General features: G+C 38.4%; 1 long non-coding RNA gene across 1 annotated transcript; it reads left to right on the top strand.

Moving 5' to 3' along the window:
* Positions 1-23,966: 23,966 nt before the first annotated feature.
* On the top strand, positions 23,967-46,186 carry LOC123596943. The gene is made up of 3 exons (XR_006711889.1): positions 23,967-24,061; positions 25,040-25,044; positions 46,172-46,186. It is a non-coding gene; the product is annotated as an uncharacterized LOC123596943 (long non-coding RNA).
* Positions 46,187-72,089: the final 25,903 nt, after the last annotated feature.

Below are 72,089 nucleotides of genomic sequence, written 5' to 3'. Positions count from 1 at the left end.
AATGATTTAGGAAATGTTGGGGCCATTAATCTGAAGAAATTAGGAGATGCGTCGGTGGATAAGAAAACTGACAGGATTTTCGACAGTCTTTGTCAACCTCTCTTCATCCAGCCACACCTCCCGAAATAGATCTGTTCGCCAAACAGGGAAAAGTCCCCCCAAGCATGTGCATAGCTGAGGGTTGGCTCATGGCAGGGTTGCTCACAGTGTCACGAATGCATACTTTTAAAATATTTTTTTAATATTTTATTTCCAGGCATACTTTACACGTAGATAAAGTATTCACATTGTTATTTGAAGGGCAATGAAACCCCTTCATGTCCCCCGAATATCTCCTCTTATTTTTTAAAACTTGCAGTAAATTTTCTATTTTTCTTTCGTAGACCTCTCTTATCTTTTTCAGAGGGAATTTTGCTCTCAAGTATTGTAATAGGTTCTGTTGAGATGATAAATATAATCCCTGTATTCATTGTAAATGATAATCACTTATTTCCGGTCTTTAGAAAAGCCTTGGGTTTTATACTTTACATTAAGCAGTACTCTGCTTTGTTGCTCCAAGAGTGTAGCTGGGCAGAGTGAGTTAAGTAGGGCAGAATGTGAATGGAGGCTGCACAGGCAGAGAGGGGCAGGTCAGGAGTATCTGAGAGGCTGATTTTGCTTTCTTAACTTTCATTATCCTTTTTTCATCATCTATTAGTAATCAGCAAGCATTAAAATATTGCCATAGATATACCTGAATATGTGAAAGACAGAAAGGGGCTTTTTTTTTTTTTTTTTATGATTACGGGTCTCTGAAAATAAGAAAGGGTACTCCGAGGTGTAACCTTTGCAACCTGTGCTGATCTGTGTGGTCCCTTATTGACAGGTCCTCAGCAAGCCTGACACCCTACAAAGGCAGTAAGTATAACGTGAGAGTGCTGTGGCCTCAGTTATCTTTAGAGTCCTCTGGCTTTGATCTCCCGGAGACCGATCATTTTGTAGAAATGAGCGCGTGTATTTTTTCTCCCTAACCGGACTGTGGCAGAACGGTTTCTAATTCATTGTCGTCACTATCCCCATTGCCATCACCACCACCACCGTCATTGTCACCATCATCCCTCTCATTGCCATTATGACAGCCGCACTAAGCAGTATGGAACGAGGCTCTGTGTGCATTGCGTTCAGGGAGTAACTCCTTTAATTCTCACAAGGAGTCTTTGTTCCATGGGTTGTCACCATCTTCACCTTACAGATAACAATCGGAAATGTTAAGCACTTGCCTAACCTCTTATAGAAGGTTGGAGCTGGAATTTGAAACGGTCAGTCTGAATTCAGTGCCCAAGTGCTGAAACAGTGATTACATAGCCTCAATAGAAATAGAAGTAGTTTATTAAACGATAAAACCATTTAAATATTCCTAGTACCATGCAGAGCATTTAGGAGACACTCAAGGCATGTTAGTTTTCTCCCTGTTTCTCTCTCTCTCTCCCTCTCTCTCTCTCTCTCTCTCAGGAAGGAAAACAATTACTATTAAAATGAACAAAAACTTGTGACAGTTGCACATTCCAGGGGCATGTGAATTTCAGCAGCAGGTACTTAAGCCTAGAAAAAGCTTTTCATGAGGTGCCTCGGTGGCTCAGTCGGTTGGGTGTCTGACTTCAGCTCAGGTCATGATCTCACAGCTCGTGAGTTCGAGCCCCGCATCGGGCTCTGTGATGGCAGCTCAGAGCTGAGGAGCCTGCTTTGGATTCTGTGTCTCCCTCTGTCTCTGTCCCTCCCCCGCTTGCGCTCTATCTCTCTCTCTCTCTCTCTCAAAAATAAAAATAAACATTAAAAAAAAAAAAAAGAAAAGCTTTTCATGTGTAATTTAAATGTCCATAATAAGTACAGAGTCTCATCTGTGATGGAGATTCTGAATTAAATTTGTTTGCATGGGAAAGTGATGGATTTTGGAAGCTAGGATCTCTGGATGGCAATCAAGGCGTGCGGGGTGCAGACCCTCAAGGAGTATCCCGGAAGAGCTGTGTGTGGTGTCTCTGAGGCAAAGAAGAGAGGACCGCAAAGGAAGCAGTGGCCACTAAGAAGAAAAGTGGGCAGAGAGAAAAGTGGGCAGGTAAGCAACATGACCCAGGAATGTGTTAGGAGAGTTCATGGCTACTGTTCAAGATTACGTTGTCTCCAACTGTGGAGTATTAGAAAGTGTCCTTGTTGTAACCTGCAACCTCTGGTGACACCCAAAGCTTTAGTAAAATCAGTCATGAGCAAAGCCCTTAGACGGTTAAAGCCCCCCCCCCCCGCCCTGCCCCGCCACCTGCCAAACATGAAAGACAAACATGAAAGACAATCCTCCACACCATGTAGGATGAAAGGTGTTGAGGAAAATGATGCCCCAGAACTAAGAGGAAAAACTAGGGCCCGGTGACAGTAGAAAATTGGGCTATTCTTTGGACTGCTCTGGAGTAGACACAAAGGACTTCCTTTTCCCCTCAACCTAAAGAAGAGTGAGCTTTTATATCAGAGTGAAAGGATAACCCAATCCTATTGGTTCTCTGAAAGGAGCCCCCTAGGAGGCAGCTTGCAGGATTATCCTTATGCTGCCACTCACATTGCCTGACCAGGGGCCAACACGGGGCATTCACCATAAATACCAGAGGCCACCAAAGAGCACTCTCATAAACACTTGAGGGAGCTGACCGGCTTTGGTTTTCACTATCTTTCAAGGAGGATGGTAAGATTTTGTCAAGATGAGCACCCCAGGAATCAGGAACCTACCTCTACACTGTGAGTCAAGGGCTATTTTCCTGTATACAGCGGCAGCTTTTTCCTTTCTCTTTTCCCCTCATCCTGCAGGGCAGTGCATAAGTGGAACAGCTTTATGGAGGCTGAGGGGAACAGAACCATGAATATCAATAAGACCCTTGATCCCTCCCAGCAAAGGCCAGTGTGCTGGGGCATTGCCCAGCTCTTTTGAGAGGCAAGGGGCTATTATGACCGTGCACTTTGTAACCTGTTCTGTAAAGCCAGCAATCGCACACTGCCATAATTCCATTAGTTAATGAATACTTTAAGAATTTGTCCGTCGTAAAAATACACTTACAAATTAGTCAATCAATTATCTCTGCTGTTAATGCTTCACCCTGTTTTTCAGCCTCATCTTTTAACTGAGACCATACGGGAAAGATCGGATTAATTCTTGGATTTAAAAGTATGTGACTCTACAGTTGGGTTGAGAAATGAAATAACTGTTTCTAATTCTCAATAGGAAGTGAGTGTGTCACTTCTGTCCACGGTGGCCCACGACAGACCAATGATTGTTGTGGTCTTTCTTGCTGAACCTTGACTCAGCTTCAGAATCCTACTTGATGCTGGACCCCAGGAAAACACCAGCAACAAATTAGTTCCCGTCAGTGGATGTAATTAAGTGACATCCATCTAATGAAAGAAGAACCTGCTTTAGGATGGGGAGACGTGAATGACAAACTTATTTCTTTCAGGAGTTGGCTGTGACTTTAGGAAAATTATTTAACCTTGCTTGATCTGTATTTCACATCTTTTTTTTTTTTTTTTTTAATTTTTTTTCAACGTTTATTTATTTTTGGGACAGAGAGAGACAGAGCATGAACGGGGGAGGGGCAGAGAGAGAGGGAGACACAGAATCGGAAACAGGCTCCAGGCTCTGAGCCATCAGCCCAGAGCCTGACGCGGGGCTCGAACTCCCGGACCGCGAGATCGTGACCTGGCTGAAGTCGGACGCTTAACCGTCCGACTATATTTCACATCTTTAAGAGGAAAGACTTCAGTGGTAGTATGCCATAAGAACATTTAACTTGTGCAAATTGAAGTGTATATATTCAGCAAATAACAACAACAACAACAACAATAATAACAGTTTTCTTACAAGAAGTTGACATCTTTTCAATGTTGGATTGGCCTAATAAGGAAGGTAAAATAAATGCAAATCATTTATGCTACATTTTGTAATCTTTTAAAGAGATTTTTAAAGGGCAGTGTTGGGGCGCCTGGGTGGTGCAGTCGGTTAAGCGTCCGACTTCAGCCAGGTCACGATCTCGTGGTCCGTGAGTTCGAGCCCCGCGTCGGGCTCTGGGCTGATGGCTCAGAGCCTGGAGCCTGTTTCCGATTCTGTGTCTCCCTCTCTCTGCCCCTCCCCCGTTCATGCTCTGTCTCTCTCTGTCCCAAAAATAAATAAAAACGTTGAGAAAAAAAAAATATTTAAAAAATAAATAAATAAATAAATAAATAAATAAATAAATAAAGGGCAGTGTTGACTTTATACTATTTTCATCTAATGGAATGATTTTAGATGTAAGGATGATCACACTCTAGTAAATGCCAGACTTAACAATTGGTTGTGAAGTTAAAGGAATGAGAAGGGAAAGACAACTTTTAAAAGTAGAAAGTACCACCCAAATACAGTGCTACATACAGTATGGCGGTGGTGGGGGTAAGAGGAAACCCTGGGCGCCGCGTGTGTCTGACCTTGACATTTCACTAATGAGAAGTCATTAACCATCCTCAACACACATGAACTGTTGTGTTTGGTCCTCCTTTGTGGTAAGAAGTGATCTGTCTCCCTGTGGATCCTCTCACCTTCTCATACATCCATGACATCCCGGAGAACCTTTACGGAGGCAACCTTCACCTGCATCCAATCAGTTCAGATCCTCCAGTTTCAGTTTAAAGGTGACCCTGAGGTAGTGCAGGAGGAGGGGTTAGAGGTGGGCCTGGATATCTGAATACCTGGCCCTGGTGCTCACAGATAACCTGGAGATTCTGGAGATATTGTCAAGAGAGAAGATGCAGGCTAAGCCTATAGCGTCTGCAGTGAGAAGAATGGACTAGCTTCATTATGCAAAGTCTGGGAGTTGTAGGGTGAGTGGCAATGAATGAAGCTGTGTAAAATTCAGCCAGGGGCATAACTTAAGGGAGAGGGAGGTTCTCATTTGGACCCTGAGGGTAAAACATCAGCCAGACCATCATATCACAGAAGAAATCTGAAGGTCGATTACCAAGGTGGTGAGATCTAGACAGGAAATTAGAAAAGGAGTCTAATCTTCACCCGCAAGAAGCGATATTTTAAGAAGCAATGGCCCAAAAGTAGAGCAGAAGGCTCAGAAGAGTCCCGGGGATAAAATTAAGTGATGCATTAGATTGTTGTAAGGTCCCATCTTGGAAACTTCAGGGGAGTTACCAGAAAACCGTATGGATTAAGAAAGAAGTCCACTCTTGGTGTCAGGGTTTCCTAACGGAACCCAGCCAAAATAGACATTAGTCTAAAGTGCCAAAAGTTTGGAGGATGGAAATCAGAAAAGGGCAATCATTAGTCACTACTTTCTACATTGCTGCATATAAAACAAAGGCCATAACAATCAAATTGTTGGTTACGTGGCAAACCACAAATCCGGTTCTGGGGGCCTAGAGAATAAATTTCTCAATAATCAAGGGTGAGGTGGACCGTGATGACAATGCGGGCCCCACTAAAAGCACCCCCACTGCACTGGTGACAAGGAGGAACTGAGATTGCCAGTCATTTCAAAGTTTTGTATTTCTAAAGTGCTGATTGACTGTCATCCAAATGCCTGTCCAAAGTCCGGAAAGCAATATTAGGAAGCAGAGAAACTGAGGAATATTAGACAAAGAGACTTACAGCATTTAGTCAGAGAAGGATAACATGAGATTTGAATATGAGAAAGCCGTCTCCAAGCCCCTAAAACTTGTGTCCTTTTTTTTCCTTGAAGATAGAAGGAACATCCTGAGGATGTTCCTGTGTGTGTGCGTGTATGTGTATAGAGTTTGTAGGGCTTGGTTTGTTTTGGCTTTGTTATGCTATTGATTTTTAAAATGATCAAAAAAAAAAAAAAAAGAGGTTAGAGTGGGAGAGAGCCAAAGCATAAGAGACTCTTAAAAAATGAGAACAAACTGAGGGTTGATGGGAGGTGGGAGGGAGAGGAGTGTGAGTGATGGGTATTGAAGAGGGCATATTTTGGGATGAGCACTGGGTGTTGTATGGAAACCAATCTGACAATAAATTTCATATATTAAAAATAAATAAAATGCAAAAAAAAGAATAAAAAAGTAAATAAATAAATGGAAGAATTAAAAAAAATTTTTTTAAATGATCTAAGTATTTTTTCTTTCTTTTCTTTTTTTTTTCTTTCTTTCTTTTCTTTTCTTTTTTTTTTTTTTTCTTTTTTTTTTAGTGCTAGGGCTCAAAAACCACAAAAAGCCAAAAACTTATTTCCCAGTGATTCTTCATTTTCAAGACCTCGCTCATTTCTGGTTTTTCATTACCATATTCGAGAATTTCAAGTAGACTTAAGTCACCTTAAAGGAGAGTTAATAGCATTTGAGTGTTTTACACACACACACACACACACCCTCTATCTCCTCTGCTTTTACGATTTCTGATTTCCACTGCAAAGAAATTAAAGTTTTGGCAGAAACCCCAACCACATCTCAGTGGTGATCTATTAAATTTATGCCCAGATGAAAATGTGTGAAATCATATTTTAGAAATTTAAATTTTATTAGGCCATTTTTTAATGTGTATTTTTCCCTTTTATCTTTTAGAAATCTAGTCTCTCTTTCTTTTCTAGCAAGGATTCTTCTAACACCACATTTGAAAATGCTACTCACAGATTTCACAGACCATATTTTCCGATTTGCATGAATAGGTCTATCGCAAAAGCGATACAGCCTATGGGGAGTGAAAAAAAAAATATCCTCCCTTTGAAGACTAGTTTTAACGTGTCATTTAATAATTCATTTAAAAAAAAATGTGCACAGAGAGAGCCAATGTTCTCCCTGTCTCATTCTGCCTGTTATCAGAGATTCCCACATGTATAGAGTGCTGCTTTTAGGGATTCTATAGACTGAGTAAAATGGGTTTCAATGAGAATGTCCTTGAGCTGTAAACGGACACACAATGAACAAGCAAATGACACACAGAGCACACAGATTCTGCACAAAAAGTCTGCTCCCACATGTGCCTACAGTTAATTGCACTCAACACTGAAGGCTGTAATGACTCATCTTTATTTTGGGTGTTTTTATGTTTGGTGTATGTTTGGGTATTTTATGTTTGGGTGTTACCAGCTATGAGGACCGTACTCACCAATGTGGTAAAAACCAAATATGAATAACAATGGTAAAATAACTTGGCCATGATTGTCTTTCACTTAAAAATAATATTACCGGGGCGCCTGGGTGGCGCAGTCGGTTAAGCGTCCGACTTCAGCCAGGTCACGATCTCGCGGTCCGTGAGTTCGAGCCCCGCGTCGGGCTCTGGGCTGATGGCTCAGAGCCTGGAGCCTGTTTCCGATTCTGTGTCTCCCTCTCTCTCTGCCCCTCCCCCGTTCATGCTCTGTCTCTCTCTGTCCCAAAAATAAATAAACGTTGAAAAAAAAATTAAAAAAAAAATAATAATAATATTACCAAAAGAAGTGCCTTCCTCTAAAATATCCAAAGGAGGCTTTTATTTACTTTCACTTATTTTTTTAGAGAGAGAGAGAGAGAGGACAAGCAGGAAAGATGGGCAGAGGGAGAGTGAGAGAGAGAATCTTAAGCAGGCTCCACACTGTCAGGGCAGAGCCCAATGTGGGGCTCCATCCCATAAAGCTGGGATCATGACCTGAGCCCAAATCGAGAGTCAGATGCTTGACTGACTAAACCACCCAGGTGCCCCTGTAGGAGGCATTTATTTATCCAGTATTTACCACAGTGATTTTTTAAATAACATAAGGAGAGTATTTTTAAAATGTACCTTGTTGGGACACAATTCTGAATAACTGTGACCTTGTTAGAGTTTGGTAAATCTGCATTTTAACAAGTGCTGCAGGTGTTTATTCAAATAATCCTTGAATACCAACTTGAGAAATCTTGCCTCACTTGAATGCTTCATGAGGGACCTTTATGCTGCTTTCAGATTTAGTTTTCTAGAATATTTTCTTGCTACATAGACTTCAGCATAGTCCAATTACCCCACCAGGCCAAAACTCCATGGAAACTTACTCCACAATAAATGAAAATGAAGGATAGGATATGGAATATCTTTCTAAAGACTATGCCCAGCTTTCTTTTGGCCTACCATCTGATATCTTTTAGATTTTGTTCTTTTTTAAGATTTCCAAATTAGCATTTTTTAACATAAAATATTTCAAAGCACTTAGATTTAATAGAGTTCTCCAAGATAAAATTTTTTTAAATGCTCTCAGTGTTTCTATCTGTCAGAGAACTTGAAACCAATGTCAATTTTGCATAAAACCTTTAATTCATTTGTTATTTCCCCACAGTCATTAGCAGGTGGTCTCTACACAAAGCTTATGAAAAAAGAAATAGTTATGCTAATTTCATATCTATTCTATTGCACATAGAAAATTTCCATGCTTACATTTCGACTGCATTTTTGAAAAAAAAATGTATGGAAAAAAAACAGTTGTAGTAATACTAGGGGGTGGTGGTGGTAACTAATATTTTTTTGGAGCAATTACAACATTCATGACATACTGCTAGTCACTTTGCCTCTATCATTTAAAGAATTTATCACAACAATCTCATAGGGAAGATAAAGCTTCATTGCAACTTACAGATGAAGAAAACGGACATGTAGGGAGGTTAACTTCACCTGATCATAGAGATCATAAATGACACCACAGGCACATGAACCCGGGCCATGTGTTCTAATGCTCATTTTTTTTAACCACACTGTGGTCCATCTGCCAGTGCTGAAATAATTGTTGATGCAGCTACACTGTTTCATATTGTATCTACACACATTACATCACATGTCTATCGCTAATAAAATCTGCTAGAAACAGTTCGGGATTTTAATTCTACTCCAACTTTGATAACTCATGCAGCACCCAAAATTGTATGATAGAAATTTTGCACTCAGCTGCCTTTTATAAATATATATTTTTTTTAATTTTCTTAATGTTCATCTATTTTTGAGAGGGAGACAGAGTCGAGCAGCGGAGGGACAGAGAGAGGGAGACACAGAATCTGAAGCAGGCTCCAGGCTCTGAGCTGTTAGCTGTCGTGGGGCCTGAACCCACGAACTGTGAGATCATGACCTGAGCCGAAGTCTGACATTTAACCGACTGAGCCATCCAGGTGCCCCTATAAATATATTTTTAAAGATGTTTCTGAGAAAACTACTTAATCAGTTTCAACATGGCAAATGTGTCCCTTACTTGTCTTCACGTCACTGGCTCAGGTGCCTCCTAACTGACATCACTGAATTTGTTACCTTGGATAGAAAGACAACTTGAGGAACAGCAGCCGAAGAGGCCACTCATCCCCTGCTCAGAAGAATCTCCAAGACGAAACAACATCTCATTTCATATTGGAGGCAAATCTTAAAGTGCAAATATGACAGAAATCTCCCAAAATGGGCTCAAATCCTTGTCAAATCTCAATTTGCGTGTCTCAGTGTGTACACGGGAGAACACGCTTCCATGTGTAGAAGGGAGGAGAATATGATTGGGTAGCAGGACAGAAAAATTAACATGAAAGAACACAGAAATAGAAGAATCGCACATAGTTCACTAGATAACTAGGACTCTTTTGCTTGACTTCTCAGAGCAGCTTTTCACAAGTTACCTCCATAAAAATACTCAAGACTTGGACATTGCTAGCTCAGACCCTTATATTTTTTGTTTTTATACACTTTGTATTTAGATCGATTTTTCAGGATGATAGGAATCTTTTAATGTTTTTTTTTAATGTTTATTTCTTTTAATGTTTATTTATTTATCGAGAGACAGAGAGAGAGAGAGAGAGAGAGAGAGAGAGAAAGCAGGGGAGGGACAAAGAGACAGGGAGAGAACCATGAGATCATGACCTGAGCCAAAATCAAGAGTCGGACACTTAATTGCCTGAGCCACCCAGGCACCCCAGGAATCTTTTAAATCACAATATCAATGCCTTTATATAAGATACAACTCAATGAATAATTCTGTCAATGAAGAATGAGGATGAATTGGTCTTTCAGAGTTTTGTTTGCCTGTTTGTTTGTTTTGTTTTTATCAAATGAGGACTATGTAATGATGCAGTACATTTTTCTTTCTGCCCAGGCTGTTGGACTAGCAGAATATTTAAAGTATCTTATCTCCCTGGTGAAATTACCTTGCTCTAATACTTACCATCACGTTTTTGTTTTTGTTTTCGTTTTTTTACTTTAAGGGGCCTGTGCTAACTGTATCTGTTTTTCCTAAATTTTTTGGAATCCTTTAGAAAGTTGGGTACTTATGCATATGTACACATTATATGTGTCTATAATTTTCACATTAATACAGTTTTGTGACCAGGCGGGTCCGTGTATAAAATAAAACAGACATGTGAGGCAAATGGAAAATAGTCATCTAGGTAAATATGTGTCTAGAAGTTATCATGGAGATATTCTAGATCTATTACAAAATAATGGGCAAGATGAGACATAGGCTGGCATAAAGATAGTGGCACTTTACCAACAGAATTCCTGCATGTTTCTTCAGTGTATCTAAGAATATGTACTATTTGGCACAATGTAGAATTTATAAATGATTGCCAAGTAATTGTTATTGCATATTTGTATATCAAAATGCAGTGGTGGTGGTCATAATTTGAGGCAAATCTTTTAACTCTGTCCTTACCCATTACTTCCTCATCACTAGGTGTAATATGGATGATCAGAATTTGTGACGATGGTAATTTTTCTTGATAGAATATAATTTTATCAGGGTAACAATAAAGAGAAAGCTCACTCTGTAGGGCTGAAGATTTTCCTTTTTTCTTCCTTGTAGCTCGTTTGTAACTTTCCTATTAAGCTGTGGCATTTTATGCCTCAGAGAAGAATGAGAGCAGTGATATTTGGATGGTTTCATTTTCTATCATTTCATATAAATTGAACTCATTTTCACAATCTCCAAAGAATATGCTTTTAATATGTCTGTTATATTTTACTGGTATCCCAGTTCAAAAGAGATGCCTTAGAACCTACAGAGTAAATAAAATAAAATAAATAATATAAGATATAATAATAAGAGAAATAATAAAATTAAGCCTTGCTTATCTACATATCACTCCAAAGTTTGTGGTTGATTTTGCAGCCAGAAAGGTACTTGTTCTGAGTTTTATTCACCATAATCTACCTAATCAAGGCTTAATCTTTTGAGTAATATGACATGTGTGTCTCACAATAATCTTAGCCTTGGTCTGAACGACCCCTGCCTTCTAATTTCTAGAACCCCAGCTCCATCGTGAGACCTATTCCAACCCATGGCAGAGTCCTCCTCAAGAAGGGATTTTGCTAAAGCTGCCGATACAGGGGTTCCCACATCACTACTGCAGCCGATGCCCTGCTCATGACATTAGGTGAATTTCATATTGAAATGGAGAAATGGGGATTTTTCACTGCTTCATGGGGTCTCTTCTCTCTTACAACCAGTAACGTGGTCATTTCTTTATCTCCCAACGGTGAGGCCATTTCTTCCCCCACGGTTGGTTCCAGCTGCTTGTTTAAACCCTATGAAATACGTGGGGGCAAAAAGTATGGCGGTAGAGATGGGGACTGGCCCAATAGAGCACAAAAGCCTGCTCTTACCAGAATTCCTGGCATTTCATTCAGTTCTCTGACTGACACTAAACTCATTTTTTTTTCTCTTCTTTTGCTCTTTGACTGTAGGGAATGCATTTCTTTCCTCTGCCATTACCACAGTCTTCATTGTATCCACTCACGGGTCCATATATTACCATAGTCAGTGGCAGAATTTCCTTGCTGCTAAAAGGCAGTTTGAGGTACACCTAACAAAAGTGGCACCCTTCTTAAAGGTTTGTGAAATGAGCTAAGAGCCAAATGGACTACTGCATGCTGCTTAAGGCCACAACACTTGAAGCAGGGCTATTCAAGAAGTATTAAATAAATGCTGCCCATGATGAAGTCAGTCCTTCAAAATGAAAAATTAAATGCGTTTTTTAAAACCTAGCCTGTTCTTTCAGAAGTCATCATCATTTTGGAAGAGCTGGCTAGACTGGAACGGGAATTTCATAGGCCTTTATAAAGGGTCTATAAAGAAATATGTGCACAAAAACATGTGGCAACATGCAGCTGTAACAAAAGTTATGATTCGCTACTCTGCTACAACTACGGAAATGCAATGTGTATGTTTGTGTGTCTGTGTAATATGGGAAAAAGGTTGGGGAGGATAGTGAGGCAAATCTAAAGTTTTTTTTCCCATAAGCTTTGATATGTACTTCTGTTCCTTCTATAAAGGAAAGCTTATTGTTTACATAATTATTTGCAGACCTGAGCAGCATATCTAGGAGAAGGAATATAGGATTCGCATTCAGAAGTCAGATTCAAATTCTACCTCTCCCACTCCATGTTGCTTTATTCTTGCCAGCTACCTTAAATTTTGAAGGTGACGATAAAACCTGTGTCACAAGATGACAGTAAAGATCAGAGGAGATGATATGTGGGTAAGCCCCTATAAACACTGAAATACTGTGTCTTTATTGTTACGGTAATAAACATTGTGTTGTTTTTCTCATGAATATCACCTTGATTTCTTCTATCAGATTCTGAAGAGTTAGGCTGTTTTGTGAAATCATCTGTGTGCATATGCGTGTGTGTGTATGTGTGTGTGTGTGTGTGTGTGTGTGTGTGTGTATGCATGTAAAATTTTGATGTTGGGATATAAAATCTGTTTACCATTAAAATTAGTTTTGATGTTAAGGAGGAGATTATCAGTTCCTTCATAATGAGATGGAGAAAGAAAGTCTTGGAGGGAAAAAAGGAGGAAAAGAGGGAATGAGAAAGAGACAGGAAAAAAGAACTCATCCTACATTAACTAATTGAGCATAGGCCAGGACATTTTTTTAATGTTAATTTATTTTTGAGAGTGGGGGGAGGAGCAGAGAGAGAGGGAGACAGAGAATCCAAAGCAGGCTCCACGCTGTCCGCACAAACCCAAAGTGGGGTTGGAACCCACATCGTGGGATCATGACCTGAGCCGAAGTCGGACACTCAACCGACTGAGCCATCCAGGCGCCATCCCAGGACACTTTTAAATGTATCCTCAATAACCTGAAAGACTATAATGTTATCTCTTTTGACTCTTGTAGGGGAGGAAAAAACGATTTTCCCTTTACCCTTTTGGGTTCCTGAGATCCCTGTAATAAAAGGCAGATGAACAAGTGAAAAACAAACAAGTTTATTCACATGTGTATCTCACATATACATGGGGATAGTCAGGAAAAAAATGAGTAGCTCCCCAGGAGCTTAGAATGTAGAGTGAACTACCATCTTAATAGGGAAAAGGAAGGGAGATGTAGGCCTCTCAGGGGAAAGTGAATGGTTTTTTAGGAAAGATACATGAGCCCTTAGAAAAATAGATGGGAGGTATGATAGTTTGTGACAGTTTGTCTGGGTGTGGTGTCAACTTCTAGTCTCTTCTGTGACTAGATGACTCTGGTTGACGAAGCTACTGGCGAGGAGATTTATGACAGTCGCATTCCTTTTGAATGACCTGTGTTTAGGGAGACCAAGGGAATTCAGAGAAAGCCTCTTCTCCATTTGCTGTATTTCATGTGTCTACAGCTCAGAATAATCAATATACCAAAGTGAGATTTGGGGAGTTGGCATGTACTGAGCTTCTGCAGTCCTATTTTAGGGTGCCATATTTTGTTACTCTTCACTAAGAAACTGAAACTAAGAAGGTCATCTTCTCAGGACAATGCCATAAATATAGCCCTATCTGACTGCTTCTTGATGGTCTTTGTATCCCTGCAGCAGCTGGGGCATACTGAGCAAACACACAAAGGAATGAAGAATTCTTTGAAGGAGAGAAGGAATTTGGGCTTTCCTCTTTGTCCTCAGGAAATATATAAAATGTTGAGGAAACTACTAGGGTAAAAGAACCCCACCAAGTCCTCTCTCATTTTGATGGGTAGAAGGTGCCCAGTGCGATATTTTAAACCCAAAGAAGGCTTCCCTCCCTATGGTTTTCAGTGGTTCATTTCCCACTTCACCTTCTTCCCTACTTCCTTCTACTCCTCACTGACCAGTCAACATATAACTTAGATGGCCTCAAGTAATAGACGGTGGTTGCTGCGATATTGTCACTAGCCTCCAGAGTCCTGAATATAAATACCTATTTTATTTCTAAAGCATTCCTTTGTTAGCCATTCTAGCAAACTGAATGTATGTTAGCCTATGAAACAGATTAGTAGACATTACTTTTATTCAGATTGACTTATCTAAAATACAATTCATAAATCGGTAATGAAGGTTCAAAAAAGTCTCATTCTGTGTGTCTTAATAGGTACTCACTGTTAGTCTATAAGCAAGGCAGCAGATGGACATGATGCACTGATACCTTCAAAAACGAGGCTCAGAGGAAGTGCTGGAGGCATCTTTACCTCTCAGTGAACATGCTAGATGTGCAAGAATGTCATTTGGTAGGGGAACATGTGTACTGTGTTACCCTAAGGATAGCGATTGGATATCAGTGGTGTGGGTACAGTCATTCCCAGAGAAGCTGATAACATTCAGGGAGGGTGTGTTGGGGGGGTGGGTAATACTACACTGAAAAAACAAGTCACATGAAAATAAAAACCTACTAACGTGAGTTAATGAAAGAAAATTGCAAGACTGTAAACTCTATGAGAGAGAGACTATGTTTGCATGGCCACCATTATGTCCCCAATGCCAGGCATGGCACCAAAGCCATCAGAAGTTCTCATTACCATTTGTTGAATGAATGAATGGATGGATGGATGGATGGATGGATGGATAAAAGCCTGTCCTATGCCAAGACCCACAAAGTAATTTTACCAAGGATGGAAAGCGATTCCTTCCCCCTCTTCAGGACAGTAACTTTCCATGCGTTAGTACAGCTAGGACCACAACAAGGAAAGAAATACTAACCTTCAGAAAGCTGGAAAGGCAGTGAAGGGAGCAACAGAAAGATACCAAGCGTGCTCAAGGTGTATCAGCAAAGAACCATATGAGGGCAAAGAGAGAAATGATGAAGGCTCTCCAAGAATATGGGTCAACCATCAAAGGCACTCTGCCATCACAAGAGAGGGACTTGAGGTTTGAAGTCCAGAATTATAGTGGTGGGGCTATTGGCTATTCTTAGCAAGAAGTATGAACACAGTCTCTTGCATCTTTCAGGTTTGTGTGTCCTGGGAAACAAGTGCATACATATTTAATTCAGTTAAAAATTCGGGGCGCCTGGGTGGCTCAGTCGGTTAAGCGTCCGACTTCAGCTCAGGTCACGATCTCGCGGTCCGTGAGTTCGAGCCCCACGTCGGGCTCTGGGCTGATGGCTCAGAGCCTGGAGCCTGCTTCCCATTCTGTGTCTCCCTCTCTCTCTGCCCCTCCCCCGTTCATGCTCTGTCTCTCTCTGTCTCAAAAATAAATAAACGTTAAAAAAAATTTTTAAAAATTATTCCAATTGGCAGATGTTAGGATATTAACTTCAGAACAGAGAAGTATTAAAATATTCACTAAATACATCAATATGCTGAACCGTCTGTGGGCTTTAAAATTGTATGGCATATTCTATTATGGAAATATTCATGCGGTATGTTAGGTGAGGAAAGCAAAACACAAAACCATATGCACACACTGTGTTTACAACCATGGTAAAATGTACAGTTATAGGATTTTAGAGAGGGAAAGACCATATGATCATTAATAAAGATGTAAATATTTGGCATTTTAAAGTCTGCAGACTATTTTCCCTCTAAATTTCTATACAGTAAACTTCATCTTAAAGAACCTGGTTGTCCCACCTACTTAGTCATAGCACACATCGCATGATGTTGCCGGATGGCAGTATACTGCGTGTCGTCCCCACAATAACACAGAAGAATCATCATCTAGTTTATAATGGCTATCTCATTGAAAATGAGTGATTTACCAACAGGCACATGGGCTGAGGAAAATAGCATTTATAAAGTTTAAAATGAATTTCCCCAGACAAGCTTTATTGTTTTCTATGTAGGTTACATTAAGTATGCTGTCAACTAGACACAGAGGTTCAATTTAGCAATATTATTAATTAGGAAGACTATTTCATCATAATAATTTCTTGTGTTTCATTCAGACTCCGTGAATTTCACATCTTTACCTTGCTGGTCATTTTCTCTTCAATAAAAGAACCAGGAAAGTTTCTGAGCTTCCTGTCTGGAAGGAAAATGGAAGAGGTGGAAACACAATTCACAGTAGTACTATAGCTCACCACTTTCTGTGAACAGATGTTCTGTTAGCTGGCCAGACTACAAGAGTGTGAGTCACGAAGAACATAATTATTGAAAGGCTTCATGACAAATAAAATCTTGTCTTGCAAAGACTCTTCCAGAATCCTCACACATGCATGATATTCCCTTTCTTCTTTCTTTCTTTCTTTCTTTCTTCTTTCTTTCTTTCTTTCTTTCTTTCTTTCTTTCTTTCATTATTTCCCTAATTCTTGGTCCCTTAGCCATGAACTCTCCTTTCTTCTTTGTCCCCCTCCCAGGAGTGGGAACAGTGTGGAGAAGAATACTGGAAGTAAAAGGGCTGGAACACTGAGTCACTGGAGTGTTTGTCCTGGAGGCCCCTCTAAGTTCTGCCTAGAAACTTCACATCTTAACACACTGGGGATATCTGCATATATATATATATATATATATATATATATATACATACACACACACACACACACATATATATATATATATATATATATACATACACATATATATATACGTATACACACACACACACACACACACACACACATATATATATATATATATATATATGTATTTGCTTAAGATTTAGTAGAGAAGACAACATACTAATTTATAGACACCTGTCACCAGTAGATTCACCTTCACCTGTGACTGGTCTGACCACCAGTTTGGACAGGGTGATCAGGATTTGGAATCAGAAAGAGAAGGAAAGAGAGGTCTTTTTTTCTTTTCCCTGTTCTCATGCATGAAGCTAGGCACCCTAGGAGTGATGTTGGGAGAGGTGCCAAAGAAAGGGTAGAGGTATATAGAAATATCAATCAAACCTTGCCCAAGGCAAGTAGCATCAATTGCTTTCCACATCTCTGTCTTTCAATTAACTATGGATTGAAGAAATATAAATCAATCACGGCTTTCCTAGCCACCAACCACCGTGTGATACAAAGACCTCAGTAACTCGTCCCAATCTAAGAAACCTCATCCAACTTGATGTTTAGAATCCTTTCTATTATTACAGGGATTAGAAATTCTGTGGACTCATTCAAAAGTCATAGCTCTACACTTTTTGTTTATCTCAGGCCTTCTGGGGGGATTCATTCCCCAAGAATAGCCTTATACATTTAGTTATTTCACCCTACATTCAGTCCCCAAAATTTTGCCTGGTACTGATGATACCTTAACCATCTGCCAGCAGAGCAGTCTCAGCACTACAACCTCCTCTCAAGTATCAGCATCAGAATACCCCAGCTTTCACTGATCGAATCACATAAATTTCTTGCAAGTTTCCAGGCTGATTTTCTTTACCATGGATGGAGAGCTTGGTGAAGACTTTCCTGTAGGATGCCAGCTATTCACGAGCTAAGACCAAAGAATGGTGGTATCATCAAGAATGGTTGCAGTGAGGAAGTTCATTGTTAGTCCAAAAGGCCAGTGTTGCATCTTATTGGTATACCACATACAGCGCATTCAAGTCCTGTTAGCAAAGTGGTCTTGGCTAGAAGCTAGAGTACCTTGGAATTGAGAGCAGAATTAAAACCTTCACAGAAGTCAATGCATGCCTGGTAGCTTAGGCTCAATGTACAGTGAAACTACCGAAATCATGATCAATAATCTACATTGCATTTGTTGGAACATTAAGGACAAAAGACTTCTCAATTTTGAGAGATTTCTCCAAAATGGCTTCCAATGCTTCTAGTTTTCCCTCAAACCATCTTCTACCTGCAGGCATCACAGCTCTGTGGAAAACACTTCATTCTTCTCCACTTAGGTTAGGAAATGAGATACCAGGATTCTTATCCAAGTCGTCTTATTATCACATCTTGTTGTTCACAGCACATAGTTGAGCTAAATACATGGATCATCATGTCAAGGAACTTACCTGATTTGATACTGCCTGCCCCCCCCCCCCCAATGTTGGCTCTCTTTTTTACTGTTCTGGACTCCAGGTGTTACCTTAACCAGAGGCATCTCAGTATAGGTCTTCATGCTCTCTACTATAAGCACCCCCCTCCCAACCCAAGCCTCACAATTTCAAAAGCAAATATGTTCAGGTTGAAAGCAAATGTGTCCACATAATATAACGTTAAACGATTCTACAAATTTGTTTTATTTTTGCCATTACACTTATTATTATTATTTGCTATTCTACTACAGTCACTTCCGATTTATTCTCAGAAGGGTTGCCCTTCCATTCATAATTGCTCTTTAAAGTTGTGACGTTTTCCTATGGCTGCTAAAAGAGGCATTTGAATTAAGGTTGGGAGGTATTTCCTAAAATGTTTTGCCCTTCATGTAGCTTAAAAGCAATGATAGAATGATGGTGACTGCATCTATTGCTGTGCTGTGAAGAATTCAAAGGACATTCTCAAGCCGGGGCAAAGGATTCCAGGATAGATGAGCTACTGTTGGCTCACGAGGGAAAACTTTAGGCAAACATGCCACATTTTGCCATCTCTACCTTAAAGTTTTCACAAATTATTATTTTCCAATGTTTGATTCAGTGATATAATACAATTACAAGATCAGCGGTAAGCAAACTACAGTCTGCTCAAACTACCTGCTTTCCTTCTTCCTCCACAGACCTTAGGGCCAAGGCCACTTAACCCCCTCCAGCTGGCTCAGCCTCATCTAGTCTTTAGTCAAATGAATTTTATTCAAAAGGTTAGATGAGTCAGCAGTCCCTGTCAAAATAACACCAGCATTCTTCACAGAGCTCGAACAAACAATCCTAAAATTTGTATAGAACCAGAAAACACCCAGAATAGCCAAAGCAATCTTGAAAAAGAAAACCAAAGCAGGAGGCATCACAGTCTCGGACTTCAAGCTGTATTACAGAGCTGTAATCACCAAGACAGTATAGTACCGGCATGAAACCAGACACTGAGATCAATGGGACAGAGTAGAGAACCTAGAAAGGGACCCACCAACATACGGCCAACTAATTTTTGACAAAGCAGGAAAGAATATCCAATGGAATAAAGACAGTCTCTTCAGCAAGTGGTGCTGCGAAAACTGGACAGCAACATGCAGAAGAATGAACCTGGACCACTTTCTTACACCATACACAAAAATAAACTCAAAATGGATGAAAGACCTCAATGTAAGACAGGAAGCCATCAAAATCCTAGAGGAGAAAGCAGGTAAAAACCTCTTTGATCTTGGCTGCAGCAAATTCTTACTCAACACGTCTCCGTAAGCAAGGGAAACAAAAGCAAAAATGAACTATTGGGACCTCATCAAAATAAAAAGCTTCTGCATAGCAAAGGAAACAATCAGCAAAGCTAAAAGGTAACTGACGGAATGGGAGAAGATATTTGCAAATGACATATCAGATAAAGGGTTAGTATCCAAAATCTACAAAGAACTTATCAAACTCAACACCCAAAAAACAAATAAACAGTGAAGAAATTGGCAAAAGACATGAATAAACACTTCTTCAAAGAAGACATCCAGATGGCCAACTGACACATGAAAAAAATGCTCAACGTCACTCATCGTCCAGGAAATACAAATCAAAACCACAATGAGATGCCACCTCATACCTGTCAGAATGGCTAACATCAACAACTCAGGTAACAACAGATGTTGGTGAGGATGCGGAGAAAGAGGATCTCTTTTGCATTGTTGGTGGGAATGCAAGCTGGTGCAGCCACTCTGGAAAACACTATGAAGGTTCCTCAAAAAATTAAAACTAGAACTACCCTATGACCCAGAATTTGCACTACCAGGCATTTATCCAAGGGATACAGGTGTGCTGTTTCGAAGGGACACATGCACCCCAATGTTTATAGCAGCACTATCAACAATAGCCGAAGTATGGAAAGATCTCAAATATCCACTGATGAATGCATGGACAAAGAAGATGTAGTATATATATATATACATATATATATATATGTATATATATATATACATATATATATATATATGTGTGTGTACATATATATACATATATATATGTGTGTGTGTGTACATATATATGTATATGTATACGTATACATACACAGATGTATACATATATGTATACACATATGTATACATATGTATATATACACATATGTATATATATGTGTATATATATATATAATACTCTGAGTAATGGAGTATTACTCAGAAATCAAAAAGAATGAAATCTTGCCATTTGCAATTACATGGATGGAACTAGTGGGTATTACGCTAAGCAAAATTAGTCAGAGAAAGACAAATATCATCTGACTTCACTCATATGAGGACTTTAAGATACAAAACAGATGAACATAAGGGAAGGGAAGCAAAAATAATATAAAAACAGAGAGGGGGAGAAACCACAAGAGACTGTTGAATATGGAGAAAAATAGAGGGTTGCTGGAGGAGTAGTGGGAGGGGAGATGGGCTAAATGGGTAAAGGGCATTAAAGAATCTACTCCTGAAATCATTGTTGCACTATATGCTAACTTGGATGTAAATTAAAAAAATAATAATTAAAAAAAAAAGTTTAGATGACTCAGCATCAGGTTAATTCCTGACTTCAAACCTCATCCCCTTGACTTTAATAATTGACATATGTCTATTTTCTGTAACCAGGTTTCCACTTTGTATTCTAATTCCTACAAGTCTGGAGTATTACTATCTCCCTCTCTCTACCGCCTGTCCATCCCATCATCCAGATACCAGCCACCTAACTGAAACCCAAAGATCACTCAACACAATTCTGATGGTTACCAGCCAGTACTGTATATAAAACCATCTCAAAACCCACAGCTTCAAACAACAACCATTATTAGAATTCATGTATCCATGGAAAGCTGTTTTCACCTGGTCTTACTTAGGGATCTGCAGGTCAGACAGGGACTGCGCTTCAGGCTGGACTTGGCTAGAGCATTTTAACCGGGAAACTCTTCTCCATTTCTCCCACCCTCCTCCTAGGATCAGTGGGCTACTGTGGGCGTGGTCTTGTCCTTGTAATGGTCTAAGGGTAAGAGAGCAAGCTCGACCACATAAGTGCTTTCCACATCTCTCCTTGCTTATATCTGCTAATAACCCATTGCTAAAAGCAAGCCACGAGGCCAAACCCAGAGTCAAGGGGTAGGAACGAAGCTCTATTCACAGAGGGAGGTCTACAAAGTCATCCGGCAAAGAGCATGGATAAAGACCATTAGTACAATATACTGTAAGAACGCTCTCAGGAGAAGAAACAAAAGGCCACTCTGTCCAATATCTCCATCAACCTGATCTAGAGCTGAATAAAACCACCATATACTGCATCATAGCGCACTCCTAGGAAATAAATGCAGGGTGACATTCCAGCTCCTTTTATCCCTAATTCCAAGCCTTGCATGAGAGTTGGAAGGAAATAGAATTATATCTTAACCCAAATTCTACCATCAGCAATGATGTGCTTGAAATATACAAGCCTTTTGGAAGGTGCTCTTCTATGGGAAGCCCACCCGCCTCTCCATCAGAGGCAGACCCTTTTCTCACAGTGCACATAACTGCCATGATGACACTAAGCCATTAGGTTGAGGTGGTAATATTTTACACATCACTAAGTGCAGGTAGCAACTGCTTTTCTCTGTTTATTTTTTTTTAATTTTTTTTTAACATTTATTTATTTTTGGGACAGAGAGAGACAGAGCATGAACGGGGGAGGGGCAGAGAGAGAGGGAGACACAGAATCGGAAACAGGCTCCAGGCTCTGAGCCATCAGCCCAGAGCCCAACGCGGGGCTCGAACTCACGAACCGCGAGATCGTGACCTGAGCTGAAGTTGGACGCTCAACCGACTGCACCACCCAGGCGCCCCTCTAACTGTTTATTTTAAGATAGCTGTGAATTGACATGCAGTTACAAAAAATAATACAGAAATCCTGTATGCTACCCTTCACCTGGTTTCCCCCCAATGATAACACCTTTAATAATCTACAGCATTATATCACAACCAGGATATTGACACTGATACAATCCATCTACTTCATTCAGATTTTACTAATTCGACACACACCCTTGTGTGTGTGTCTAATTTTATGCATTTTTATCACATGTGTAGATTTGTGTAACCATCATCACCGTCAAATGTCAAGCTATAGAACAGTTTTGTCAAGGCTCTATTTTTAACTAGTCTAAGATCAGTGAGTTTTGTAAAGGAGCTCAGAGGTGATCTCAATGTTGGACTTTTTTTTTAACGGTCTCAAACATTTGGTTTATGTCATACGGGCATAGCCTCTGTCAGCCACAGGATATTTGTCTCTTTTTTAAACAGGTAATTGCCTGTTAAATGAGTCACATAACTACTCTCTTCTCAAGTGACCATGGAGTGCTTATACAATGTGTATCTTCTTACAAATCTAATAAGAGCTGTGTAAAATGAATTAAAAAGTGTTTCACTGAAATGGTATCTCAAGGAAACCCAGCTCTACCCATTAGATTTGAAGCTGTGAGAGAATCTGAGACACACTGACAAGTGAGCCCCAGTTGGGTATTTTTCTAAAATGAGATTGCTTCAGTCTTGTTCTTGCTGATCTCATCAGAAATTACTCTCTGGCCACACTTGTTGTCTGGGCTCTGAAATGCCAATTGATGAATTACTATAACAAATGACTTGGGTCTCCCATCCTTCCCAACATTCGTAAATGGAAGACTTGACAGTCAACTTGAGGGGCATGGAGTTTCACGGTCCTCGTGACCAGAGAGGGCAGTGTTTCTTCCCACCCGCTCCACTTGTGACTTTGGTGAGTAAAGAGGCCAGAAAAATGTGATCCTGCCAGGCAGGATTTATGGATTCGTTGCTGTGTGCCCATTTAGCATGTTGTGTTAGGACTTGGGGGAACGTACAACACCCACAACTCTACACAATACAGAGTTGGTACAAGGTATGATCGGAGAACAGAACACCAGGAGAGCTTTCAGCCAGTCAAGAGGTTTACGATATTTTTTTAACACTAGAACTTTTTGTCCAAATGTATCCTTTAAAAATATATTTTAAAGGTGGTACATAGACACAATATAAAGAGTCAAATAGTCCTACGCGGCTTCATGTAAAAATAGCAGGCTGACTTGGAATGAAGCATTCTGGGGTCTGCTAAACTCCCCAGTGTCTAATTTCTTTTTACGCCTGTGTTGTTTTTCATTCTCTTGGTCTTTATGTTTCTATGCCTTAAAGAAAAATTATTTTTCTTGTCACTTTAGAGTTCTGGTAAGAAGCAGACATGTAAGTATGTTTATTCTGCCATCGTTTATCAGAAAGTCAGTGTAATCTTACTCTGAATCCCTAAATCCTAAACACTTCCTCGGTATTAGGCACCCATCTCATCCCTTCAGAATCCCCTTGAGTTATCTCCCCCAAATCCTAAAGCCCCTTGAAATATCGGATAAAAACAAACAAACAAACAAACAAAAAACACTAATCCAACCTCAGCATTTTATAGATGAGTAAACTAAGACTCAAGAAAATAAAAGGAATTGCCTAAGACCCCATATACGGTAGTAGGCAGATTTTGACTTACAACCCATTTCCCCTTCTAGATAGATACTCTTTGTTTCTTTCTTTTTTTTTTTAATTTACTTATTTTGAGAGAGAGATCACAAGTAAGGGAGGGGCAGAGAGAGAGGGAGAGAGAGAATCCTAAGAAGGCTCTGCACTGTCAGCCCACACAGGGCTCGATCTCATGACGAGAACATGACCTGAGCCCATATCAAGAGTCAGATGCTCAACCAACTGAACCACCCAGGCACCCAAGGATAAGGTGCTCTTTCTTTTCTTTTCTTTTAGGATTTTATTTTTAAGTAATTTTTATACCCAATATGGGGCTCAAACTCACAACCCCAAGATCAAGAGTCACATGCTCCACTGGCTGAGACAGCTGGGTGCCCCTGTATACATGATTTTTTTACTATACCACATTGTCTTTATTTAATTCAGCAACCAAAAACCTATGCAGACATTAAGACAGTGGTCTCTTTGATCTATTGGTTCAGCATTTATTCTTTTATTAAACAAATTAAACCTGCTTTGTACTGGGTATTATGCTTGACATTGAAGATAAAATAATAAATACAATAAGCATAACCTTTTCCTTCCTGGGGTCCACACTCAAGGACATGGTGTCATTATTGGGCAGTTTTTAGGCCAGATTTGGCCAGCAGATGTGCTTTTTTGAGGCAGCCCATTATTTTATAGATGTATAAATTAATTGTCAATATCCAAAAGTTGAGAGAATTACATTAAAGTAATATGGAAGTCTAGCTTCTCTTGAGGATTACAGATGTGAACAGACTGAGCCTTTAGCACCCACCTGACATCAGTGGACCAGAGAGAGATACAGCGGTCCCTTTGACTAAGCCCTCTGTGCAGCCACTGGTCCATTTTCCTCCATGATTGTACCTTCTTCCCCCTGTAGAAATGGGGGTTTGCAACTTCTTTCCTAGTGGGTTTCCAGTTATGCTCTGGGAATCTTAGGAATTCCGACAAGAGTTTCACTAGGTCAAGTTACAGAGATTCATGTCAGGCCATATGGATTCTAACAGAAAGATTGTTGAACACTTCCCTGTTTTACATTGTAGACATCCATTTAAGGTTTCTCTTAACTAACTGCTGAAAAGAAATGCAGTTGAGTTCCACTCTTTTACAGTAAGTGTCTTAGTAGGTAGTATCATTAAGAAAACCCCACCCACTTTATTTACCATTATCGGCTAGGTACAGAGACACTCAAATAGTTCTTTGAATAACTGCTTGGTTTTATATGTGAATACAATAAAAGACAAGCTCACTTTCTGAGGAGCTTGGTGAAAAGATGTGTGTATCTGGAAAAGGAAGCATGACTTTATTTCAGTGAAACACAAACTCAGTAAAGACTTGGTCAATGGTTGGTTGATTTTAATTAAAATGAATTTGTGAGTTAAGCCTAGCATATAACCACTCTTGTTAGAAGAAATAAGGTATCACCTGTATCTTTATATTTAAAAACATGTTTCTCAGATATTTTAAAGATGAGAGGTCATTTGGTTGACTATAGCCTTAAAATGCAATTATTATTTTTTGTTTTTGCACTTTTAGGATTTAAATTATGAGGTCTCATATAGACACAATTGCTTATCCCATTATAGACTTGATTTTTAATATTGCAATCTGCCTGCATTGTGGTTTGTCTTTTTAATCCTTATTTTCATTATTTCCTTAGCAGAGAACTATAAAAGATTGTAAATCTCTCTCAACTCAAAAAGTCCATCATCACAAGATACCTTCTTCTACTTCTCTCCCCAGGTAATGACAGAGAAATATATTGAAGACCTATTTCATGGATTCACATATTTTTATAGTACTATCTGCATTTAACAATCTACCAAGCAGTTCCCATGAAGAGGCTTATTTAATGATGAACGTCATTAATGTCTTCATTTTATAAATGAAACTAATGTCTTCATTTTATAAATACAAAATTCATTTTCACAGGGACTAAAAAATTTGTTCAAAGTTCATTTGCTGGCTCTGATTTGGGGTCTTAACTTTCCTCAAGTGTTAAAAGGATATTGAAAGTGTAGCAACTCCACGGGGTTGTTAGAAGGACAAAGCAAAATAATATTAGTAAGGTTTAGTATAAAATTAGTACCTGGTAGGCACTTAATAAATGCTCATATTAGAAATAGGAAAAGGATTTGAACTTGGTTATTCACGTATTACATTCAATTATCTCTCCTTCCTATCTTTGACGTTGCAAATGTGTTATAGAATCTAGGATTATGGTCAGAATGAACATGACCCAAAGTTGCGGTCACTTGGGTCTTGTGGAGTTTTGCAGGGAAGCGATAGCTCAGAAATCAGACCCACAGGACACTTGAGGCATGTAATATGTTTTCCTTCACAAAAGTTCTCCAAATGTCTGCTCATTTGCAAGATGTGAAAAAATGGAAACATAGACTTCCAGCCTGTGAATGATCATCTTACCAAAATCCTTTGCATGTTTTTTTTTTCTTTTTTAAGTTTATTCATTTTTGAGAGAGGGAGAGATGGAGCATGAGTAGGGGAGGGGCAGAGGGAGAGAGGGAGACACAGAACCCAAAGCAGACTCCAGGCTCTGAGCTGTCAGCACAGAGCCTGACGCAGGGCTAGAACTCACTGACGGAGAGATCATGACCTGAACCTAAGTCAGACGCTCAACTGACTGAGCCACCCAAGCACCCCCCCTTTGCATGTTTGGATTTCTGCAATGCCATTGCTCCCCAGGGGTCACGCACTTTGGGCACAGTCCCCTGTGAGGATGGAATGCTCACTATCACCTGGACCAGTCTATCCTATCTCAGATGGTTCTATGGAGAGACGTTTATTCAATTAGGGGAAGCCTCCATCACCAAGCTTCCACCCATTTGTGCGAGGAGGAATAAATTCCATTCCTCTTTCTAAAGACATTCTTTAAAATTTGAGACCCATTACACTGACTGAGTAGTCACCCCCTCAAGCAAACCGTCACCAAGCCTTTCAATCATTCCTTTTTAGATAAGGGGACATAAGAACCTTCTTTTCCTCTGACTACCCTCTTGTGCCTCCTTATAATTTTTTTTTTTATTTTTAATGCCCCAAACGAAGGGTCGCCCCATAAGTGTGACCTGAACTATGACCTTGCTCATGCCGAGAACAGTTCTGTACTTTAAGACAGCCTAGTCGTGCGTACTGTTGATTCCCATCATACTTACATAAGTCAACTCACAAGTATATGCTCTAGCCCTCCTCCCCTTTACAAACACTGACACTTCCATATGAAATCTATTCTGTTACTCACACACCGAAGAAAGCGTTAGACACAAGGCATCATAGATACCAACTAGTCCAGAAGGTACAAAGTAGCACACAGACACAATAGATTCAACATGCACAGATTTGACATGTCTGATGTGTAAAACAAATGGAAGCCCATCTCCAGGGCTACATACATTGGCGACGACAATAGACCGGAAAGACAACTCATAATGCTGAACAGCTGCAGTCACCTATTTAGACAGCTCATGTTCGTTCCAGGTCCTCCCCCCGACTCTCGTCACTGACTTTCACTATCTGCCTGCTCCCTGAATGAGCAGACCAATAATGCTTTCATCTGATTTCTCTACACCTATTCAACTTTCTTCTCTTCATTCCCCATGCAGGTCTTTGTTTCTTGCTTCACTCCTCTAATTTTTTTCCTCCAACATCTCACCCAGTCCTATGGCTGAAACTTTACCCATACGCTGATGATTCTACACCTGGCCACTCTCTCCAATGCCAGGAAAGCCCTCCTACTTACTCCTCTTCCCTTGGCCATTTTTATGTCCGTCTCTCTTCTCTGTATGTCTGTCCCACCTCGCTCATGTCTTACTCTGTGCACTCAGAACAGTCTTCCAGATCATCAGCGTACCATGTCATCTGCTCACCCCGAATAGTCCTCCGGGTCTCTCATCCATCCTACCATTTATGGTTTGGACTTCTGCTCGGCATCTCTTCTTGGACGGTCATGTAGAACCACCCTCCTGGTTTCACGCTGCCCTCGGCACTTCTGGGCCTGGGGCGCTGTTCTGCATTTCTTCCTTTCCAGGAGAGAAGTTCAACTTCCTTCTCCTACCTTCTTTCACATCACTCTTCTCGTCATTTGACACCAGCTTCTCCTTTTGTTCTCAAACCCAGTGGTTTTCAAGTTAGGTTCCCAGAGCAGCAGCCTCATCACCTGCTGGAAACATGTTGGCCATGCACATTCTTGGGCCCCACGGCCAACAAACTGAATCAGAAACGCTGAAGGTAAGGCTCAGCCATCTGGATTTAACAGCCTCCCAGGTGGTTCTGATGCACGCTCAAGTTTAAGAACCACAGCTCACTAATTTACCTGTTCTCAGCTTTGGCTGTCATTTGAATCACCTGAGGAGGTTTAAAAAAAAAAAAAATCCTTGTCTGGGCATCACCCCAAACCTATTAAATTCAAGTTCTCTGGAAGTGAGGCCCAATTACAGATATACATTTTTTTTTTAAAGTTCCCCAGGTAATTTCTAATACGCAATCCGAGTTGATTTCAATCTGCCAAAACGTTCCTGTTCTTAGGCGTTTACTCGGCCCTTCTGTCTGGGAATCTCGTTCCTTGTTCCTTCCCAGTCTTCAGGTCACAGTAAAATTGTCACCTTCTCAGAGAGGCCTTCCCTGGCCATTCTTACTCTAAGGAGACTTTCTTCTTTAATATTTTCATAATCTTCCTAATCTCTAGTTGAAACTATCTTGCTTACCCATTTTATGTTTATTGGTTCTACTAGAATATCAACTCCTAGGAGAACTAGTGACTTCTTTTCAAGGATGAATCCCCAGCTTCCTGGAACAGTGCCGGGCACAGAGGAGGGGCTCAGAAAATATCTGTTGCGTGAAGGCACAAACACAACACGCTGTTTGTTCCAAATCTGGGCATTTTGATAATCTTGTTTCCCTTGCCTAAAATTCTGTTTCTCCTTTCATTGTCTTTTATTTTATGATCAGCAACCTTCTCACAAAGGCCAGAACATCCACCTCAATCCTTTATCCCCAAGGGGCTCTTTCTTTCCTTCAGTCACCCATGACTTTGTAACATTATTTAACTATTCACTTTAGAAAAATGTACCAAGGATACTTGCCTCTAACATGAGTTGCAGAAGTACACAAACCAAGCTCAGGTCTCTTTCCGTCCTGTGGTGTGGATGAGGCATACTGCTGGGTCAACAGGCAAAGATGCTTTCTGACGTGAATTGACTGGAGAAAGGAAAAAGCTTTCAGTCAATAGTTTTAAAAGCCAAGAGACGATTGGAAAGAGACAGACAGACAGACGCGGGGTTGGGGGGGGTGGCATATAAGAAAGGACATCTGGTTCAATTCAGAGATTGAATCTTCAACAACAACAACAACAACAACAAACCAAAAACAAGGGCTAGGTGTCTGATGCACGTCTGTGTTTTGGGGATATTGTTTCCAGTGTTCCTTCTTTCTACCCCAGCGCTTTTGAAGACCTATGTCTGTACAGAAATCTCCTGCACTCCTCAGTCATCCTTTCCTTTTCTCTCCGTGTGGAACACTGAAGCTGGCATTCACATCAGGGAATGCTGGCTAGCCACAGGCAGCCTTTCACTGCATGTAAGCCGCTACAGAAACTCCCCTTTTATGATGTTACATTATCTCTATGAGAGCAATCAGAGAGATCAGCTGGAAATCCCCCAACACTGAGAAGGAACTGAGGGGCTCACACACTGCTCCTTGAAATGCCTTGCTGGGAGACCAGTGGGGCTCTTCAGCACAAATTATCATCCCCGTCCTAAGAGATTGATCTGTTCTTCCTGGGGATGGAATGCCTGCTGGCTTCGGCCAGACAGAGCCTGAGAGAGGACAAGACCCTCATATGATGATCTAATACATTGGCATTAGGATGTTTTCATCTTTCGTCGGTCCAGGCAAAGAGTCTTCATTTTCTATACCTTAGACGTCCTGATGAACCAGAGATAGAATTGCTTGGAGACATGTCCACTCAAAGGTGTGCGTTTTTATGCTTGAAGATCCAGGGTGGCCCCAACAGAACTATTGTGGGCGTGATACTGTTTTACCTCTCTTGACTGAAGATTCTTCACAAAATGTGAAATTGCAGAGGGTTGTGTGATAATCCAGAATAGGAGACACATATTTACCTTCATTTCCCTTCATCTTGTTTCTTGCATTAACTTTTCCCTCCCACCTTTAAAATTCATACCCCCATCCGAGGAACCAACCCTCTCCAGTGCTCCCCACTAGATATCGACAACCTTTCCCCACCCCACCTGCCCTCGACTATAACTTCCTAAACTTCAGAACTTTCCTTTCACTACTTTCTTGGGCCAATTTCCTTAAAGCAAGGATACTTGCTAGAGTTAACTTGATAAACTACTTTGCACTCCACTGATAACGTGTTGCCTTTCCCCGGTAATAGATTTGCATTTAAAGACATGCTTCAAACTCCATAACTCAAAGACGAAAAGTCGGAATTTCTAGCAGCACTGGAGATCAGACCAGGAAGATTTGGGCCATGGGGAAGGGCAAGCCATGTGGTGGTGGTGGTCACAGTCACAACCCAGGGAGCCACCTTCTTATGTCCTCTCTGAAAGCCTAATTAGCATAATCCAATTTACCATGCTTTGTGCACAGCACCAATGCACAATTCTTCACGTGCTCCTGGTGCTAAAGTCACTGCTCCAACTAGACATGTAGTGTTTGAAGACTGGCCATAAGGGATCTGGGAAAAGGATAGATCTTTCTAAACTCACAAAGAGAGAATTCATAAGAAGGGGAGATGAAGAAAACCACCAATTTAAAGATCTAGAAGATAAACTCGGTCTACCTTCTGGATGCATTAAAAACAAAACAAAAAAAAATGCATTGAAATAATTCACAGGAAGTGACTTCTGGCAGAATTCAGCTCAGTTAACATATATTTGTTGATTGTCAATGCAAATTAATAATGATAATAATAAATGACTAATCAGTGGCACTGAATTAGCATTTACTTTGTATCATGCACCTCACTAAGCATTTTACATGGATTATTTAAATTAGAAATGTCATCAACCTTGTTGTTTGTCAGGCAATGGTATGCTAGGTAACCAGGGAGAAAAAAAAAAAAAAAAATGCCCTTATTTGTAACATTTGCTAATTGCAATGGTGGAAACACCCCCAACATGGATGGTTCCAAGCTACCAACAGTTCACAAAATTTCTGAATATATAATAACTGCCCCACAGAATTCCTTACTATAAAAATTGGCTGTCATGGAGAGCAGGAACTGGTTCCAGCACACCAATGGTGGTGTATACTTTATGTCAGCCTTTGTTAGGGTGACCAATTCTTCCCAGTTTGCCTTGGACACTCCAAGTTTTAGTATTGAAAGATCTGTTGGTAGGGAAACTTCTTGTTCCCTAACTGGGGCTGTTGGTCACCCTGTCCTTTGTGCATGTGGGGAAACTGAGGTTTAAAGAATTTAGAATATTTGTCCAGGATCACAGATGTAGTAAGCAGTAGAACAACTGCCAGGACCCAGGAGTCCACTAACACAAAGCCCGTGAACTTCACGGCAGCGGAAGCGAGGTCTTCCGTTCTTCAGCAGAGAAGAGTAGCTCTGAGTGCAAAACATGACTATATATGAAAGCATGCATGTACACACGCATATAAACTTTTATGTCATAGAAAATGGGAAACCTAAAGCGCTCTGTGGCAGAATTAAGGTCTATTTTATGTATGTCAAAGAACTGATTACAGCTAATTCAAAGATTGAGCTCAATCTCCATTTATTGAGATCCCCTAAGAGGAACTGTTCACAGCTTTCTAGAATCTGCACTAACGTAATTTATACAAATCTTCCACATTATTCAGCGGCCATCGATGAAGCCAAGCTCCACTTCTCTGCACACATCCACAGCTGTACGATCAGTGCTCCGTCTTTTAACAACGTAGGAAATTTTATGTGAACAAATTCGCCTTTTCTTCATGATGAATATAAGCTTCATTAACTACAGCACATTCCTTCAATTTAGGAAATCATTTAAGTGATTATTCCTAATGAGCATCAAGATATTTATATGAAAAGTAGAGCTTTTTCCCTCCTGAGTTGAAACTCATGAAACCTAGTAAGCTTTTCTGATGAGAATATCCTTCAAGAATGTCTCATGAATAATAATCTTAACGTTCTATTGTTTGTTAAGTAAAATAAAGTTTTGTTTAGAAGCTTCAGATTTTGCTTTTCCATTTCTGATATAGGTTATAATAAATACCATCTCTAAAAGCCAAGATTGTTATAAAAAAAAAAAAAAAAGTCAAGTGGATTTGTTTAAACTACAGTGAACATCACTTTTAACCTAATGGACACCTTTTACTGGGTAAAATGAATTATCTACTACATAGAGGTAAGTTATTCTGATTTTATAAAATGCCATACTATTCTAAAAGCCTTAGTAGAGTGCAAAATGACATTAATTCACAACAAGCAATGTTCCAGGAGAGTTGGTTCAATAAGAATACATACATCTGAAAAATAGTGATTCTCAATACCCTTGAGAAATCTTCATTATCTTAAAAGCCTTCAAGAAACACTTCTCAAATATTCTTTATTAAAAAAAAAAAAAACACAAACCCTCCCCTCATTAGCTTTGAAAATAAATATGTGCCAAATAGAGCTTGCGTGTGTGTGTGTGTGTGTGTGTGAGTAGAACAGAAAATGAAGGAAACAGATATATTTAAATTGCAGGGCGGGGGGGGGGGGGTCACAAAATAGTAACCAGAAATAAATTCAAAGTTTCACAGAGGAACGTATGTCCCTGAAGTCTGTTTCATGCTAAAATTGCATGAGTGTAACAGTGCAAAAGGGACCCAGCAAAAATATTATAGAATGTTGGATCTAACCCTTGGGGAAAATGTCAACTGACTCAAGTGGGCAGCCAAAGACTATATGTGTGGGACATGAAGGTGAGGAAGCCTGGAAAGAAAAGAGTGTCTCTCCAGGATAAATCAGCAATTTTGTGGTTTGCACAAAGAAGCCAGTCATCTGCTATTTTTATTTGTTTGGCTCAGAGGCCCAGAATTTAAATTACTATCCCTGAACTTACACATCTGATTTCAGAAAACATGGAAAGATTGGAAGAAGAACAAGATAAGATGACCTTAAAAAGAAACTTGACAGTTCTCTCTGTGATGGTTCAGGGTCAGCTTTACCTGTGTGCTACAAACAATCAGATGTTCTAGCATGAGAAATTATGATCTCAGCTCTGGTTTAGAATTTAGGCTCACAGCACCTCCACATTTTATGCCAATTTTTTTCTGGGAAAAGTATTGAGATCTCTTATTAATTTCTTAAAACAGTAAGAAAAAAAAACTGATGGTTACCAGCGGGGAGGGGAATGGGGGGGATGGGTGAAATAGCGGATGAGGATCAAAGAATACCCTTATCATGCTGAAAAAAATAAAGTAAAATAAAAGAAGGAAAAAGAAATGAGTTAATATTTGTATAGCACTTAGTTCAGTGCCTGACACATAATAAATAAAAATAATATTTAAAAAATGCAAGTGATTATTCCACTTCCATTATTATTATTATTATTTTTAAAAAAAGAATGAAAGAAGTAAGAAACTCTACAGTAGGGGGTGCCTGGCTGGCTCAGTCAGTAGAGGATGCAACTCTTGATCTTGGAGTTATGAGTTCTAGCTCCATATTTGGAGTGGAGATTACTTACAAAATAAAATCTGAAAGAAAGAGAGAAAGAAAGAAAGAAAGAAAGAAAGAAAGAAAGAAAGAAAGGAAGGAAGGAAGGAAGGAAGAAAGAAAGAAAGAAAGAAAGAAAGAAAGAAAGAAAGAAAGAAAGAAAAAAAGAAAGAAAAGAAAGAAAACATTTGGTAGAATCTCTGGTCTGTGATTGCATCATATAATTCAGTATTTACGTATCCTTGATTACTTAGAAGATGTACAATGAAGTTATAATAAGTTCTAGTCACCTTTTAAGTATCTTTTAAGCTTATACTGAAAAGCTCATAAATTAAAGCAGATCGAAATTAAATCATATTTCTCAAAATATAAGAAATTCCAAAATAATTATTTAAGTACACTTATTATACATTTTAATATTTTCAAACTGCACCAATAACATGTTCTCAGAGACCATCTGTATTAAATTTGATTTTTATTGGTAGTAGAACTGGTCTTTGGTCAGGGACAATCATCGGTATAATGCAATGTTAGGGAACTTACTGAAGTAAGCCTGAGCCTCCAAATGCCCTATTACTTTGCTGGGCTGAAAATTCTACCATGACAGATACATTCTTCCATACTGTCTTCCTCTGTTTCATCTAAGCTGTAAACATCCTGAGGAAAAAAGCATTGCTTTAACTCATCAGTAATTTACTAAAACCATGAACAAAATCATAGAAGCCTCCCGCGATCTCACAAATTTCAAAGGGGAAAGAAAAGGGACTCTTGAACCAAGAAAGGGAAACAACGTTTCAACGGAAAAAAGAAGTAATTATGAAAATGAAAAACAGGAATGCTAAAGACGTCTCACTCACAAGTCATCATTCACCAGCATATCATTTATAATTAACAGAAAAATGTGTCACAAATAAGAAGTATATAAAAAAAACTTTAAAGATATACTATGTATTTAAATAATTTAAAGTCTATAATGTTTTTTGTAGTAATTGTACTTCCTTCAAAAATATCAAAAAGATCATTTTTAGCTCTTAACTCAAATTAAAAAAAAAAAATTAATGTTTATGTTTGAGAGAGAGAGAGAGAGACAGAGTGCAACTGGGGGAGGGACAGAGAGAGACAGACAGACAGAGAGTCCAAAACAGACTCTAGGCTCTGAGCTGTCAGCACAGAGCCCCATGTGGACCTCGAATTCATGAGCTGTGAGATCATGACCTGAGCCGAAGTCAAATGCTTCACTGACTGAGCCACCCAGGCGCCCCTCAAATTTATAATGAATATAAATTGAGATATTGCTATATTTTCCTATTTTTTTATTCTGTTCTTGATTTTTAATATTGCAGTGCTCTGATTTTAGATTAATGTGGCAGGTTAAATAAAGTAGAAACTGCCTCAAATTCTCTTTCCAACACTTCCACTTTTTACTTTTTGCTTCCAAGGATAGAAATATTCTTAAGCCATCACCTTAAAAAAACTAAAGCCATCACCTTAAAAAAACTAAAGCCATCTTAACCAGAAAGGAAACTGTCCATATGCTAAACTCAGGGAAGTAACTAAAATATCAGAGTCACTGGGGCACCTGGGTGGCTCAGTCCCTAAGCGTCTGACCCTTGATCTCTGCTCAGGTCATGATCCCACGGTTTGTGGGATAGAGCCCCGAATTGGGCTCAGCACTGAGCGTGAAGCCTGCTTGGGATTCTTTTTCCCTCCCTCTCCCTCTTTCCTTCCCTACTTCTGCTTCCTCTCTCTCTCAGGATAAATGAAGATTTAAAAACTAAATAAATAAAATATCAGTCAGAAACAGAAGCTAAAGCTGAGATGTTTGTGGGGAGAGTGACATCAGCTAGAGGCCTTAATGGTGTGATTCTGAAACTGGTGTTGGAAGGCGAATCCAGGTCCCAGGTGCAAAGCACACAGGAGGAGGAGACTGGGATTCCTGCAAAAATTTGGGAAGCACAGGAAGTAATCAACAAGATAACTGACATATGAGACAGAAGACACAACAGGGAAATTTAAATTTTGACGAATTTAATTGATAGAAGAATATGAGAAAGCTTTAAAAATAGTTTGTATTTAAAAGGTTAAAAGCAATAAATGGAGAAATATAAGTATACATAAAGAAATGAACCACATATACAAAGGACAGGAGATTTTTTTTTTTTTAATAACCAAATGAGGATTCTGAAAATCAAAATATATTCATTGAAATAAAAACTCAAGGACTCAAGAGATTGATTAAACTGTACCCTAAACACAGCTGAAAAAAGCATTTTGAATTGAAACCTAGAAGTGAGAAAATGACTCTGGATACAGCCCAAGATAAAAGGCGGGAGATGTGTAGGCATGGATATAAAGAAAGCACAAAATGTGTCAAGGGAGAAAGATAGATGTTTCAAGCCAACTGAGCCAAAACAAAACTACAACTCAAAATATAATAGTGAAATGATAGAAAAGGAAAAAAAAAACAAAAGGAAGAGACTTAAAAGCATCTAACAAAAAAAAGACAGAATTAATTATAAAGAGACTAAAATTTGACAGTCTTCTCATAGCATCAGAAAATGCTAAAAACAGTGTCAACCCAGAAATCTATATGCAGGTAAGAGTATCAATCAAGATTAAAGAAAAAAAAAAGGTTTTAAGATCCAAAAATATTAGCAAAAGTCACTGGACTGACACTATAAGATAAACTAAAAATACGAATGTCAAGAAAAAACTAAACCCGGGGGGGGGGGGGGGAGGAGGGGAAAAGGAATGAGATGTAAGAAATAAGAGATCTACTGAGGCTGCCAAATCCTCTTACTCATAGATACTCCTCATTAAAACAACCAAAACTCAGTAAGAAGAAAATTAAGCTAAGAAGAAAGCGGATATAAAAAATAATGGTAAGTAAAAAAACAGATCACCATATAAATTCAATAACCATCGATCATAAAAATCATTGTAATAATAATGACCCCAAAAAATCGGTTGCCATGAGATTTAATAATAAGGTAGAACCAAGATATCAGCTAATCATAAACAAAGGAGGAAAGAGAAATTTGGAGAACAAATTCTCCTAGGGCTCTCAGTTTGTTTGGTAGAAGCATAGAAATGTAAATTAACCTTAGAATTTACTAATTATGCAGGTTAAAAATTTTAAGTGTGCTCCTCCTCCTTCTCTTCTTAACCCCTCCCCTTCCTCTGGTGAACAACAGAAGCATAAAGCCAACATATGGAATAGAGCAAGGTAGGTGTTTACGCTGGAGTCAAGGCAGCCACAGTGACCTAGAGTATGATTTGGAGCCCAAAGAGGATGACGAGGACAGGACATTCAAGGAACATGGTGCCTAGCAAGGCTGCACCTTCTACACCAAGCTATAGAATAATGTGGCCTGGTAGGAGATATCAAAGAATGAGCAGTGCTAAGAGGGTGTCCATATGGGTCGGGGATTGAGCGATGACATCGAAGTGGGTGTGGAAACCTGGGCAAGGTGTCAGACCTCAAGTGTGGTGAGGAGAATGTCAATGCAGGGGGGATATTCAGGCTGAGGAGTGGAGCCCAAGTGGATTGAAAGGGTGTCTGCATATGTGAGCAGCCGAGTGTGGAGGGCTGACCCCCAGCAAGTGAAGAGATCCTTCCCTCCATATAAGAGGGGCGTTGCAGGATGGGTCATGAGCCCAAACAAACTAAAAGAGGTACCTATACTAATGGATGGTTTCAAGTGGAGTTTCAGATCCAGGAAAGGATGTCCTTTCCCGATGGCGTGTCCAGAATTGGAGCCCCTTCAGGGTAAAGAGAAGCCACTCACATGACGGTGGCAGGGGTGGCCTGGCACAAGATGTCAGAGCTTGGGAAGAGTGAGGAGGGTTCCTGTTCGGGGGACAGGGCAGCATTGCTGATGTGAGATTGGTCACACACAAGGGGACTGGTTCAATGAGGAAACACATTAAGAATAATAGGAGGTAGCATTCTCACTGTTGGCGAAGGGAATTGGAAATACAGAAAGGGAGAAAGCTAGGCTGAGCCTGTGCCACTGGATTGGAATTAGAGGTATTTGTTTGAAGGTGTGGTTTTCAAGTCATAGAATACATATAAATGTTTACATGTCTAAGTATATATGTATGTATATACGTGTGTGTATACTACGTGTATGTGTATATTATAGTTCTGCCCCAGGGTAGCAACACTCCAACTGTAATGAGCACTACAGACACTCTGATTTTGGCTTTTAAATATCATTTTCCACTAATAAAACCAGGGGTCCTTGGAGAAATATTTCATTCCAGGAAGGAAAGCTATGCCCAAAGAAAGATGAAGACATGTCAGAAAGACAGGAGAACCAGCTTGAAAAGGATCTCATTTGCCAAACCTGAAGCAATTTGTGTACCAGAATAATGATGGAAGCAGAGCAATCTATAGCTGTAGCACAGAAAAAGAAATAATATGGATATATAGATAGTACAAATCACAAAAATAATAGTAATAATAATAGGCATTAGGGAAACCAAAAATGATTCTTAAAAAGCAAAGAAAGGGGCGCCTGGGTGGCGCAGTCGGTTAAGCGTCCGACTTCAGCCAGGTCACGATCTCGCGATCTCGCGGTCTGTGAGTTCGAGCCCCGCGTCGGGCTCTGGGCTGATGGCTCAGAGCCTGGAGCCTGTTTCCGATTCTGTGTCTCCCTCTCTCTCTGCCCCTCCCCCGTTCATGTTCTGTCTCTCTCTGTCCCCCAAAAAATAAATAAACGTTGGAAAAAAAAAAAAGCAAAGAAAAATATGCCTTAAGATATAGGCAGAGCTTTATGAAAAGTAATGTGAGAAAGAAGAGAGAAGGCACAGAGAAGTAATGTCAATATTCTGAAAAGTAGCATAATCTCAAATACAGTGAAGTTTCAAACTCTTAAAATAATTCTATGAAAACACCTAATGCCAATAAATTTTCAAACTTAGATAATGGTACAATCTCCTAGAAAATCATAATTAGCTATAACTTGTTATATAATATGTATTAATTGATTAGAGAAAGAACATTAGAAGAATTGAATTTATAGTAAATTGCCACCCCCCCCTCCCCCATATAGCACACGCTCTTTGTACACACGCTCATTAAAAACAAAAATAGTTTCAGACTGTCTTGTTAGGAAGTCTTCCTGAACTTTCAAGGAACACATAATTCGTATCTTATTCGAAGTGAGTCAAAGAAGAAAAAAAGATTGTGCAAGGAGTATAAACTAATATTATTGTGGATACAGATACACAAATCTAAATACAATGGTAGGAAACCAAATTCAACATTTTGTGTTGAGAATAAGAATAGAATGAAAAGAATAATGTGTCGTGATCAAGTAGGAACATTCAAAAAATACAAAAGTGGCATTACATGGCAGGATACTAATGCAACTCACCACGTTAACAGATTAGGAAGTAGAAAACATACCAACATCTCCACAGTTGCAGGAAAAGCAATCGTTCCATTCAATATTCATTCCTGATAAAGTCCTTAGCCAGTTATTAATAGAAAGACATTTCCTATCCCTCCTAAATTTTATCTACATAAAACACTGCTTACTGGTGGAAGTTCAGAAGTTGTTATAAACTCAGGAATAAGATAAGGATGACACGTATCGCCTCCACTACTCAACATTTTCTGGCAGTCTTTACTGAGCTAATAATAAGGAAAAGGAAATGAGCAAAAGAATTTTCATAGGCAAAGAGATAATTGTCTATAAAGACAATGCAAAAGCAACTAAAACCAAAGATTAAAATTTAATGAGACTTTTCATCAGGGCTGTTGGAATTAACGCGATCATAGAAATACCAATATCATAACAATCATTTAAAACATTTAAAAAACACTATTAAATAATATCAATTAAATCTAGAAGCTATCCAAGAATAGGTCAAACAAAAGATGAACAAGAACAGAGAAATGTACAAAATATAACTGAAAGTCCCCAAAGAACTCTTGATTAGATAGGGAGGTGGACCATGTTTGTGGATATAGTTAATGTCGTGTCGGTTCTCCCCCCATATTAAGACTAACATGTAATACATACTATGGATTACGTAAAAATATCAAACACGTTTTTTTATAGGCAAACGATTATCAAAACTCACATTAAAGAATAAAAATCTAACAGCAGCCGAGACAATTAAAAAGAATAAACAAGGATGTGAGGTTTACTCTACCAGAGAGCAAGAATTATTAAAAAAAAAAAAAAAAAAGGAATTATTAACACACAACTAGATAAAGGACTCGATGCCACAGAATTTAAAGCCCCTAGAAAGACCAAACATGCACGACAATCTGTTGTACGACAAACAGCATCACACGTCAGCAAAGGATGGTATTTACACAACTAGTTCTGCTTGTAGAAAAAATATTAAATTAAATTCCTACTTCATATTACCCCTGAATTAACTCGAGGGTATTAAAAACCAAAATCTTTTTAAAAATTCCTGTCATGAGTAAAATATTTAACAGAAGGTCTTATAAACTCTAATGGAAGAGCATTTCTACCTAAAACCATAACTCAAAACATAGATAATTAGGACTACATTAAAATGTAAACATCTTTGTCACAAAAGGCACAACGGATAAAGGTGAACAAGCAAAAAACTGAAAGAAAATATTCACGATGAGGAAAATAAAGGAATAATACCAAATTTGAAAATACTCCTACACACGATAAGAACCACGTACACACGACCATGTAGGAAAATAGACAAAGACACTTATATAAGGAATTCACAGAAAAGGCAGTTCATAGGCAAACAATTGATGAAAAGTAGCATCATCTTACAAGGTGATAGAAAATGCCAATTAACTCTTTTTTTGGCTGGGGGGGGGGGTTCATTTCATAATTTCCAGGTTGGCAAACTATTTTTTAAGCATAGAAATGTTAAAAGTTAGTGAATATGTGCAGTACCAGTGACTGCTTTTTCAAAAGTAAATTGTTACTCCTACTTTGGAGAACAATTTGGGAATACCTAGTAAGTTAAAAATGTGTTTGATCTAGGCCCACAACTACATATATATATATTATATATTATGTATATACATATTATATATATAATAAATAATATGTTATACATTATATGTATGCTAAATAATATATTATATATTATATATACTAAATAATATATTATATATATTATATATATACTAAATAATATATTATATATATTATATATATACTAAATAATATATTATATATATATATAATATATATCAGGGAAATCCTTATAAATGTGCCTCAGAAGACTTGTCAAGAATGTCCCTTGAAGACTTGCTTATAACAACTATATGAATGGAAACAACTTAAGAATCCACCAGTAAGAAAATCTATACATACATTGCAGAATATAACACTATACTACATGGTGGTTAAAATAAACAAGTAAGAACAAGTAAGTTTCCACATACAGATCTCAAAGGCATCACATTTCATGAAATAAAAAAGCAAGATAAAAATCGTTGAATACAGTATACTGTCATTTATATAAAACAAACACATAATTATGTAGACACGCACACACATATTATTGAACTGGAAACACACACAAGTGTTTGAGAGTGGTAGTTTCTGGGGAAGTTTGGGGAAGAGGCTTAATAATATCATTTTTTTTCTTTAATGTTATATTTCCTTTAATATATATATCATAAGCAATAATGGCAATATTTTATAATTTTTAAATGCTGGTGACTGGTCATGTGAGAATTGTGACACTACTTTAGTTTTTGTAGTTTACCATGTTTACTAAATTAAATGTATAAAAGTTGTTTCATCCTTCCATCTCCTTACATTGCTAAGTATTAAAATGATGCATATGGCTGAAGAGTCATGGTTAGCTCACTGGTATATTTCTTATGGAGATTCCTTATTAATTCACAACTAAACTTTCAGTTTTTCAAAACATGGTATGAAATCGATAAATGGCAGTTATCCAGAGACTACATGAAGTAATCCAGAAATTAGCGTCCCAAGAAAATGCCCCTGGTGGAAAGAAATCAATTTGAATCTCCAGCCTAACACTTTCAAATGATCTAAATATTGTCTTTTATAATGAAAGTCCTAAATGAAAGTTACAAATTGCCATTATCAGGAAGGAGTGACAAAGTTTGAGAAATAGGTCATTGGAAACCGTCGCAAGGTTACATAATAAAGCAGATTTTGCTGATTCATAGCTCATTATTTTATTTAATTATCAGACATTGGAAGTTGTGGAGCAAATGGCAAACATTTGCTCTGGAGAAAATGCCTATTATTTTCTCCTTTCTTTAATCTGATTCTGTAGGTGGTCAGTTCCAATTGCTAAACTTGGCACTGGTAAGTTCGTTCTTTTGAAAAAAAATTTTTTTTTTCCAACGTTTATTTATTTTTTTGGGGACAGAGAGAGACAGAGCATGAATGGGGGAGGGGCAGAGAGAGAGGGAGACACAGAATCGGAAACAGGCTCCAGGCTCTGAGCCATCAGCCCAGAGCCCGACGCGGGGCTCGAACTCACGGACCGCGAGATCGTGACCTGGCTGAAGTCGGACGCTTAACCGACTGCACCACCCAGGCGCCCCAAGTTCGTTCTTTTTAAGCCAAGTGAAACAGGCAGAGGATAGCTAAATGGACACACACACAATTTTTTTTTTTTTTTTTTTTTTTACTATGTTACGTTCACAAAATTTCACACTTTCCAAGTGTTATAATAGCTACATTGTTCATTGAAAAGATTCATATGGACCCAGGGCAGGGAGAAACAAGGGACTTTTCACTTGAAACAAGGCATTGGGAATACAGTAACATCAAAACCAGGAGCAGAAGATGCTCCAGAAAAAAATAGGTTCGTGCAGCTGGTGGGTGCAATGAGTTTCCACGCTGGCATTACCTGATCGCTTCGTAATTCTAAATACTGTCAGGATTACAAAGAGTTCAAAGGATTGGAATTCTCAGTCCTGGAAGATTTTGTGATAGAAGAGTTTTTCTTTTCTTCTTTTGTTTGTTTGTTTGTTTTCTTTTGTTTTAATAAAAAAGGGAAGGGACCATAAGTAATCAGGAACGAGAAACAAAGGGCACCTATGAGCAGTTATTAATTTGCCATGTGGGGCTGTGGAAGTGTCTGTACGTCTCCATGCCCAAATATATTGGGAAAGGATGTCTTCTACTTAAATTACTACAGCGCAATTTGCTGCAAAATCATTAGCGGTGGGCCCTCAGAAGAACTAATCCAATCTTCAAGGCGCTATCTTAATGTGTTGCTCCCTCACTCAGTCATTGGTAATTTTACAACATTTCAATGGATATTGCCAGAGTCAGGGCCAATGGAATATTTGCTAGAAGTGCTGGGGAAAAGCACAGTAATTAAGGCAACCTAGCAGTTAACCTCAATTAAAAGGAACCTCCAGGACAAAGTTGGTTTTCTGATTTGCGGCAGCCAATTGCTTCTATCCTTTACGAGAGTTATTAGTCAAATTCGAATCGCCTGTGTCACTGGCGGCACCCCTCATGTAGCTCAGGATTTGTTTCTGAGCCTTCCTGTCCCTAATCAGTTATATAAACCTTTCTGGGTGCTTTGTTCCAGGCTATGAAAATCTCCATCTGGAAAGAAAATTTATTTTGGGTTATTTTATTTTGTTTCATTTTATTTTTTAAAACTATCTTATTATAGTCTCTAGGCTACGTACATGTTTCAACTCTCCAAATTACTTTCTGGAGAATTTCACTAAAAAGAGAAACAAAGAAACATGTTAACATTTCCATGCCATTACTTACGAAGTTTCCACCAAGAAAGAAAATCATCGCTCCTACACTGCTATTAAACCCGAATGCCCTGGAAAAAGCAAGAAACTTTTATACTGTTGTCATACAAGACAAGATCAAAGTCCCAACATAGCTGGGCGGGTCCACTAAGTCTTTGAAATTCTAAGTCACGTGCCCTCCGCTTTGGTACCCACCCCTAGGTGTGTTTCCATAGTGGAAGACAATCCCCAGGGAGGTTGATGGTCATGGGTAGGTGCAACTGAGACTAACAGGTGCTAGCTTGCATTAACAAGTAGATTACCATTTGGTTTTCCCAATTATATCGTGGAGTCAACCCAAAGAACTGGAGGAAACAAAGCCAGGTTAATTTAGTCTCCTAGTGATTTGGGACTGATTTGTGCTGCACAGATTTATTTGCCCCTCAACTGCCATCAAAGGGGTTTAGCAATCTCCATGGAACACCCTCTCCCTTTGCTCACCCAACCCTATCAACAAGTTTTGCTATTGTTGTTGTTGTTGTTGTTTCGGTTTTTTGGGTTTTTTTAAACCATTTATCTATAGAGAGGTGGTTTTCTCTCAGATGCTAATGAACAATTCATTCTGGCAAGAAAGACCAACACAAACAACCCTTAGGTAAGGTTCCTGCTTCCTAATGAACAGCGCCCTTGGGCTCCAGGCTGCAGAGCCAAATAAATGATTCCACAAGCCCAAAAGCTCATTATTGGCCTGAAATAGGCCCAGCCTCAGGCATCTGTGACTGCATTCAGATCATTAAGAATCTTCTGGTGGTTATTGCTTTCTCCTTTTCGTGTTTAAGAAGCCAAGGAGGCACCTTTTCCAGCCTCCCCCACACCTGTAAACCTATTTCTTCTTCTGGATTTTACCATCTCCCTACTCTCTGCCTTGTGTCCCCTACTTTTTTTTTTTTTAACCTATAGGTACAAAATTAAGACTTTCTCTCCAGTCAATGACCCTACTTTTGAGGTTCACTAGTTGTCATGGGCACAGCTGGGGATCTACCCTTTTTATTGTCTCACAAAGCCCACCACAGAGGGTCACAACCTTCTCTGGAATTTGCTCCTTTCATGTGCCAGCACCTCCAAACCTGAGGGGAGTTTAATAAGAAAATGCAGAGCTGAGTCAAAATGATTTCAGGGAGCCTGGGGGGGGGGGGGTGGAGCAGGGAGGGGAGGGGGGGTGGTGTTCATTTAAAATACTTCCCATCTCTAACTCACGTATGTTACCGAACAAGTTCCTGGGAAGCAAGCACAGAATCCGGGCCTCGGACATGTCTTATAAATTAGCAAGGAACTTAACTTGTATCTTACTCTTCTGATATAATGGAGACGGAAGCTTTCAGAACCCAAAACATTTTCCAAACCCTACCCGCCCCACCGCCGCCCCCCCCACCCCCGGGCTTTTTTTTTTTTTATTAGGTGCTAATGAAATAATCTTTTATTTTAAGTAAGATATTCATCCACGAGTTATTCTACTGACCAATAAGTTTTTACACCCACAGACATCATGATAAACAAATCTGCATTTTTCACTTGCCAAAAAATTCTTGTTTCTGGAATTGAGATTACGGAAAAAGAGTTCATGCTTAAGCTTTCTCATCAAGATGTTGCTTTCCCTACATTTGCTCTAGAGCTCGTGACATTGAACTAAACATGTGTTCAATACCCATGTTTAGGTCATATTTGGGATGTTTTGTTTTGGTAAGGAAAGGTGATTCTTTGAGAAAATTATTTCAAAGAAATATTCGGCAATGGAAAGCCAACAGGGGGAGATACTTAGAGGGGAAAGCACAGGTTCAATGTTAGCATTTTGTCATCTAGCCAGGCTCAAAGATATTGACGGTACAGAATGAAGCTGAGACTAGAGAGAAAAAAGTTGAGCAATTCTTACAGTACCTGGGTGGCTTAGTCAGTTAAGCATCTGACCTCAGTTCAGGTCAGGATCTCAGGGCTCCGGGGTTTGAGCCCCGCATAGGGCTCTGCGCTGACAGTGCAAAGCCACCTGTGATCCGGGGTTCTCTCTCTCTGCCCCCACCCCTACACGCTTACTCTCTCTCTCTCTCTCTCTCTCTCTCTCTCAAAATAAATAAACATTAAAAAAAAGTGGGAGTGTTCTCTTTAGTAAAAAACAATGGTAGAGCAGTGAGGAAATGGAAGTCAGATATTATATGTAGCTTTCTACCTTTTTTTTATTTTAGCTACACATTTATCAATGCCTGTGATGACCCCACCAGGGATTTTATTCGTTCATTCATTAAGTAAGGTTTTATTGAACAGTTTGAGGGTAAGTCATACAGTAAATATGAAAAGAATTAAGACATGATTCTCCTATCCTTAACGAGTCCTTCTTTGATCTGTTTAAAGAAGGAACATGATTTTCTTGGGATAAGATAACTAACTGGAAAGACCAATTCAAAACGTATAGGTGAGTTATTTCTAAAATTCAGAGAACCCAGCTGTTGAGAAACAGTTCTGACTGTAACTTCCTTCTGACCATCAGGAAGGGGCTTGGGGTACACTGGGGCAGAGATGAGGAATCCTCTTGGTAAAAGCACAGAGTTAGACTCTACTTTGTTCTTGAAAAGTTTTTGCCAGCTGTCCTGAAAAACACCCGTTACACGTTTACTTCATCCACTTTCCTAAATAGTTCTGTTTTCACTTACAATTTTTAAGAAAGAGTAAAATATTCATGATTAAGTGAGGAGCCCCAGCAAGTAGGATTGAATGCTTCACTGCTGATCCCATTTTTGGAACAGTAGCTAGGATGGCAGGGGGCTGGGGGTGTTGAAATTGCAAAACTAAATAATGAAGTCGTAACAAATGTCAAGTGGTGCCTAATGATGTGTTACTAGATGAAATCAATATTTAGGGACAATTCCTCACTGAAAAAGTACCGACATATGCTTTTCTTCTTATCTTGGTTGAAAGCACTGTTTGCAGATCTGTCTGGGTTTTCGTCCCAGCTGTACCTCTTACTGATTTTATGAACTTGGGAAAGTTACTCGATTTCTCTGTGCCTCAATTTCCACATCTGTTACATAAAACAGAAGACTTATTTTGAGAATTAAAACAGAAAATGCCCATGAAGAACTGAGAAAAATACATGACACATAATAAATGTTTCATAAATGTCAGTGATGATGATGACGATAAAGGTGATGCTATCACTCATTTCTTCAATAAATATTTATTGGGTGCCTGTATATATATATATATATATCACAGCCCAGATTTTTCAGGATGGATTGTATTACATTTAATGATATTCCTTTAAATAAAAGCGATGTGATGTATATAAAACTAATGATGACATTTTTATTACATTTTCATACAAATTAATTTACAAAAAGAAAAAAAAAAAAAAAGCACGCCAGAGCATAAGACACAAAAATTCATAGAATAGGGTTATAGACTTCAGAGTCAAAATGGTCATTTAATGCACTTTGGGTCACATTGGTAGATTTACCTGTTTTGTAACCTTAGGCAGGATACATAATATCTCTAACCTCTTACCAGTTTCCTCATCTGGAAAATGGAGCTAATAATGGATACATATTTCAGAATAGTATTTGCTGATTAAATGAAGTAATTACTATCACATGCCTGAAAAAAAGACTAACTCACTTAACGTTTGCAGTTAATAGGGATTCTGGCCACATAAGTAATAGCAATGACCTTTCTATGACAGATCCTGAATACATAACTCTTTGGTTTAAAGAAATGAATATTGAGGGGCGCCAGGGTCGCTCTGTCGGTTAAGCGCCCGACTTGGGCTCAGGTCATGATCTCGTGGTTCGTGAGTTTGAGCCCACGTTGGGCTCTGTGCTAACAGCTCAGAGCCTGGAGCCTGCTTCAGATTCTGTGTCTCCCCCTCTCTCTGCCCTCCCATGCTCGTGCTCTGTCTCTCTCTGTCTCTCAATAATAAATAAACGTTAAAAAAATTTTTAATAAAAAAAATAAATGAATATCGAGAAATGGGAGCATTCTAGACCAATGGAATTGGTCAGGATATATGGGTAAAAGCATGAGTTCTACCATTAATCAGCTCTAGGCTCTCAAAGATATCACTTCATTTTATTTAATCTTTCTTCATTTTAAAATAATGGAAACAAAATGTGTGACTTGGAAGGACTCTTCTGATTCTAACATTCTAAAGTGTCATAAGCCAATGGGAGGATGAAGACATTGCACACAATCAGATGAGGATATCACAGCACTGATTTTCTCTGTAGCCGTATATTTGTTCCAAGTGCCTAAAACTCTTATTCTGAGATCTTATGCAGAGTTGAATGATTTTTTGTTTGTTTGTTTTAATTGGGAAACTTCATCTTAAGAAAACAACAAAGGAAATGGCAGCAAAGCTCAAAAATGAGAATCACAAGCATATTATCGTAGAGTTAATTGAAGCCTAATCATATACAACAAAAGTACAAATGACGTACAGAGGCGTTTCAATGATAATTTCTCCTAAGACCTGGTAAAATCTCTTAACCCCAAAATGGATAATAAAATATAACCATTTAAGTCTGGAATAAAAAAATCCAGGTGTTTTAGTTCCAGCATAGTGGTTCACTTGAATCCATGTAACCCGTTGACTATGGCTAAAAATTCTGGATAGAAAACAAACAAACAAAAAAATTATACAGGCTTGAAAATGAATGAACAACCAGGAGTTATTAGCAGAGAAATAGAAAATCTAAAAAAGAACCCAATGGAAATGTTTGAAAAATGTAATATGTGAAATGGAAAAGTCATTGAATGGGATGATTCAACAGAGATGACAAGAAAGAATCTGTCTACTTGAAGGTAGACTGATACAAGTTATTCAATCTGAAGAACAGAGAAAGAAATAGAATATATTTTTTTTTAAAAAAGAACAAAAACCAGATTTAGGAATTTATGATATTATATAAAAGAAATTCTAACATATACATCACTGAAATAAAGGAAAGTAAAAGGAAAGCCAGAAGTAAAGAAAAAAGACTTTGGAACGTAATGAAGGTACGAAAAGCATGGTTAAACACTTTCCAAATTTGGTGAAAGACAACAGTTTGTAAATTCAAAACGTTCACCTAATCCCATGCAAAGTAAACTCATTGAAACCGTGCCTATATACATTGTGGTCAAAATGTTGTTAAACCAAAGGCAAAGAAATGTATCTGGAACATATGTAGAGAAAAAGACTTTACGTCCAGGGTAGCAATCATTTGATTGGTATTGGACTTCTTGTCAGCCAGTGTGGAAGTCAGAAGACATTGGAACAACTTCTTTAAAATACTGAAAGGAAAGAAAGAAGGAAAAAAAAAAAAAAAGGACAGATAGAATTTTATATGTAGTGAAAGTATTCTTCAGAAATGACATCATTCTCAGATACAAGGGAACTACGATTATTGCACCAGAGCCCTGCTGCACAAATATGCTGAGGGAAATTCTTTAAGCTCAAGGGAAATATCAAGAGAAAAATGTGTTTCTTTGGGAAGAAAGGAATGACAACAAAAATGACAAGTATATGGTTAAATTTAACAGGCATATTATCCTTTTAAGTTCTTTAAAGTATGTATGAAATTATAAAATACGTGTATACAAAAATTCATGTATGTATGTAAAAATTTATAAAGTGTGTATGAAATATAAAATTATTAGGTAGAGGAATATGTGTGTGCATATATATACAATATATATATGCAATATACACATTTTATAAGTATATGTAAACAAGCAATACGTAAGGACAAATGTAACATAAAGGTCCTCATTTATATGAGATAGTACAATATCAACTATAAGTAGACTTATTAGGTTAGGTATGTATACTTTAATTCCTAGAGCAACCGCACACAAAAAAAGAGATCTAGCCAAAAAGAGAAACTTAAAATAGAATGCTAAAAAAAATATTCAGAGAATCCAAAGAAAGAAAGAAAAGAAGGAACAGAGGAACAGATGAGAGAAACAGAAAACAAATAATAAAATGGTACACCTAAATCAAACAATATCAATAGTTATATTAAATGTAATTATTTAAAAGACTTTTATGAAAAGGCAGAAAATAATAGAGTAGATGACAAAGGAAGATCCTTTTAGAAATTCCCGATCAGAGACGCACTTTAAATATGAAAACAAAAAATAGGTTGAAAATGAACGGATGGAAAAAGATATACCATGAAAACAGTTAACATTGAAAAGTTAGACTGACAGTTTTCTTTCTAGGAGAACTATTTTAATATGAAATGAATATACTTCAACACAAAGTACTACATCAGATACAGAGGACATTTTTTTTTAAATAATGATAAAAGAGAAATAAGAATTATAACTCTTTATGTGCCTGATAACCGAGCCTGAAAATACATGAAGCAAAAATTGAGAAAATTAGAGGGAGAAATAGGCAAGTTTACAAAGACTCACAACTTGCTCTCAGCAACTAATAGGACACTGAACAAATTGCTGATTTTTTATGAGCAAAGGTACAAAAGATTTGAATGACATCAACCACCTTGATCCAATTGATGAATTGATCTGTGTAATTCTACTTATATACAATTGTAGAAAATGTAAAATAATCTAGTGACAGAAGATCAGTGGTTGTCTAGGGATGGGGTGGAGGGAGGAATCTATTTAAAGGGCTTGAAGGATCCTTTGAGTGGCAGCAAATATTTTTATCTTGACTGTGGTGATGGTTTCATGGATGTTTACATAGGTAAGACTAATCATATTGTACATTGTAAACAATGTGTTTACTTCAATTATGTCTCATTAAAATTGCTTTAAAAATAACACTTTGTTCTAAGTATGTGCTCATTAGTTTCATCGGAGTGCCAGAGGGTTCCCTGGCACAAAAAATGAGGTTCAGAAATCTTGGATTGGGCAGTACATTTCTTATCACTGGCATCGTCCATGCTCAAGCCTTAGGTAGATTCAATTTATGGCTCTCATCAGGAGCCAAGTTCATTTTCATTCATTCATTCGTTCGCTGACATTTATTGAGCAACTGTTATGTAGCAGGCAATGTGAATAATGTTCACCAGAGTAATGCACATTTCACATCCCTTTCAACGCTCACACTATTTCATTTTTTAACCTACTTTTAGGTGGCAACACATCCTTTAGACATCTCAAATCATGTCACACAGGCAGCTTTATATACTTCAGACACTTCATACGTTTGTTCTTAAGGATTGTCCTGAATATTTGTCATTTACACCCAGGAACTCATCATTAGGGAAACCTGATATTCTGGGATAACTCCAGGATGTGACCATCCTGGAACTCGTTGGTCTGGAGCTGGCCAGAAGAAACTAGAATGGAAGGAAAGACTGTCTCCCCCAACTTGGATGCACGAGCCATGGAGAGGGGCACCCAGAGACCCAAATTGCTCCCCTAAGATGGCATGTTGCTTTGTATCCCATCTTTTGCCAAAGGGTGCCATTCTAACATTTCTCAGACTGCCTTTGCTTAGTAGTAAAAATGCAAACATATGTCCACCTGCCAGAGGATCTGGTATTTAGGACTAGGGAATTTTGGTGGAATTCCAAAGAAAGGAGTTCATCTCTGATAACCTCTCTTTCCTTCAGAATTCCCTTACCCACCAGACTTCCTACAGACACGACGCAGTTACTAATTTCTGATTTTAGCTCAGTGTTTGCCCCCTAATAATAGCTGCATTGACATGCACTCCATGATAGGCACTGTAACCCCACAAAAATAATCAGGTCCTGTTATTTTTCATTAGTGATGAAGAAATCAGAGCTCAGAGAGGTTAAGTAGATAGCCAAAGTCCTACAGATGGTAGGTATTGAAGGTGGACTTTGGACTCAGTAATTCAGCTCTGGAGTTCGTGTGTTTAATCACTATACTGTGCTATCTTACCACACACACTGGTGCTTTGTTAGTACCTTTTTCAGTCGAGTGAATAAGGCAGAAAGTAAGAAGCACAGAGCAGACCAATTTGGCGAAGGGATTTCGGAGAGCCTGCCACATTACACCTGGTAGTCAGCCATCTCCATCCATGAGTAAAGCCAGCAAGGGTATGAATAATCACGAATGCATGAGCTCTTTTTTTTTTTGTTGGAAATGTTTCAAAATAACAACAGAACTCTCTCAGCCCACTGACTGATAACAAGCATGATGGTCCACTTACGATGTGGTTGCAAATGCCAGAGAACGTGCACACCATGACCACCATTCCTTGCCTCAGTTTACCGGTTAGCCCAGTGATCAGTGATGTCAACTTCATGGAATCATGACTTCCAAGCAGTTAACTTTAAATAGAAACATGAGGGGCGCCTGGGTGGCTCAGTCGGTTAAGCAGCCGACTTCGGCTCAGGTCATGATCTCGCGGTCCATGAGTTCGAGCCCCACGTCAGGCTCTGTGCTGACTGCTCAGAGCCTGGAGCCTGTTTCAGATTCTGTGTCTCTCTCTCTCTCTGACCCCCCTCCCCCATTCATGCTCTGTCTCTCTCTGTCTCAAAAATAAATAAACGTTGAAAGAAAGAAAGAAAGAAAGAAAGAAAGAAAGAAAGAAAGAAAGACATGAAAATAATATAACAGATGTTGATGTCTACATGTTAAGAGATGGTATATGTATCTGAATAATATTTACTTCTTTATAAGTTAATTTTGGCAAGTGGTGTATTTTTGCCCTTAAACATAATGAATCTCTTTATGGAAGCATTTCTTTTAAACTTTCTAGAATTAGTTATTTATTAAGCATGGCCGCTGGGCCATCCAGAGGAAAAGCAGAGATTGAACTGGGGATGGAAACAATGTTAACCCTCCCCCCATTATGTCAAAAGGTGTTTGTCCACAAAAAGACTACCTGCTAAACAAACTGACACTGAACAAAAATCACCCAATATATTTATCTTGCTTAGCAAAGAAGTCAACTGAGAGCAGACATTTTGAGTTCCAAAACAAAAATCACAGTGCCAAAGCTGTGGATCATTATTTTACTTTCCATGCAATTTTATTTGCATCCAGCTCCCATTTAAATCTTAGTTAAGACTGTATAGAGAACTGCATATCAATTAAATATCCAACTGTGAACAAAATTCTGTTGAGAATCGAAATACACACACTTGTTTTTTCAAAGTTGCATAGTTTTGTTTAATACAAAGGTTTAAAGGGGTAAAAAAAAAAAAAAACACAACAAAACTGATGTCTTATATCCTTAAGAACATAACTATGGGTATGAGCAGAAGAATGGAGGAAATCATTCAGGAAAAGAGAAAAATCTCAACTCTGATAAGGGATTGAGTTGGAAAGGTGAGCAGTCCAGACAGGACTAGAAGTTTTGAACTTGGTAGGCCAGGTAGGAAGGAAGGAGTTAAATATCAGATATCAGGAAGCATTGTTTGTGGCAATGAGTGTCCACAGGAAGAGGCACGCTACTCTAGAGATGAGATGGGGTGGTGTAGCAAAGAAGTTGTGTAGCAAGGAAGTTGAAATAACTGGGGTAGGAGTGAATAGGCCAGGGTTATAAATGATTCCGAACCCATCTACCTGTGGGTGCATATAATAAGGTAGTGAAAAAACCAAAAGTTTCTTCAGTTACATATATAGTCAGTCAGATGAGTTACAGGAACAGACATCCACACATATCCGTTATGCAAATTACTACATGACATAGGTTTTCATTTATATAATACTTGCTCCATGCTATAGGGTATTCCACTGAGGCAAGTTTTATAAATGCCAGAAGTGTCAAATGGCAATCTACTAGAAGCACATCCACCAATCCTCAAAGTAGGCAAAACATAATGTTGACACCCTCACCGGTTATGTCTATTCTTCTCCGCAGGCTCCCTAGTTACCCTTATAGTTGAGCAACTGAGAACAGAAGTGTTGCTTTCTTTCCCGTTTCTGAGAGATGGAGTAGTGAGGCCAACACTTCAGAAGCAATCTGCCATTTTCTTTTCTTTTCATTTCTTTTCTTTTCTTTACTTCTCTCTTTTCTTTTCTTCTCTCTTTTCTCTTCTTTTCTTTTCTTTTATCTTTTCTTTTCTTTTATCTTTTCTTTTCTTTTCTTCTCTCTTCTTTTCTTCTCTTTTCTCTTCTTTTCTTTTCCCTTTAAGTTTATTTATTTGTTTTTGAGGGAAATAGAGAAAGCACACATGGGAGGGGCAGAGAGAGAGGGAGAGACAGACTCCCAAACCTGGCTCTGTGCTGTCAGCCTAGAGCCCAACACGGAGCTCGAACTCATGAACCATGAGATCATGACCTGAGCCAAAACCAAGAGTTGGACCCTTAACTGACTGAGCCACCCAAGTGCCCTGCCATTTTACTTTCTGTGCCATTTTTATCTCTCTTGCTTCATATTTTCCACTTATGCCCACTCTCTAATTTGTAAACATCAACTGTGTTAGGTTAACATCCCTAAAATGGTTCTATGTTTACATGTGCAGTTGTAAGAAAGTTGCATTCTAAAAATCTTGGGTAAAAGACCTATCTTTTAAATGCTCAGAATGACAGTGACACAGATCTGAGTTGGATGATGTTTTAGAAAACCTGATTTCCTATCAAATACTGGAATTCTATCATAATATGGAATTTGGAAGAGCTAAGTTTGTTTAAAAATTGTACACAATTATTTTTCTCCATATCTTGCTCTAATTTGTGTATCCGTTGTAAGTAGAAGTTGCTGTTTTCCAAAATGTAAGCTATTTTAAGAAAAAAGTATTTTGAGTTTGGCTCTCCTTCTTTCTCTACACTCGAAGGAAGCCTAAGCAACACAACCATAGCACCCTCCATTGGCATCATAATCCCCCCGTTGGCAAACACTTCCTCACATGAGGGCTTCGTCTATAAGGGATATGTATATGCCTAAACAATTAATTGCTTAATTAATTTGTATTAAGCATTGTTACTTTTATGATAGAAGTATGATCTAGGAGAAACACACAGGGAACCAGAGCTTGCCAAAATTTGAAAAGGTTTTTGCCTGGCAAGTGGGATCTGCTGTTTAGGGAAGGAGCCATATGGTACATAAGAAAGAGTTTGGACAAGATGTAAAAGGATGTTTGTACAATTTCCCTGTCATATAATACAGATCCAGTCTCCACTGTCAGGAGTCTCTATCCCCACCTCCTCATCAAAGGAAATAGTTCAACTAGATGTTTTTAAGTGTCGTATTCAACTTTACATTTCTATGATATTGGGCAGGAAAAAAACAAGTTCTGTAATATAACCCTCCTTAGAGGAATTGATATTAGAGGTAAAAAAGCACTTCTGATGTTGTAATGTCTTTAGCACAGACAAGTATTATCCAGGGATGTTATAAAATTTCCTCTATTTCTGAAAAAAAAAAATGACACAGGATTCTATGTTTTAGAGTTTAAATGAGTCCTTCTTGAATGCAGGGAATGACTTCAACGAATGGCTTCTAGAATTTCAAAAACGAGCATAATTTACAAAAAAAAAAAAAGAAGCAAAGGATGACTTTACATTTTGGTATTTTGGTCAAAGACACTACAAACAACACCAACAATCAATAAAAATATTATGACTAAACTTCCTTTAAGGGAAGAACACTTCCACAGAAAATTAGGAAACACACTAATTATATGATAAAGAGCAATAATTTATGTTGAATGCTTTATTAAAGAACTCATTCATTTCCCTAATTGATTTCCTTTGGCCATTAACTGCAAAAGCATTATCTCAGACCAGGATAGATTAGAGGATTGGCTTTTGAAAAACTGGTGGATTAGATGACCTCTCAATTTCTGTCTCTTAATCCCATCATTTCCTTAAACCCATTTAATTATCCTGCAAAAATAGAACCACAGCAGTGGCTTTTGCAATCTCTTCTTCATTTGAACCTTTTCTCTATCCCTTAGCTTAAGTTTGTTCTATGTGACTGAACACTGTCATTGACTCACTATGAAGTTAATCGTTGAGAAATCTTCTGTTAAATACTTCTCAGGACTCATGATCAGCAAGCAGGCAGTGGCTGGCAGTACTATGTTACTGGTGTTTCTTTTTGTTGTACTTATTTGAGTCAATTTTTGGTTTTTTTTCTTTTCAACCAACCTTGTCCCTGCTGTTACTTGTGCCTCATAAGCTTTCAGCATATTTGGATAACAAGTGTAAACCACTTTTGCCCCTGCTCTGTCCTTGCTCTAAAGCTTAGGAGGAAAAAGGACATAATCTAAAACAAACAAAACAGAGCAGAACAAAACAAAATAACCAAAAACACCCCGCAAAAACTGCTTGCTTCATTTGTGAGTTTAAGAATCTCATTAAAATTGCATATTGGTTACCACTAACTGTGAATGACCTTTAGAAAACCACCACTGTAGTCAGGATGTTCTCAAAGTTGAATCCTGACTCTGTTGATGAATTGGGAGTCTCAGCACATGATTGCCAAGTTTGTTAGGATGGTCTTGCAAAGACTATCCAAAGGCTATCAGGGATGTCTCTGTAAAGGAATCAGAAGCCAGTCACATACAATTAATTGACTGGAAGCTGTTTATAGATCTCTCAGCAGACATAGATGCCATGTGATAGCTCTTTGGATCCATAAGATTTGAACCGAATGCTTGGGAAGAGAAGACCTACACAGTGAAGATTTCCCTCCCATCATCGCAGAACAGAAAAGAAATGGAAGTGGCTTCCATTGAGAACCAAAAGGATATCTGATTATAAGAAAAGACACAAAGTCATATGGAATCTCCAAATGATTTTAATTTTTTTTTTTTTTTTTCTGAAAGTTCAATTCACAGCTGGAATCAGGAATAGAGGGATCCAGGCTGACCAAACCTCCTTCAACACATGGTTCCAGAGATTTTCCTGGGAGACAACATTGAATTGGCACAGAGAAAGAGTGCAGATGATGGTATGCGTGGTTTTGTTTGATGCAGCCATGCTCACAAGAGGTGATCACCGATTCTGCCTGTATTTCATTGACCAGAATTCAGTCACTTGGCCTTACTTAAATGCAAGGGGTAGGCCTGGGAAATGTAGCCTCTGCTAGGACAGTCATGTCTTGCAGCAACTCTTCATTAGGAAGGAGAGGTCTCCAGGGCAGCTGGCTGTTTTTACCACAGAGGGTTTGCAGAAACACTTGCCAGCTGCAAAAATATCAGACTGGAAAAGAAGAAGAAGAAGAAGAAGAAGAAGAAGGAGAAGGAGAAGGAGAAGGAGAAGGAGAAGGAGAAGGAGAAGGAGAAGGAGAAGGAGAAGGAGAAGGAGAAGGAGAAGAAGGAGGAGGAGAAGGAGAAGAAGGAGGAGGAGAAGGAGAAGGAGAAGAAGGAGGAAGAGAAGGAGAAGGAGAAGGAGAAGGAGAAGAAGTTTTACAAAATATTTGACACATAGAATTGTGTAAATTTTAGAAAAAAAAATATCTTAAGACACCTGAAGAATAATATAAATGCTGATATTCATCAACCAAAATTCCCAATTTCTTCAAACATTCATGGCCTACTCACATTCACAAGAAAATAAAGGGAAAATATAAAGTACCGTGTGTCCAATTTTTCTAGACTTACTCTTAAGGGAGTGTTCCTTTTGTACACCAGTGTCCTCTCCTCCGTGTCCTTCTGTGCCTTTTAAGTTTTGACACTTTGCCCTGAATTTGTAAGGCCACAGACATCCCTGTATACAACCCTACATAAGCCCTGCAGATACTTCCCCTACACCTTGCACTGATCTGAGGAAAACTGACTGAGGGCAGGGGTCAGAGCTCTCTGTTACTCACCTTGACCCTTGATAGAAGGGTGCAGCATTGACCTCTGTGGTCTTTCCACAGTCTCGCCTCTCAGTTAAACTTTTCAGTCAGATTCTCTGTTCACGTTCAGAGTAATTTAACTGTTAATAAGTAGAGGAATTAATACTTTCTCGTGTGAATCTTAACTGTAATTTGGTTTAAAGTCCTTCAACACAAGGGGTGGCTATTAGCTGAGACAGAATTGTAAAATGATTTTTTGTAAGTGGAGTTTAAAGAATGACTCAGAAGTACCATCTGGAGGGCAGGGCTCTAGCCAACTTGACCCTGATAATGCTGGCACATGGAACTTATTTTTTATTTATTATTATTATTTTTTTAATGAAATAGGTTGTGTTGCCAACACTATATTCTTTTATATAGAGAGGAATAACTACAGGGGCGCCTTGGTGACTTAGTTGGTTAAGTGTCCAAATGTTGGTTTTTGGCTTGGTTCATGATCTCACTGTTTCTGAGATCGAGCCCCGCATCAGGCTCTGCACTGACAGATTCTTGGGATTCTCTCTCTCTTCCTCTCTCTTCCCCTCCCCTGCTCACTCACTTTTTTTCTCTCTCTCAAAATAAATAAACAAAAAAAAAATAGTAAATAAAAGAAAGGAATAACTACATATCTGAGTTTGTCTTTCTATGGCTCTAAAATGGTTATGTCTCCTCTCTACGATGTAAAAATCCTTCCTTGTTCTCCTGCCCCATTTGTGGATTTAATAATCCTGTTAACATTTTGGTACTGCTTTACAATTTACAAGGCACTTTTATTGTCCTAGGTTCCCGTGACACCTTATGTTCATATTATGAGCCATCATTCTCGATGGTACAAGCTTATGAGGAGTGAGGGAGGGACGAATAAGAGAAAATAGAATGATTATTTATGAAGTAAGTGCTGATCAATTAGCTATGTTTAGACCCTGAAACCTACACTTCTGTTGCTATATCCAATAAGGCACAAACTTTTCTGCTTTCTTTTTTTTTTATGTGTTTTGCTTTTTAATATAATTTATTGTCAAATTGGTTTCCATACAACACCCAGTGCTCATCCTAATTTCCTGCTTTCTATCTGGGGCATTAGCAACTTGCTTTTGGTTGCTGGCCTCAGCCCCTCCCTCCTACAGAACTTCAAGCAGCTTTCAGCAAAATTGGTGCCTCGTGGTGTATTAAATGTGTTGGAATATAAAAGCATGATAACGATTCTAATGTTTAGGAGACAGACTCTGACTCAGAACACTTCTCTCCTATGAAGCTTCTTCCACGTTGAAAGCGGTGGATGAGTATGTCCACATAAAAATAGAGACAATTAAAACAATACGATGTAGCTACATACCAGTGAGAATGGCCCACATCCAGAACACTGACAACACTAAATGCTGGCAAGGTTGTGAAGCAATTGGAATTCTCATACGTTGCTGGTGGGAATACAAAATGGCATAGCCACTTTGGAAGCCAGTGTGGCAGTTTCTTACAAAACGAAACATACTCTTACCATATGATCTAGCAATCACACTCCTTGGTATTTACCCAAAGGAGTTGAAAACTTATGTCCACACAAAAACCTGCACAAGGATGTTTATAAGAAGCTTTATTCATGATTGCCAAAACTTGGAAGCAACCAAGATGTTCCTCAGTAGGTGAATGGATAAATAAACTCTGCTGCATCCAGACAATAAAATATTACTCAGTGCTAAAAAGAAATGAGTTATCAGGATATGAAATGGTGTGGAAGAAACGTCAATGCATGTTACTACGTCAAAGAAGCCAACCTGAAAAGCCTCCAAACTGCACAATCCCAATTATATGGCATTCTGTAAGAGGTAAAACTAAGAAGAAAATAAAAAGATCAGTGGTTTCCAGGGGTCAGAAGGCAGGGAGACATGAAGAGGGAGAGCACATAGGATTTTTAGGGCAGTAAAAATACTCTGCATGATACAATGATGGATGTATATCAGATATATGTTTCCAAAGCCATAGAATGTAAAACACCAAGAGTGACACCTAAGGTAAACTACAGACGTTGGGTGATTATAATGTGTAGACTAGGTTCATCCTTGGTAAATAAAACAAAACAAAGAGTGCAAAAAGGCTAAGAGACCAGGGAGGAAAGGGTCGTGCTCCCACCCCTGCCTTGATAGTTAAGATAGATAGAGATCTCGGAAGAAAACCTTCATAAAAGGCTTAAAGGGGTGAGGAGGTAGCCTTTGTGGACAGGGGGAGGCAAATCTTCTGCTTCAACTTCAGACACAAAGGGCACGTGCTTGGATGGAGTTCTTGAGTGGGGGCAGGGGGTGAGGAACTTGGGGTAAGACTTATTACAAACATAAGTGAATAAGGAGAAGTTTTACACTCTGCCCACTTGTCTTTTTGTTATGGAAACTAGGAAAGAATTAAAAAAGTTAAAGCTTCTCTAGGGCTGGAATTGTATTTTATCATTTAATCTTTTTGGTAACAATGCATGGTGTAAATGTTTGTTTGTAAACTCAATAAATGTTTGTTTAATGAAAAACTAAATTCAACCTTGTACCTCTCTTCCCTCCTCCAACACAAATTATGTTGAAGTGGTGCGTGCTTATTAAATATTTCAATGACTTTTTCGTCAACCTTTTATGTATCTCGCCCCTTCAGTACTCCCCAGCCCCTTAACTTCTTTGGGTATGTATATTCTCTAACATAAGCGTTGTTTTTTTTTTTTCTAATTTATTTGTGCAGCCAACTCTGCAAAATAAGTGACTTAATATATTACCAGGTGATTTAATAAAATCAAGACTCAAGACTCTCTTTTCCTGAAAACAGAGCAGCTCTGGATCTCAGATTATTCGTATTTAGGAAACTAGTTTGACTTCTGAAACTAGTTTGACTTCATCTGTATCAGGGTATGCATCACTCAATAGCTTCTATCTTGACCCCATCTCAGTATCCACCTATTTTCTCAAAGTCCTAATTTCTTCTGATCTCCCCCAGTGTAAAGGGAAAAGTTCTCCCTTCTTGTTTGCTAGCTTTATGTTTATCTGTATCCACACGTAAAATAGACTGCAGCATATTTTTGGTCTTCTGGGGTCAAGGTGAAGAGTAGAGTTAACACAAAATGTTAATTAAATGACCTTTCAGAAAGCCTGATGGAGTGTACAATAAATTCTAGATTATTTTCACTTTGGCTGAAGATCAGTCAGTCCTTTGTTTATTAACCTGAACAGACATAAAACTTCATTTTTGCCACCTCATGATTTTTTTTTTAGCCATTAGCTGTGGTCTGATTATTGGACTTACTTGACATTATGCCTTGTCTTGATATTTTCATTGATTTTTTTTCAAAAAAACCAGAAGCTCTTTCCATATTTTCATTACAGAAGGCCTGAAGAATGAGCGCATACTTTTGAGAAATATCAATATTCATATAATGTTCTGATAGAGCATTGTTATCTCATTTTTTATTCCTATAGATAAAAAAAGGGAAGTCAAAGTAATAGAGTAATATTGAATTCAGGGAGATTTGTGGTATTTTAAAAAAACCAACCTCATAATCAATTAAGAAATAGTTTCAACCTGAGAAATAAAATTCACCAATGAGTAATCTTGAGATAAATTATTTTTAAAACACATGTCAGCATTATCCATCACATAAATATATGACACAATAAAATATGATGAAGCTCCTGTTATTACACTGATGGCATAGGATAGGACAGTTACCATACTTTTGGAAAGTGTTATGAGACAAGGAAACAAATCACAATTTATAGGCATTATAGGTTGGCCTCTGAAGAAAAAAATAGATCATAAAATGCATGTATACAAGGGAGAGAACAGAGCTCAGTTCTTGGTCTTGGCAAATGTTGGGTGCTCAGGGATAGACTATAAATTTAAGACCCAAAGACACATCTGGAAGGAGCTGTTCTGTACCCATCTGGCTGAATCCTTGGGTCCCTTTCAAAGCTTTTGGCGCCTATAGCAGCTGGATGGAGAGAACAGGGACTCTGGGAAATCTGACCTGCTAGATTCTAGGGCTAGCCGCCCTCGCTATTGACTTTTCCCGCCTGATTCTGCCTGGATTTGTCGATTAATGAGCTAGTCCATGGAATTTTGGAATAGGAAAAAGGTAAATTTGTTTCCTTGTACCTTGTCTCCCCACTTTTTCAATATTAATTATTATGTAAAAGATTTCCAAAACACACTCTTTTCCAAGAACTTTTCAGCAGTGCCATTATTTCTATTTGAAAATGTATAACATTTTTCTCTAAACCTTCATCTTCTCTTGTCTCCTACCCTGTTGTCCTCTTCCTCTTGGGATCTCTAACAGGACCTTGCCCACAATGTCACGTATAGATCAATGGCAGCTACCCAGAAAAAATGGTGGCTGGTGATTCTTAACAATGTTTTGGCAGAAGGCCACCTGGATGGTTCAGTCGGTTTAGCGTCCGACTCTAGATTTCGGCTCAAGTCATGATCTCACAGTTTGTGAGATCGAGCCCCGCGTAGGACTCTGTGCTGACAGCGTAGCATTTGCTTGGGACTCTCCTCCCTTTCTCTCTGCCCCTTGCCTGCTCACACTCTCTATTTCTCTCGTGAAAACAAACAAACAACAACAAAAATGAAGTATTGGCAGAAAAGCTCACAGATACACAAGTTGTAGCACCTCCCCATATGCCTCCAACATATGTATTAGAATAAATAGTGCCTTTTTTTTTTTTTTTTTTTTTTTTAGCACAAAGGGAGACAGCGGAGAAAGAAACAAAGGGAAAACAAATACACAAAGGGAGACAGCGGAGAAAGAAACAAAGGGAAAACAAATACCTTGAAGAAAAGAGTGACTTTTCAAATGTGTAAGTTACCTAACAGGATGCTGTCTTTGTATCCTTTCTTTAAAGATCACAGATGTGTGCATGTCTGCTTCGAAGGGCATAGGAGATTCATTTAGTGAAATCGTTTGTTCTCCCTTTTTAAAAGTCTATAGTAATTCCATATTTCATCTGAAAGCCTAGCTGCCTATTGATTTCAAGACTAGCTTCTAGGGGAGCCCTCTGTGCGATTTGAGGGCTGATGAAGAATCCATATGTTATGACAGTTCAGACACCAGAGGGAAAAAAAGAAAAGGAAAGAGACGGACTGTAATTCATTCTCTACTATAATTATCGGTGAGTTTACAGTTAGCACCCTAGACCAAGTGATATAATTTGTAAACGCGGTGAGTTATGGTTCTGAACCCATGCCCTGGGGCCGACCCAGTTTGTACTACAAGCTGACATTTCCAAATCCTTTAGAATTTAGCCTTTGATTGCCCCATAGAAGTCAAAAAATTGTAAACCTTTTGGAATCCATCGATTGGTCACACTGAGATAACTTTACGAAACAGAGGAAACTGTTTATTCAAAGGCACTTGATTATTTCCATTAAAAAAAATGGAGAACGTTTCAAACTTCAGAGCATTTAAAAAAAGCACATGGTAGTGAGCGTTGCAGTGATTTGTTGGGCCTGCATCAGATTCCTAGCTTTCAGACTCTTCTCCTCTCACCAAAAGTGAGGTAACCTGTTAGGGCTTCAAAGGGGACACAGCCCCGTGATTCTGTCCAGGAGGGGAACACGGCCTTCTCTACACTACAATTCCATGTTCTAACTACATAGTGAAATGGAGCCCAAGCCCAGGCAAGGAAATCTTGTCCTCAAAGGGCCCTGGCTAGAACAAATATGGGGAATAGGGTTTTGCTAAATCTGGAAGGTAGATTGCAAAAATCAACAGCTTGACTACTTTAATATGCATAAGGACCACCTAAGAGCTTGCTAAAATGTGGATTCTAAACCCAACTCCTGAGATTCTCGTGCAGCAGGATTTGGATGGAGCCCATGGATACCCATTTGTTACAAGCTTTGTTAGTGATTCTGATGCTGGTGATTCATGAATCACACTTTGAAAAATACTCGAAAAGACCATTCTGTTAGGCACTGTTCAAAAACAGGCATATATGGAAGTTTCTATATGAAGATTTAATTTAATCATTTATTTATTTCTCACCTACTATGAGCCTACTCATATGCAAATTAGACAAAAACCCTTGCTCAAATGATAGAGAATTCGTTCTTTTCTTAAAATAAACTTAAAATATTTTATAATGTTCAGAAAGTATTGAGCTAACCAAGCAAACAGAACCTAGTACAATTAAGAGAAATGTCACTATTACTTTAAAAAAGTTTTCCTGCCTAATTTTTTTTTAATTTTTATTTCTTTTCAGCCTGATTTTTTAAATTTTTTTTTTAGTTTATTTATTTTTTTTTTTTAGAGAGAGAGAGAGAGCAGGGGAGGTGCAGAGAGAGAGGGAGAGAGAGAAGCCCAAGCAGGCTTCATGATGTCAGTGAAGAGCCCACTGTGGGGCTTGATCTCACAAAGCATGAGATCATGACCCGAGTCAAAATCAAGAGTTGGACACTTAACCAAATGAGCCACTCAGGCACCCCTAGCCTGATATATATATATGCATATATATATATATGTGTGTGTGTATATATATATATTAAATAAAATAGTAAATGATATTTGCTTAAATGTAGATTCTTTACAGGCTCAAATCAAGTTTTTTAAAACTGTTTTGCACATGAGAACATTTCACATGCTAAATTGCAGGTGAATAGGTCTATTTGACTATTAGCTTGTTTCTGTATATTGGGTATCAGTGCCTATGTGCCCTTAGGTTTGTGGATAACATATGACTGATAATGATTGCAATGTCTGCATTTCTTAATGAAAAAGGAGGAAGAAGAGGGGGAATAGAAAATGTGTGCCAAACTAATCTCCAGACGTTGAATTTATCCTTCAATTTTGTGGTGCCCAGCCTTCAAGATGATACCCAACGATCCTTGCCTCCGGATATTCATATTCTTGTTTCTTCTCATGTCTTGTTGGCCTTGGTGACCAACAATATGGCAGAGGTGATGAGGTGGTACTTCTAGACTATGGCCTCTGTCCTGCTCTCTCTGTAAGACAGCTTGGAAAAACCAGCTGCAATGTCTTGAGAACACTCCGGCTGCCTTATGGAGGAGCCTGTGTGACAAAAATAGAGGCCTCCAGACAGCTGCCACGTGACTTAATCTTCTTGATAGTGGGTGCCCCAGACCTAGTCAACTGGTCCAATGACTACAGGCTAACTTTACTGCAACCCTACGAGAAACCTCCAGCCAGACCAACCAACTAAGCTGTACTCAGTTTCTTGAACCTTAACCACTGTGTGATGTAATAAATGTATCTTGTTGTAACCTGAGTTTGGGAGGTAATGTTTTATGCAGCAATAGAAAACTAATACAATTTCATCCACAGTTGCTATATATGTCTGTGATGGAACTCTCAAACCATCTGCCACTTGACCTTGTGATGCTCTCCATCTAGAAAAGAGAATTGGGAAGGTAATTTATCTTCATATAGTTGACCATATTCATTCGTCACTAGTGGTTAGTAGCCTTTGAAGTGTTAAGAACAGAGATAATTAATAAACAAATTCTCTTTTGTACCATATTACATAGAAAAGGTCAACATTTTCCTATTAGATGAGTATACTTATGTTATTTGAAATTGGAGGCAAAACCATAGTCTTTGATGCTATTTTGTCTTATTAATCACAAATTTAACTGTATGGAGTCTAAAAATCAAATGAACATATACTGGTTCCAATTTCAGTCCTGGACTTAATCATATAATATTCAATGAGGAGAAAAGAAAGCAAAAAAAAGTTATCCCATCACAATTCAGTCTTAGAATTATACTCAAATTGATCACCAATAAGATCACTTTAAGAAACAGATTATATATATATATATATATATATATATATATATATATACACATAATTTGGGGAGAGAGAGAGAGAGACAGTGCACACACAGATGGAGAGATTCTTAAGCAGGCTCCATGCCCAGCAGGGCTTGATCTCATCAACCATGAGATCATGGCCTGAGAGGAAATCAAGCGTCAGACGCTCAACCAACTGAGCCATCCAGGTGTCCCAAGAAATAGCTAACATTTTTTATATTGCTTTAGAATCTAAATTGAAAATAAAGAAGAGGTGACATCCCCAAACAGAAAAGATTATAAACTTTTGTTTTAATCTAATAACTTTTGGTTTCCAAGCCCAAATACTTAGTCATATCTCTAAATGAACTTAACTATTCTTACTATTATGTCTAAAAACATTTTTGATTTACAAAACATATGGGAAAGTTTGCTATGATCTTGATTATTTTCACTGAATCTTCAAAATTAGTCTGATGTGTCACCAACTGTAACTCATGAAAAAATATGGTTTTAATTTTGAAATAAGTAGTATGTTGCTGATGGATAGCCATGACATGTATATAAAGATGTTTTGCAATGTTGAAAATGCTGTTAGGAAATAATTGCACTTCATCAAGGCACTTGAATCCACAAAGGTACCTGGTAGCTAAAAAATTAAATGACCCCTAAATATTATAAAAGGTAAGCCTAGATTTGGCAAAGCTGTGGGGTAGGCAGAATCACTACATGCCTTCTCTCCTCTCTTAACCACATATCTTGCAATCTTATTTCCCAAAGTCTCTCTCTTTAAAACATAGATTTCCTATTATCTCAGGGTCTTTTGCTCGACTAGAAGAAGATCTCTCAATAACTTAAGTAACCAGTGCTGTATTCTCACAAATAAACTTTAAGGTGCATGTTACCTCTAATTGGTCCAAATTAAGGTTATCTTGGGGAGCGAGATGTCTTTGTGGCTTCACCATTCATAACATATAAGAAGTTGCTTTTTCCATCGGAATAAGTATAGGAATTTTCAAATGTGTTTGCCCAATTATATTTTCCAAGCTTGTAACATAAAATGAATATCTATTGTTCATATTGATATTATAGTCCAAATCTGGGAGGAATATTTCCATAAGAATGTTTTAAGGTTATCAGTAGACTTTTGACGATGGGGGTATTAACACCAATTTCTAAAATACTAGTATACAACTGGCTTGTTAAATGCTTAAAGAGAACATCTAATGAAATTAAAAAAAACAAAAAGCTGGTGCATGTGTGTGCATATATACTTTCAACAATTTCAATAGGTAGTAACAAACAACTTGTTTTAAAATTGCTTGTTATTTAATAGGTTCAACTCAATAAATAAGTAAATGAAGTAACTCATTGGTATTACTGAATTCTGTATAGCATAGATAATTTTATATAGCCTTGTATAATTTTAAGGGCAGCAGTCAAACTATTGAACTATTATTAAATTGTTTTATTAAAAAGTTTGGCCAAGGGGCACCTGGGTGGCTCAGTGGGTTGAGCCACCGACTTTGGCCTAGGTCATGATCTTGCAATTTGTGAGTTCGAGCCTTGCGTCCGGCTCTGGGCTGACCGTTTGGAGCCTGGAGTCTGCTTCAGATTCTGTGTTTCCCTCTCTCTGCCCCTTCCCTGCTCATGCTCTGTTTCTCTCTGTCTCTCAAAAGTAAATAAATGTTAAAAAAAAATTAAAAAAAAAATTGGCCAAGACATAAGGACGTATTCATGGGTCACAAATGATAGCACTGCCATTCTTAAAAGTCTGCAAAGACTTACCATCTTACTTGAGATAAAATTTAAACACTTTTCCATGGCTTACAATTTTCTGCCCTATTTCCCTCGGCAACCTCCTCTGATACCCTTCTCTTCCCCTTTCATTATGATCGAGCCACATTGTTCTTTATTTCTGCTTCTATAACAAACCAGACACATTCTCCCCTGAGGGTATTTTGTATTTGCTGTTTTTAACAAGGTGTTACTGCTGCCTTTATTTACTGGATTTGCAGTATCTGACAGGACTTTGCTCAGAATCCCAGGCACCAGTCAAGTGGAGACTACTTTAAAAAACGTTTAAAGAAAGAACAAAGCTAGTGGGTTCTCAATATCTATTGGCAGAAAAGCAAATTTTCAGCACACTTTTGAATTCAAGTGATCGTGTACTCTACTAGTGAATTGCATTACATATACACATGCACACATACACACACAGGCACACGCACACACACATATTCCGTTCCCAGCAGTAACCTGATATAAAGCCAACAAAGACATTAACACTACGGTATACACTAACATCCCTCAAAAACAGAGATGCAAAAAGTATAAGATGTTACAAGGGAGTTTGAAAATTTGAAAGCAGGTTATGTTTCCAAAAGAGTCAAATGAAATAAATCTGAAAACTTAGGGGCTGAAAACTAACCAAAATTGCTATTCTCATAAAGCTCAATGTCTAAAATACAGTTTCGATGAAGTTTGCACTACCTAAGTTTATTTCATGGATGTTACCTTAATTTAATTATACATATTTCAGAATTTAAATAAAGACTATCTAAAGACAGTACAATACCTGTATTCAAGGGGACTTTACATATATTATCCCTAAATCTCAAAGAAGATAATACTGCCCTATTTCAGAGAAGAAATGTAGGTTCAAAGATACTGAAGCATTTGCTTAAGGGCATTCAATTAGTAGGTTTCAAATTTGGGTCCATCTGACTCAAAACACATTTTTTTTGTTTGTTTGTTTTTCTGTAATAAGTAAGTGGAAATTTCAGGAGCTATGAAAGCCAAGTTGCGGAGGGATGTTTGGGAGTGGACGGGGTCCCTTCAAATATACCAGTAAGCAACTGTATTATAGAAGGTGCAGAGAGTAGTAAGAATGACTTTCGAAGAATGAGGCTAAAGTTAGGTCATAGAAAAATGTTAGTATCGTTGGATAATAGAATTAAGTTCCCAGATGAAGGGACTAAGGTCCTTTTTTAGGCTTAGCCGCCCTATTTGATGAAACTGATGATTCCCCCTTAATATCCAGTCTTCCCTTCTTCCTTTTAGGAAAAGAACCTCCTACTCCCAGCTGTGTTTTCTTCACTCATTTGACTTACCAGAAACTATGTCAGTCAATAAAAATAGTTTATCCAATCATGTCAGTTGAAAAATGTCTGTTAAGTTCTGAAATACCCTATGTCATTTTTCCTAGTCCTTTAAACACTTGTCATGGCATCTGATGAAATGATGAAAAAAAAAAAAAAAAAAAAACCTCACCAAAACTATACCAATTTTTAATTTAAACAAAAGTTAGGAAATATTCTGAACAGAGACTGGGGATAAGAAAGAGGTAACAAAGGGGTTTGGAATGGGTTTATTGGACCCAAATTCATGCTGCAGTCAGAATACTAGTCACAGCTGCACTTATAGGATAATTTACTTGGTATAGACTTGGAACCTGCTTCAACAAAAGCTTCTTATTTATTTTTTTTAATTTAATTTTTGTTTTTGTTTTTCTGGTGTCCCGCTAAATCTGATCAGAGCAGTTTATTTAACTTCCACGGTCTCTCTGCTTATCCCAGTCTGGAGACCAACGGTTTACCTTTAATTCAACTGGTCCCAGATGGGACACTACTGAGGTTCAATAATGAATATGTCCCCCTTTTCCCGACGTGGTTAATAACATGCAAATTTATGTAAAGTTTTGATAAATACTTATAATTCTTTTGAATCATGTACCAAATAGGTTACCAGATTATAATTAAATTTTCCTCACATTAATTAATGTCCTTTTGAGGTATTTGCAGTGTTATTCTTATGTGTTCAGGTTAATATTAGATATTTCAATTACATAGGAGAGATTTTCATGTCGTATTCATGTAACCACTAAATTTGGTTTCTTCAAGGTGAAACAGGTCAGCCAAAAAGATACCTGAAGGTCCTCTATTTTAGTCTCCTGCTAGTCTGTGAAAGGTTTTAAATGTCTGAGCAGTCTGGACTCAAAGTCAGTTAAAATATTTCATCTTGGATATACCTTTTCATCTTCCCTATACCCACCCATCTAACTTTTTCTCTATCTAGGATCCCTAGACCTGACTCCCTGAGAAGTTTTGTTTGTTTTGTTGTGCCTTTCTCAATCCAACCAAATTATTTTCATTTGGTTCCCTCCTTAACTGCAGTTTCACAAGGATTAGATCTGCTCTTTCTGACACTCAGCTTCTGCTACACTAAAATTACTGTAGTGTTTTGATGTGGGGTCATATTGCAAAAACACCATGTTTGTAGTCATTACCCTTCCTGCATTAAAGTAACTACGTTTATACACTTTTAAATTAGAGACATACCAATATGTTTGTGAGAGGCATTACGGTATAGAGGAAACTGACACTGGTATTCTGAGCCTCTCTGTGCCTTAGGCTTTGTTTTTAAAAAATATTGAGAAGGGGTGCCTGGGTAGCCCAGTCGGTTAAGTGTAGGACTTTGGCTCAGGTCATGATCTCAAGGTTCATGAGTTCCAGCGCTGCGTCAGGCTCGATGCTGACAGCTCAGAGCCTGGAGCCTGCTTTGGATTCTATCTCTCTCTCTCTCTCTGTCTCTCCTCTGCTCACACTCTCTGTGTCTGTCTCAAAATAAGTAAATAAGCTTAAAAAAAAAAGTAAAATAAAAAATATTGGGTAGATACAAAATAATATTTATAAATAATCAAAAGGCATGAGAATGATAAGACATCCATACATGAACCTTCTTCTGATCTAGTGCGAGAAACAAAAGAACATGACCTGTGAAGCCCCTTGTGTCCTTGCACCAATTCTTTCTTCTCCCCCTTCCAGAAAATTACTTCATTCTTAATTTTATGGCCATTATTACCTTAGTATCTCAATTTGTTGCTTTTTTTTTTAATGTGTGAAATGAGTATAATAGCAGTGATCAACCTAATAGGGTTGTTAACACTAACGAATTAGGGGATACAGACAAAACATCTAGAATCCTGTTTGGCAGGCAAATCAATAAGCATAACCATTGTGATAATGATGATGATAGCAATGATGGATACACTTAACATTGTCATGCCTACCATTGCTTTCATTTTGTGTAGAAAAACATTAGACTATTTCTTTGTGTCCTTTGAAGCAACATGAAAACACAGTACTTACTCATTTTTTCTTAAAGTAAAGAACTTCTATATACCAGATGAAAGATTCCTGTAAGTATGGACATATTCCTCGGGAAGTAGTCTTAAGAACCATAGAATTTGGGGAAATAATTTCCAGTGAGTATCAGAATATTGGAAAAACAGCAGTTGGATCCTGAAGACAGTTTTCATTCATCACAAATTTGTTGCAAACATTTCAGAACTCAGGAGCCAAACTTTCTACCTAAGGCGCTATTTTATTTTGTTTGTTGGTTTCTGTATTTATTTATTTATTTTTAATATAATTTATTGTCCAGTTGGCTAACATACAGTGTGTAAAGTGTGCTTTTGGTTTTTTGGGTAGATTCCCGTGGTTCATCGCTTACATACAACGCTCAGTGCTCATCCCAACAAGTGCCCTCCTCAATGCCCGTCACCCATTTTCCCCTCCTCCCACCCCCCCCATCAACCCTCAGTTTGTTCTCTGTATTTAAGAGTCTCTTATGGTTTGCCTCCCTCTCTCTCTTTGTAACTCTTTTTTTCCCCCTTTTCTTCTCCTGTGGTCTTCTGTTAAGTTTTTCAAGATCCCCATAGGAGTGAAAACAGGATATCTGTCTTTCTCTGACTTACTTCACTCAGCATAATATCTTCCAGTTCCATCCATGTTGTTGGAAGTGGCATGATTTCATTCTTTCTCATTGCCATGTAATATTCCATTGTATATATAAGCCACATCTTCTTTATGCATTCATCAGTTGATGGACAATTAGGCTCTTTCCATAATTTGGCTATTGTTGAAAGCGCCACTATAAACATTGGGGTACATGTGCCCCCTAAGGTGTTATTTTAAATGTGTGGAAAATGTTAGTGTATTTGTGGTTGGGGATTTCCTTGTGTTTACCTCTCCTCTGTGCTTAACCAGAAAACAATCCTTTTTAAGAATGAGGCCAAGTCTCATGAACTAAACCATAATCCAAATATTCAGAATTTACCACCTTGTGTATTAATGTGACAAAACTGGGTCACCTGGGTGTCTCAGTCAGTTAAGCGTCCAAATTTTGGTTTCTGGCTCAGGTCGTGATCTCATTGTTTGTGAGACCGAGCTCTGTGTCCGGTTCTGCGTTGACAGCATGGAGTCTGCTTGGAATTCTCTCTCTCCTTCTCTCTCTGCCCCTCCCCACTTGTTCATTCTTTCTCTCTCTCTCAATAAATAAATAAACTTTAAAAAATATTTTTAATGTGACAAAGCTGAGGAAAATCATTTCAAGGGGCAATGTAGAGGAATGTATGAGAGCACAGTTTTATTCAGTAACAAATCTTTGGGCTTGAAAAAGTCTATGCTTTGGGCACGAGTCAGAAAAGTTATGATAGAAGGGGCATCAAAATGTCTTTGCGATCAATTTTATTGCCTCTGAATAAAAATCACATAGACACATCTGAGAGGATACTGACTTAGAAAAAAACTTGTTAAAAACCTTAGTATTTTTACTGCACATAATCACACTCATAAAAACTGCACATATCAGAAGTATGAAGTGCAGGGGCGCCTGAGTGGCTCAGTCAGTTGGGCGTCCGACTTCGACTCAGGTCATGATCTCACGGTCGGTGAGTTCGAGCCCGCGTGGGGCTCTGTGCTGACAGCTCAGAGCTTGGAGCCTGTTTCAGCTTCTGTGTCTCCCTCTCTCTCTCTGACCCTCTCCCATTCATGTTCTGTCTCTCTCTGTCTCAAAAATAAGTAAACGTTAAAAAGAAGTATGAAATGCAATGAATTTTCAGAAGGTGAATACACTCAAGTTACCATCCACCCAGATCAAGAAACAGACATCTTCAGCATTACGCTGACTGCCTTTTAACATGTTTCTGATCATGCTTCCCTCACTGAGCAAGAAGGTGAAAATGAAAACTGATGTCTATAAAGCTGGGGCAAAGAAAGAAGATTTAATCAACCAATATCTTAGCCTACCACTTGATCAATTTTGTCAACAGAATACATTTCACTATGGGACCTTCTGCTAGGCCACTTCACATGGACACATCAACTTGGATCTCATCGTACACCGTGGTGACCAATTTTTTATTTTCGTTGATTTATGTCCACATGGCAAGTGTCTTAGCACATCATCCTCACCAATGGCTTTTCCCTCTGTCTCTCTCTCTCAAATGAAAAGACTAGTTTTAATGAGCAAAGGTATTTGAAGAGTCATCTCTTTCTCTTTTTCATCAAATTTAGGTAGTAAAAAATAAAAAAAAAAGGTAATGTCAACCCAACCAAGAATTTGCATATTCTCGATGTGTTTAATCTTAAAGAAAACTTTAAAAAATTCATTTGAAATAGTTGTTGCCACTGTCGTTTTAGTGTGG

Source organism: Leopardus geoffroyi, chromosome C1 (genome assembly GCF_018350155.1).
Source record: "Leopardus geoffroyi isolate Oge1 chromosome C1, O.geoffroyi_Oge1_pat1.0, whole genome shotgun sequence".
NCBI classification, from domain to species: domain Eukaryota; kingdom Metazoa; phylum Chordata; class Mammalia; order Carnivora; family Felidae; genus Leopardus; species Leopardus geoffroyi.
Note: the sequence above shows the minus strand (reverse complement) of the source record. Positions and strands in the feature narration are given on the sequence as shown.